Consider the following 72,089-nt stretch of genomic DNA (forward strand, 5'->3'; position numbering starts at 1 on the left):
TAGAAATACAAGGCAGTCAGGGAAACATTCAAGGACATTAGAAATACAAGACTCTCAGTGAACATTCAAGGACATTAGAAATACAAGACTCTCAGGAAACATTCAAGGACATTAGAAATACAAGACTCTCAGGGAACATTCAAGGACATTAGAAATACAAGACTCTCGGGGAACATTCAAGGACATTAGAAATACAAGACTCTCAGGAAACATTCAAGGATCGTAGAAATGACAAGACTCTCAGGGAAACATTCAAGGGCATTAGAAATACAAGACTCTCAGGAAACATTCAAGGACATTAGAAATACAAGACTCTCAGTGAACATTCAAGGACATTAGAAATACAAGACTCTCGGGGAACATTCAAGGACATTAGAAATACAAGACTCTCAGGAAACATTCAAGGATCGTAGAAATGACAAGACTCTCAGGGAAACATTCAAGGGCATTAGAAATACAAGACTCTCAGGAAACATTCAAGGACATTAGAAATACAAGACTCTCAGGGAACATTCAAGGACATTAGAAATACAAGACTCTCAGTGAACATTCAAGGACATTAGAAATACAAGACTCTCAGGGAACATTCAAGGACATTAGAAATACAAGACTCTCAGGAAACATTCAAGGATCGTAGAAAGGACAAGACTCTCGGGGAAACATTCAAGGGCATTAGAAATACAAGATTCTCAGGAAACATTCAAGGACATTAGAAATACAAGACTCTCGGGGAAACATTCAAGGGCATTAGAAATACAAGACTCTCAGGAAACATTCAAGGATCGTAGAAATGACAAGACTCTCAGGGAAACATTCAAGGGCATTAGAAATACAAGACTCTCAGGAAACATTCAAGGACATTAGAAATACAAGACTCTCAGGGAACATTCAAGGACATTAGAAATACAAGACTCTCAGTGAACATTCAAGGACATTAGAAATACAAGACTCTCAGGGAACATTCAAGGACATTAGAAATACAAGACTCTCAGGAAACATTCAAGGATCGTAGAAAGGACAAGACTCTCGGGGAAACATTCAAGGGCATTAGAAATACAAGATTCTCAGGAAACATTCAAGGACATTAGAAATACAAGACTCTCAGGGAACATTCAAGGACATTAGAAATACAAGGCAGTCAGGGAAACATTCAAGGACATTAGAAATACAAGGCAGTCATTAGAAATACAAGGCAGTCAGGGAAACATTCAAGGATATTAGAAATACAAGAATCTCAGGAAACATTCAAGGACATTAGAAATACAAGACTCTCAGTGAACATTCAAGGACATTAGAAATACAAGACTCTCAGTGAACATTCAAGGACATTAGAAATACAAGATTCTCAGTGAACATTCAAGGACATTAGAAATACAAGACTCTCAGGAAACATTCAAGGACATTAGAAATACAAGACTCTCAGTGAACATTCAAGGACATTAGAAATACAAGACTGTCAGGGAAACATTCAAGGGCATTAGAAATACAAGACTCTCAGGAAACATTCAAGGACATTAGAAATACAAGACTCTCAGGGAACATTCAAGGACATTAGAAATACAAGACTCTCAGTGAACATTCAAGGACATTAGAAATACAAGACTCTCAGTGAACATTCAAGGACATTAGAAATACAGGACTCTCAGGAAACATTCAAGGATCGTAGAAATGACAAGACTCTCAGGGAAAGATTCAAGGGCATTAGAAATACAAGGCAGTCAGGGAAACATTCAAGGACATTAGAAATACAAGACTCTCAGTGAACATTCAAGGACATTAGAAATACAAGACTCTCAGGAAACATTCAAGGACATTAGAAATACAAGACTCTCAGGGAACATTCAAGGACATTAGAAATACAAGGCAGTCAGGGAAACATTCAAGGACATTAGAAATACAAGGCAGTCATTAGAAATACAAGGCAGTCAGGGAAACATTCAAGGACATTAGAAATACAAGAATCTCAGGAAACATTCAAGGACATTAGAAATACAAGACTCTCAGTGAACATTCAAGGACATTAGAAATACAAGACTCTCAGTGAACATTCAAGGACATTAGAAATACAAGACTCTCAGTGAACATTCAAGGACATTAGAAATACAAGACTCTCAGGAAACATTCAAGGACATTAGAAATACAAGACTCTCAGTGAACATTCAAGGACATTAGAAATACAAGACTCTCAGTGAACATTCAAGGACATTAGAAATACAGGACTCTCAGGAAACATTCAAGGATCGTAGAAATGACAAGACTCTCAGGGAAAGATTCAAGGGCATTAGAAATACAAGACTCTCAGGGAACATTCAAGGACATTAGAAATACAAGGCAGTCGGGGAAACATTCAAGGACATTAGAAATACAAGACTCTCAGTGAACATTCAAGGACATTAGAAATACAAGACTCTCAGGAAACATTCAAGGACATTAGAAATACAAGACTCTCAGTGAACATTCAAGGACATTAGAAATACAAGACTCTCGGGGGAACATTCAAGGACATTAGAAATACAAGACGCTCAGGAAACATTCAAGGATCGTAGAAATGACAAGACTCTCAGGGAAACATTCAAGGACATTAGAAATACAAGACTCTCAGGGAACATTCAAGGACATTAGAAATACAAGACTCTCAGGAAACATTCAAGGATCGTAGAAAGGACAAGACTCTCGGGGAAACATTCAAGGGCATTAGAAATACAAGATTCTCAGGAAACATTCAAGGACATTAGAAATACAAGACTCTCAGGGAACATTCAAGGACATTAGAAATACAAGGCAGTCAGGGAAACATTCAAGGACATTAGAAATACAAGGCAGTCATTAGAAATACAAGGCAGTCAGGGAAACATTCAAGGACATTAGAAATACAAGAATCTCAGGAAACATTCAAGGACATTAGAAATACAAGACTCTCAGTGAACATTCAAGGACATTAGAAATACAAGACTCTCAGTGAACATTCAAGGACATTAGAAATACAAGACTCTCAGTGAACATTCAAGGACATTAGAAATACAAGACTCTCAGGAAACATTCAAGGACATTAGAAATACAAGACTCTCAGTGAACATTCAAGGACATTAGAAATACAAGACTGTCAGGGAAACATTCAAGGGCATTAGAAATACAAGACTCTCAGGAAACATTCAAGGACATTAGAAATACAAGACTCTCAGGGAACATTCAAGGACATTAGAAATACAAGACTCTCAGTGAACATTCAAGGACATTAGAAATACAAGACTCTCAGTGAACATTCAAGGACATTAGAAATACAGGACTCTCAGGAAACATTCAAGGATCGTAGAAATGACAAGACTCTCAGGGAAAGATTCAAGGGCATTAGAAATACAAGGCAGTCAGGGAAACATTCAAGGACATTAGAAATACAAGACTCTCAGTGAACATTCAAGGACATTAGAAATACAAGACTCTCAGGAAACATTCAAGGACATTAGAAATACAAGACTCTCAGGGAACATTCAAGGACATTAGAAATACAAGGCAGTCAGGGAAACATTCAAGGACATTAGAAATACAAGGCAGTCATTAGAAATACAAGGCAGTCAGGGAAACATTCAAGGACATTAGAAATACAAGAATCTCAGGAAACATTCAAGGACATTAGAAATACAAGACTCTCAGTGAACATTCAAGGACATTAGAAATACAAGACTCTCAGTGAACATTCAAGGACATTAGAAATACAAGACTCTCAGTGAACATTCAAGGACATTAGAAATACAAGACTCTCAGGAAACATTCAAGGACATTAGAAATACAAGACTCTCAGTGAACATTCAAGGACATTAGAAATACAAGACTCTCAGTGAACATTCAAGGACATTAGAAATACAGGACTCTCAGGAAACATTCAAGGATCGTAGAAATGACAAGACTCTCAGGGAAAGATTCAAGGGCATTAGAAATACAAGACTCTCAGGGAACATTCAAGGACATTAGAAATACAAGGCAGTCGGGGAAACATTCAAGGACATTAGAAATACAAGACTCTCAGTGAACATTCAAGGACATTAGAAATACAAGACTCTCAGTGAACATTCAAGGACATTAGAAATACAAGACTCTCAGTGAACATTCAAGGACATTAGAAATACAGGACTCTCAGGAAACATTCAAGGATCGTAGAAATGACAAGACTCTCAGGGAAAGATTCAAGGGCATTAGAAATACAAGGCAGTCAGGGAAACATTCAAGGACATTAGAAATACAAGACTCTCAGTGAACATTCAAGGACATTAGAAATACAAGACTCTCAGGAAACATTCAAGGACATTAGAAATACAAGACTCTCAGGGAACATTCAAGGACATTAGAAATACAAGGCAGTCAGGGAAACATTCAAGGACATTAGAAATACAAGAATCTCAGGAAACATTCAAGGACATTAGAAATACAAGACTCTCAGTGAACATTCAAGGACATTAGAAATACAAGACTCTCAGTGAACATTCAAGGACATTAGAAATACAAGACTCTCAGTGAACATTCAAGGACATTAGAAATACAAGACTCTCAGGAAACATTCAAGGACATTAGAAATACAAGACTCTCAGTGAACATTCAAGGACATTAGAAATACAAGACTCTCAGTGAACATTCAAGGACATTAGAAATACAGGACTCTCAGGAAACATTCAAGGATCGTAGAAATGACAAGACTCTCAGGGAAAGATTCAAGGGCATTAGAAATACAAGACTCTCAGGGAACATTCAAGGACATTAGAAATACAAGGCAGTCGGGGAAACATTCAAGGACATTAGAAATACAAGACTCTCAGTGAACATTCAAGGACATTAGAAATACAAGACTCTCAGGAAACATTCAAGGACATTAGAAATACAAGACTCTCAGTGAACATTCAAGGACATTAGAAATACAAGACTCTCAGGAAACATTCAAGGACATTAGAAATACAAGACTCTCAGGGAACATTCAAGGACATTAGAAATACAAGACTCTCAGTGAACATTCAAGGACATTAGAAATACAAGACTCTCAGTGAACATTCAAGGACATTAGAAATACAGGACTCTCAGGAAACATTCAAGGATCGTAGAAATGACAAGACTCTCAGGGAAAGATTCAAGGGCATTAGAAATACAAGGCAGTCAGGGAAACATTCAAGGACATTAGAAATACAAGACTCTCAGTGAACATTCAAGGACATTAGAAATACAAGACTCTCAGGAAACATTCAAGGACATTAGAAATACAAGACTCTCAGGGAACATTCAAGGACATTAGAAATACAAGGCAGTCAGGGAAACATTCAAGGACATTAGAAATACAAGGCAGTCATTAGAAATACAAGGCAGTCAGGGAAACATTCAAGGACATTAGAAATACAAGAATCTCAGGAAACATTCAAGGACATTAGAAATACAAGACTCTCAGTGAACATTCAAGGACATTAGAAATACAAGACTCTCAGTGAACATTCAAGGACATTAGAAATACAAGACTCTCAGTGAACATTCAAGGACATTAGAAATACAAGACTCTCAGGAAACATTCAAGGACATTAGAAATACAAGACTCTCAGTGAACATTCAAGGACATTAGAAATACAAGACTCTCAGTGAACATTCAAGGACATTAGAAATACAGGACTCTCAGGAAACATTCAAGGATCGTAGAAATGACAAGACTCTCAGGGAAAGATTCAAGGGCATTAGAAATACAAGACTCTCAGGGAACATTCAAGGACATTAGAAATACAAGGCAGTCGGGGAAACATTCAAGGACATTAGAAATACAAGACTCTCAGTGAACATTCAAGGACATTAGAAATACAAGACTCTCAGGAAACATTCAAGGACATTAGAAATACAAGACTCTCAGTGAACATTCAAGGACATTAGAAATACAAGACTCTCGGGGGAACATTCAAGGACATTAGAAATACAAGACGCTCAGGAAACATTCAAGGATCGTAGAAATGACAAGACTCTCAGGGAAACATTCAAGGACATTAGAAATACAAGACTCTCAGGGAACATTCAAGGACATTAGAAATACAAGACTCTCAGGAAACATTCAAGGATCGTAGAAAGGACAAGACTCTCGGGGAAACATTCAAGGGCATTAGAAATACAAGATTCTCAGGAAACATTCAAGGACATTAGAAATACAAGACTCTCAGGGAACATTCAAGGACATTAGAAATACAAGGCAGTCAGGGAAACATTCAAGGACATTAGAAATACAAGGCAGTCATTAGAAATACAAGGCAGTCAGGGAAACATTCAAGGACATTAGAAATACAAGAATCTCAGGAAACATTCAAGGACATTAGAAATACAAGACTCTCAGTGAACATTCAAGGACATTAGAAATACAAGACTCTCAGTGAACATTCAAGGACATTAGAAATACAAGACTCTCAGTGAACATTCAAGGACATTAGAAATACAAGACTCTCAGGAAACATTCAAGGACATTAGAAATACAAGACTCTCAGTGAACATTCAAGGACATTAGAAATACAAGACTGTCAGGGAAACATTCAAGGGCATTAGAAATACAAGACTCTCAGGAAACATTCAAGGACATTAGAAATACAAGACTCTCAGGGAACATTCAAGGACATTAGAAATACAAGACTCTCAGTGAACATTCAAGGACATTAGAAATACAAGACTCTCAGTGAACATTCAAGGACATTAGAAATACAGGACTCTCAGGAAACATTCAAGGATCGTAGAAATGACAAGACTCTCAGGGAAAGATTCAAGGGCATTAGAAATACAAGGCAGTCAGGGAAACATTCAAGGACATTAGAAATACAAGACTCTCAGTGAACATTCAAGGACATTAGAAATACAAGACTCTCAGGAAACATTCAAGGACATTAGAAATACAAGACTCTCAGGGAACATTCAAGGACATTAGAAATACAAGGCAGTCAGGGAAACATTCAAGGACATTAGAAATACAAGGCAGTCATTAGAAATACAAGGCAGTCAGGGAAACATTCAAGGACATTAGAAATACAAGAATCTCAGGAAACATTCAAGGACATTAGAAATACAAGACTCTCAGTGAACATTCAAGGACATTAGAAATACAAGACTCTCAGTGAACATTCAAGGACATTAGAAATACAAGACTCTCAGTGAACATTCAAGGACATTAGAAATACAAGACTCTCAGGAAACATTCAAGGACATTAGAAATACAAGACTCTCAGTGAACATTCAAGGACATTAGAAATACAAGACTCTCAGTGAACATTCAAGGACATTAGAAATACAGGACTCTCAGGAAACATTCAAGGATCGTAGAAATGACAAGACTCTCAGGGAAAGATTCAAGGGCATTAGAAATACAAGACTCTCAGGGAACATTCAAGGACATTAGAAATACAAGGCAGTCGGGGAAACATTCAAGGACATTAGAAATACAAGACTCTCAGTGAACATTCAAGGACATTAGAAATACAAGACTCTCAGGAAACATTCAAGGACATTAGAAATACAAGACTCTCAGTGAACATTCAAGGACATTAGAAATACAAGACTCTCAGGGAAACATTCAAGGGCATTAGAAATACAAGACTCTCAGGAAACATTCAAGGATTGTAGAAAGGACAAGACTCACAGGGAAACATTCAAGGGCATTAGAAATACAAGATTCTCAGGAAACATTCAAGGACATTAGAAATACAAGACTCTCAGGGAACATTCAAGGACATTAGAAATACAGGACTCTCAGGAAACATTCAAGGATCGTAGAAATGACAAGACTCTCAGGGAAAGATTCAAGGGCATTAGAAATACAAGACTCCCAGGGAACATTCAAGGACATTAGAAATACAAGGCAGTCAGGGAAACATTCAAGGACATTAGAAATACAAGACTCTCAGTGAACATTCAAGGACATTAGAAATACAAGACTCTCAGGAAACATTCAAGGACATTAGAAATACAAGACTCTCAGTGAACATTCAAGGACATTAGAAATACAAGACTCTCGGGGAACATTCAAGGACATTAGAAATACAAGACTCTCAGGAAACATTCAAGGATCGTAGAAATGACAAGACTCTCAGGGAAACATTCAAGGGCATTAGAAATACAAGACTCTCAGGAAACATTCAAGGACATTAGAAATACAAGACTCTCAGTGAACATTCAAGGACATTAGAAATACAAGACTCTCGGGGAACATTCAAGGACATTAGAAATACAAGACTCTCAGGAAACATTCAAGGATCGTAGAAATGACAAGACTCTCAGGGAAACATTCAAGGGCATTAGAAATACAAGACTCTCAGGAAACATTCAAGGACATTAGAAATACAAGACTCTCAGGGAACATTCAAGGACATTAGAAATACAAGACTCTCAGTGAACATTCAAGGACATTAGAAATACAAGACTCTCAGGGAACATTCAAGGACATTAGAAATACAAGACTCTCAGGAAACATTCAAGGATCGTAGAAAGGACAAGACTCTCGGGGAAACATTCAAGGGCATTAGAAATACAAGATTCTCAGGAAACATTCAAGGACATTAGAAATACAAGACTCTCAGGGAACATTCAAGGACATTAGAAATACAGGACTCTCAGGAAACATTCAAGGATCGTAGAAATGACAAGACTCTCAGGGAAAGATGCAAGGGCATTAGAAATACAAGACTCTCAGGGAACATTCAAGGACATTAGAAATACAAGGCAGTCAGGGAAACATTCAAGGACATTAGAAATACAAGACTCTCAGTGAACATTCAAGGACATTAGAAATACAAGACTCTCAGGAAACATTCAAGGACATTAGAAATACAAGACTCTCAGTGAACATTCAAGGACATTAGAAATACAAGACTCTCGGGGAACATTCAAGGACATTAGAAATACAAGACTCTCAGGAAACATTCAAGGATCGTAGAAATGACAAGACTCTCAGGGAAACATTCAAGGGCATTAGAAATACAAGACTCTCAGGAAACATTCAAGGACATTAGAAATACAAGACTCTCAGTGAACATTCAAGGACATTAGAAATACAAGACTCTCGGGGAACATTCAAGGACATTAGAAATACAAGACTCTCAGGAAACATTCAAGGATCGTAGAAATGACAAGACTCTCAGGGAAACATTCAAGGGCATTAGAAATACAAGACTCTCAGGAAACATTCAAGGACATTAGAAATACAAGACTCTCAGGGAACATTCAAGGACATTAGAAATACAAGACTCTCAGTGAACATTCAAGGACATTAGAAATACAAGACTCTCAGGGAACATTCAAGGACATTAGAAATACAAGACTCTCAGGAAACATTCAAGGATCGTAGAAAGGACAAGACTCTCGGGGAAACATTCAAGGGCATTAGAAATACAAGATTCTCAGGAAACATTCAAGGACATTAGAAATACAAGACTCTCAGGGAACATTCAAGGACATTAGAAATACAAGGCAGTCAGGGAAACATTCAAGGACATTAGAAATACAAGGCAGTCATTAGAAATACAAGGCAGTCAGGGAAACATTCAAGGACATTAGAAATACAAGAATCTCAGGAAACATTCAAGGACATTAGAAATACAAGACTCTCAGTGAACATTCAAGGACATTATAAATACAAGACCCTCAGGAAACATTCAAGGACATTAGAAATACAAGACTCTCAGTGAACATTCAAGGACATTATAAATACAAGACTCTCAGGGAACATTCAAGGACATTAGAAATACAAGACTCTCAGGAAACATTCAAGGATCGTAGAAATACAAGACTCTCAGTGAACATTCAAGGACATTAGAAATACAAGACTCTCGGGGAACATTCAAGGACATTAGAAATACAAGACTCTCAGGAAACATTCAAGGATCGTAGAAATGACAAGACTCTCAGGGAAACATTCAAGGGCATTAGAAATACAAGACTCTCAGGAAACATTCAAGGACATTAGAAATACAAGACTCTCAGTGAACATTCAAGGACATTAGAAATACAAGACTCTCGGGGAACATTCAAGGACATTAGAAATACAAGACTCTCAGGAAACATTCAAGGATCGTAGAAATGACAAGACTCTCAGGGAAACATTCAAGGGCATTAGAAATACAAGACTCTCAGGAAACATTCAAGGACATTAGAAATACAAGACTCTCAGGGAACATTCAAGGACATTAGAAATACAAGACTCTCAGTGAACATTCAAGGACATTAGAAATACAAGACTCTCAGGGAACATTCAAGGACATTAGAAATACAAGACTCTCAGGAAACATTCAAGGATCGTAGAAAGGACAAGACTCTCGGGGAAACATTCAAGGGCATTAGAAATAAAAGATTCTCAGGAAACATTCAAGGACATTAGAAATACAAGACTCTCAGGGAACATTCAAGGACATTAGAAATACAAGGCAGTCAGGGAAACATTCAAGGACATTAGAAATACAAGGCAGTCATTAGAAATACAAGGCAGTCAGGGAAACATTCAAGGACATTAGAAATACAAGAATCTCAGGAAACATTCAAGGACATTAGAAATACAAGACTCTCAGTGAACATTCAAGGACATTAGAAATACAAGACTCTCAGTGAACATTCAAGGACATTAGAAATACAAGACTCTCAGTGAACATTCAAGGACATTAGAAATACAAGACTCTCAGGAAACATTCAAGGACATTAGAAATACAAGACTCTCAGTGAACATTCAAGGACATTAGAAATACAAGACTGTCAGGGAAACATTCAAGGGCATTAGAAATACAAGACTCTCAGGAAACATTCAAGGACATTAGAAATACAAGACTCTCAGGGAACATTCAAGGACATTAGAAATACAAGACTCTCAGTGAACATTCAAGGACATTAGAAACACAAGACTCTCAGTGAACATTCAAGGACATTAGAAATACAGGACTCTCAGGAAACATTCAAGGATCGTAGAAATGACAAGACTCTCAGGGAAAGATTCAAGGGCATTAGAAATACAAGGCAGTCAGGGAAACATTCAAGGACATTAGAAATACAAGACTCTCAGTGAACATTCAAGGACATTAGAAATACAAGACTCTCAGGAAACATTCAAGGACATTAGAAATACAAGACTCTCAGGGAACATTCAAGGACATTAGAAATACAAGACTCTCGGGGAACATTCAAGGACATTAGAAATACAAGACTCTCAGGAAACATTCAAGGATCGTAGAAATGACAAGACTCTCAGGGAAACATTCAAGGGCATTAGAAATACAAGACTCTCAGGAAACATTCAAGGACATTAGAAATACAAGACTCTCAGTGAACATTCAAGGACATTAGAAATACAAGACTCTCGGGGAACATTCAAGGACATTAGAAATACAAGACTCTCAGGAAACATTCAAGGATCGTAGAAATGACAAGACTCTCAGGGAAACATTCAAGGGCATTAGAAATACAAGACTCTCAGGAAACATTCAAGGACATTAGAAATACAAGACTCTCAGGGAACATTCAAGGACATTAGAAATACAAGACTCTCAGTGAACATTCAAGGACATTAGAAATACAAGACTCTCAGGGAACATTCAAGGACATTAGAAATACAAGACTCTCAGGAAACATTCAAGGATCGTAGAAAGGACAATACTCTCGGGGAAACATTCAAGGGCATTAGAAATACAAGATTCTCAGGAAACATTCAAGGACATTAGAAATACAAGACTCTCAGGGAACATTCAAGGACATTAGAAATACAAGGCAGTCAGGGAAACATTCAAGGACATTAGAAATACAAGGCAGTCATTAGAAATACAAGGCAGTCAGGGAAACATTCAAGGATATTAGAAATACAAGAATCTCAGGAAACATTCAAGGACATTAGAAATACAAGACTCTCAGTGAACATTCAAGGACATTAGAAATACAAGACTCTCAGTGAACATTCAAGGACATTAGAAATACAAGACTCTCAGTGAACATTCAAGGACATTAGAAATACAAGACTCTCAGGAAACATTCAAGGACATTAGAAATACAAGACTCTCAGTGAACATTCAAGGACATTAGAAATACAAGACTGTCAGGGAAACATTCAAGGGCATTAGAAATACAAGACTCTCAGGAAACATTCAAGGACATTAGAAATACAAGACTCTCAGGGAACATTCAAGGACATTAGAAATACAAGACTCTCAGTGAACATTCAAGGACATTAGAAATACAAGACTCTCAGTGAACATTCAAGGACATTAGAAATACAGGACTCTCAGGAAACATTCAAGGATCGTAGAAATGACAAGACTCTCAGGGAAAGATTCAAGGGCATTAGAAATACAAGGCAGTCAGGGAAACATTCAAGGACATTAGAAATACAAGACTCTCAGTGAACATTCAAGGACATTAGAAATACAAGACTCTCAGGAAACATTCAAGGACATTAGAAATACAAGACTCTCAGGGAACATTCAAGGACATTAGAAATACAAGGCAGTCAGGGAAACATTCAAGGACATTAGAAATACAAGGCAGTCATTAGAAATACAAGGCAGTCAGGGAAACATTCAAGGACATTAGAAATACAAGAATCTCAGGAAACATTCAAGGACATTAGAAATACAAGACTCTCAGTGAACATTCAAGGACATTAGAAATACAAGACTCTCAGTGAACATTCAAGGACATTAGAAATACAAGACTCTCAGTGAACATTCAAGGACATTAGAAATACAAGACTCTCAGGAAACATTCAAGGACATTAGAAATACAAGACTCTCAGTGAACATTCAAGGACATTAGAAATACAAGACTCTCAGTGAACATTCAAGGACATTAGAAATACAGGACTCTCAGGAAACATTCAAGGATCGTAGAAATGACAAGACTCTCAGGGAAAGATTCAAGGGCATTAGAAATACAAGACTCTCAGGGAACATTCAAGGACATTAGAAATACAAGGCAGTCGGGGAAACATTCAAGGACATTAGAAATACAAGACTCTCAGTGAACATTCAAGGACATTAGAAATACAAGACTCTCAGGAAACATTCAAGGACATTAGAAATACAAGACTCTCAGTGAACATTCAAGGACATTAGAAATACAAGACTCTCGGGGGAACATTCAAGGACATTAGAAATACAAGACGCTCAGGAAACATTCAAGGATCGTAGAAATGACAAGACTCTCAGGGAAACATTCAAGGGCATTAGAAATACAAGACTCTCAGGAAACATTCAAGGATTGTAGAAAGGACAAGACTCACAGGGAAACATTCAAGGGCATTAGAAATACAAGATTCTCAGGAAACATTCAAGGACATTAGAAATACAAGACTCTCAGGGAACATTCAAGGACATTAGAAATACAGGACTCTCAGGAAACATTCAAGGATCGTATAAATGACAAGACTCTCAGGGAAAGATTCAAGGGCATTAGAAATACAAGACTCTCAGGGAACATTCAAGGACATTAGAAATACAAGGCAGTCAGGGAAACATTCAAGGACATTAGAAATACAAGACTCTCAGTGAACATTCAAGGACATTAGAAATACAAGACTCTCAGGAAACATTCAAGGACATTAGAAATACAAGACTCTCAGTGAACATTCAAGGACATTAGAAATACAAGACTCTCGGGGAACATTCAAGGACATTAGAAATACAAGACTCTCAGGAAACATTCAAGGATCGTAGAAATGACAAGACTCTCAGGTAAACATTCAAGGGCATTAGAAATACAAGACTCTCAGGAAACATTCAAGGACATTAGAAATACAAGACTCTCAGTGAACATTCAAGGACATTAGAAATACAAGACTCTCGGGGAACATTCAAGGACATTAGAAATACAAGACTCTCAGGAAACATTCAAGGATCGTAGAAATGACAAGACTCTCAGGGAAACATTCAAGGGCATTAGAAATACAAGACTCTCAGGAAACATTCAAGGACATTAGAAATACAAGACTCTCAGGGAACATTCAAGGACATTAGAAATACAAGACTCTCAGTGAACATTCAAGGACATTAGAAATACAAGACTCTCAGGGAACATTCAAGGACATTAGAAATACAAGACTCTCAGGAAACATTCAAGGATCGTAGAAAGGACAAGACTCTCGGGGAAACATTCAAGGGCATTAGAAATACAAGATTCTCAGGAAACATTCAAGGACATTAGAAATACAAGACTCTCAGGGAACATTCAAGGACATTAGAAATACAAGGCAGTCAGGGAAACATTCAAGGACATTAGAAATACAAGGCAGTCATTAGAAATACAAGGCAGTCAGGGAAGCATTCAAGGACATTAGAAATACAAGAATCTCAGGAAACATTCAAGGACATTAGAAATACAAGACTCTCAGTGAACATTCAAGGACATTAGAAATACAAGACCCTCAGGAAACATTCAAGGACATTAGAAATACAAGACTCTCAGTGAACATTCAAGGACATTATAAATACAAGACTCTCAGGGAACATTCAAGGACATTAGAAATACAAGACTCTCAGGAAACATTCAAGGATCGTAGAAATGACAAGACTGTCAGGGAAACATTCAAGGGCATTAGAAATACAAGACTCTCAGGAAACATTCAAGGACATTAGAAATACAAGACTCTCAGGGAACATTCAAGGACATTAGAAATACAAGACTCTCAGTGAACATTCAAGGACATTAGAAATACAAGACTCTCAGTGAACATTCAAGGACATTAGAAATACAGGACTCTCAGGAAACATTCAAGGATCGTAGAAATGACAAGACTCTCAGGGAAAGATTCAAGGGCATTAGAAATACAAGGCAGTCAGGGAAACATTCAAGGACATTAGAAATACAAGACTCTCAGTGAACATTCAAGGACATTAGAAATACAAGACTCTCAGGAAACATTCAAGGACATTAGAAATACAAGACTCTCAGTGAACATTCAAGGACATTAGAAATAAAAGACTCTCGGGGAACATTCAAGGACATTAGAAATACAAGACTCTCAGGAAACATTCAAGGATCGTAGAAATGACAAGACTCTCAGGGAAACATTCAAGGGCATTAGAAATACAAGACTCTCAGTAAACATTAGAAATACAAGACTCTCAGTGAACATTCAAGGACATTAGAAATACAAGACTCTCAGTGAACATTCAAGGACATTAGAAATACAAGACTCTCAGGAAACATTCAAGGACATTAGAAATACAAGACTCTCAGTGAACATTCAAGGACATTAGAAATACAAGACTCTCAGTGAACATTCAAGGACATTAGAAATACAGGACTCTCAGGAAACATTCAAGGATCGTAGAAATGACAAGACTCTCAGGGAAAGATTCAAGGGCATTAGAAATACAAGACTCTCAGGGAACATTCAAGGACATTAGAAATACAAGGCAGTCGGGGAAACATTCAAGGACATTAGAAATACAAGACTCTCAGTGAACATTCAAGGACATTAGAAATACAAGACTCTCAGGAAACATTCAAGGACATTAGAAATACAAGACTCTCAGTGAACATTCAAGGACATTAGAAATACAAGACTCTCGGGGAACATTCAAGGACATTAGAAATACAAGACGCTCAGGAAACATTCAAGGGCATTAGAAATACAAAGCACTCAAGGAAACATGCAAGGACATTAGAAATACAAGGCACTCAGGGAAACATTCAAGGACATTAGAAATGACAAGACAATCAGGAAACATTCAAGGGCATTAGAAATACAAGGCAGTCAGGGAAACATTCAAGGACATTAGAAATACAAGGCACTCAGGGAAATATTCAAGGACATTAGAAATACAAGACTCTCAGTGAACATTCAAGGAAATTAGAAATACAAGACTCTCAGGGAACATTCAAGGACATTAGAAATACAAGACTCTCAGTGAACATTCAAGGACATTAGAAATACAAGGCAGTCAGGGAAACATTCAAGGAGATTAGAAATACAAGGCACTCAGTGAAACATGCAAGGACATTAGAAATACAAGGCACTCAGGGAAACATGCAAGGACATTAGAAATACAAGACACTCAGGGAAACATTCAAGGACATTAGAAATGACAAGACGCTCAGGAAACATTCAAGGGCATTAGAAATACAAGGCAGTCAGGGAACCATTCAAGGACATTAGAAATACAAGGCACTCAGGGAAACATTCAAGGACATTAGAAATACAAGGCACTCAGGGAAACATTCAAGGACATTAGAAATACAAGACTCTCAGGAAACATTCAAGGGCATTAGAAATACAAGACTCTCAGGAAACATTCAAGGACATTAGAAATACAAGACTCTCAGGAAACATTCAAGGGCATTAGAAATACAAGGCAGTCAGGGAAACATTCAAGGACATTAGAAATACAAGGCACTCAGGGAAACATGCAAGGACATTAGAAATACAAGGCACTCAGGGAAACATTCAAGGACATTAGAAATGACAAGACAATCAGGAAACATTCAAGGGCATTAGAAATACAAGGCAGTCACGGAAACATTCAAGGACATTAGAAATACAAGGCACTCAGGGAAACATGCAAGGACATTAGAAATTCAAGGCACTCAGGGAAACATTCAAGGGCATTAGAAATACAAGGCCCTCATGGAAATATTCAAGGAGATTAGAAATACAAGGCACTCAGGGAAACATGCAAGGACATTAGAAATACAAGGCACTCAGGGAAACATGCAAGGACATTAGAAATACAAGGCACTCAGTGAAACATTCAAGGACATTTGAAATGACAAGACGCTCAGGAAACATTCAAGGGCATTATAAATACAAGACTCTCAGTGAACATTCAAGGACATTAGAAATACAAGACTCTCGGGGAACATTCAAGGACATTAGAAATACAAGACTCTCAGGAAACATTCAAGGATCGTAGAAATGACAAGACTCTCAGGGAAACATTCAAGGGCATTAGAAATACAAGACTCTCAGGAAACATTCAAGGACATTAGAAATACAAGACTCTCAGTGAACATTCAAGGACATTAGAAATACAAGACTCTCAGTGAACATTCAAGGACATTAGAAATACAAAACTCTCAGGAAACATTCAAGGACATTAGAAATACAAGACTCTCAGTGAACATTCAAGGACATTAGAAATACAAGACTCTCAGGGAACATTCAAGGACATTAGAAATACAAGACTCTCAATGAACATTCAAGGACATTAGAAATACAAGACTCTCAGTGAACATTCAAGGACATTAGAAATACAGGACTCTCAGGAAACATTCAAGGAACGTAGAAATGACAAGACTCTCAGGGAAAGATTCAAGGGCATTAGAAATACAAGACTCTCAGGGAACATTCAAGGACATTAGAAATACAAAGCAGTCAGGGAAACATTCAAGGACATTAGAAATACAAGACTCTCAGTGAACATTCAAGGACATTAGAAATACAAGACTCTCAGGAAACATTCAAGGACATTAGAAATACAAGACTCTCAGTGAACATTCAAGGACATTAGAAATACAAGACTCTCGGGGAACATTCAAGGACATTAGAAATACAAGACTCTCAGGAAACATTCAAGGATCGTAGAAATGACAAGACTCTCAGGGAAACATTCAAGGGCATTAGAAATACAAGACTCTCAGGAAACATTCAAGGACATTAGAAATACAAGACTCTCAGTGAACATTCAAGGACATTAGAAATACAAGACTCTCAGTGAACATTCAAGGACATTAGAAATACAAGACTCTCAGGAAACATTCAAGGACATTAGAAATACAAGACTCTCAGTGAACATTCAAGGACATTAGAAATACAAGACTCTCAGGGAACATTCAAGGACATTAGAAATACAAGACTCTCAATGAACATTCAAGGACATTAGAAATACAAGACTCTCAGTGAACATTCAAGGACATTAGAAATACAGGACTCTCAGGAAACATTCAAGGAACGTAGAAATGACAAGACTCTCAGGGAAAGATTCAAGGGCATTAGAAATACAAGACTCTCAGGGAACATTCAAGGACATTAGAAATACAAAGCAGTCAGGGAAACATTCAAGGACATTAGAAATACAAGACTCTCAGTGAACATTCAAGGACATTAGAAATACAAGACTCTCAGGAAACATTCAAGGACATTAGAAATACAAGACTCTCAGTGAACATTCAAGGACATTAGAAATACAAGACTCTCGGGGAACATTCAAGGACATTAGAAATACAAGACTCTCAGGAAACATTCAAGGGCATTAGAAATACAAGGCAGTCAGGGAAACATTCAAGGACATTAGAAATACAAGGCACTCTGGGAAACATGCAAGGACATTAGAAATACAAGGCACTCAGGGAAACATTCAAGGACACTAGAAATGACAAGACAATCAGGAAACATTCAAGGGCATTAGAAATACAAGGCAGTCACGGAAACATTCAAGGACATTAGAAATACAAGGTACTCAGGGAAACATGCAAGGACATTAGAAATTCAAGGCACTCAGGGAAACATTCAAGGACATTAGAAATACAAGGCCCTCAGGGAAATATTCAAGGACATTAGAAATACAAGGCACTCAGGGAAACATTCAAGGAGATTAGAAATACAAGGCACTCAGGGAAACATGCAAGGACATTAGAAATACAAGGCACTCAGGGAAACATGCAAGGACATTAGAAATACAAGGCACTCAGTGAAACATTCAAGGACATTAGAAATGACAAGACGCTCAGGAAACATTCAAGGGCATTATAAATACAAGGCAGTCAGGGAAACATTCAAGGACATTAGAAATACAAGGCACTCAGGGAAACATTCAAGGACATTAGAAATACAAGGCACTCAGGGAAACATTCAAGGAATTTAGAAATACAAGACTCTCAGTGAACATTCAAGGACATTAGAAATACAAGACTCTCAGGGAACATTCAAGGACATTAGAAATATTATAGACTCTCAGGAAACATTCAAGGATCGTAGAAATGACAAGACTCTCAGGGAAACATTCAAGGGCATTAGAAATACAAGACTCTCAGGAAACATTCAAGGACATTAGAAATACAAGACTCTCAGGAAACATTCAAGGACATTAGAAATACAAGACGCTCAGGAAACATTCAAGGGCATTAGAAATACAAGGCACTCAGGGAAACATGCAAGGACATTAGAAATACAAGGCACTCAGGGAAACATTCAAGGACATTAGAAATGACAAGACAATCAGGAAACATTCAAGGGCATTAGAAATACAAGGCAGTCAGGGAAACATTCAAGGACATTAGAAATACAAGGCACTCAGGGAAATATTCAAGGACATTAGAAATACAAGACTCTCAGTGAACATTCAAGGACATTAGAAATACAAGACTCTCAGGGAACATTCAAGGAAATTAGAAATACAAGACTCTCAGTGAACATTCAAGGACATTAGAAATACAAGGCAGTCAGGGAAACATTCAAGGAGATTAGAAATACAAGGCACTCAGTGAAACATGCAAGGACATTAGAAATACAAGGCACTCAGGGAAACATGCAAGGACATTAGAAATACAAGACACTCAGGGAAACATTCAAGGACATTAGAAATGACAAGACGCTCAGGAAACATTCAAGGGCATTAGAAATACAAGGCAGTCAGGGAACCATTCAAGGACATTAGAAATACAAGGCACTCAGGGAAACATTCAAGGACATTAGAAATACAAGGCACTCAGGGAAACATTCAAGGACATTAGAAATACAAGACTCTCAGGAAACATTCAAGGGCATTAGAAATACAAGACTCTCAGGAAACATTCAAGGACATTAGAAATACAAGACTCTCAGGAAACATTCAAGGATCGTAGAAATGACTAGACTCTCAGGGAAACATTCAAGGGCATTAGAAATACAAGACTCTCAGGAAACATTCAAGAACATTAGAAATACAAGACTCTCAGGAAACATTCAAGGAAATCAGAAATACAAGACGCTCAGGAAACATTCAAGGGCATTAGAAATACAAGGCAGTCAGGGAAACATTCAAGGACATTAGAAATACAAGACTCTCAGTGAACATTCAAGGACATTAGAAATACAAGACTCTCGGGGAACATTCAAGGACATTAGAAATACAAGACTCTCAGGAAACATTCAAGGATCGTAGAAATGACAAGACTCTCAGGGAAACATTCAAGGACATTAGAAATACAAAACTCTCAGGAAACATTCAAGGGCATTAGAAATACAAGGCAGTCAGGGAAACATTCAAGGACATTAGAAATACAAGGCACTCCGGGAAACATGCAAGGACATTAGAAATACAAGGCACTCAGGGAAACATTCAAGGACATTAGAAATGACAAGACAATCAGGAAACATTCAAGGGCATTAGAAATACAAGGCAGTCACGGAAACATTCAAGGACATTAGAAATACAAGGTACTCAGGGAAACATGCAAGGACATTAGAAATTCAAGGCACTCAGGGAAACATTCAAGGACATTAGAAATACAAGGCCCTCAGGGAAATATTCAAGGACATTAGAAATACAAGGCACTCAGGGAAACATTCAAGGAGATTAGAAATACAAGGCACTCAGGGAAACATGCAAGGACATTAGAAATACAAGGCACTCAGGGAAACATGCAAGGACATTAGAAATACAAGGCACTCAGTGGAACATTCAAGGACATTAGAAATGACAAGACGCTCAGGAAACATTCAAGGGCATTATAAATACAAGGCAGTCAGGGAAACATTCAAGGACATTAGAAATACAAGGCACTCAGGGAAACATTCAAGGACATTAGAAATACAAGGCACTCAGGGAAACATTCAAGGAATTTAGAAATACAAGACTCTCAGTGAACATTCAAGGACATTAGAAATACAAGACTCTCAGGGAACATTCAAGGACATTAGAAATACAAGACTCTCAGGAAACATTCAAGGATCGTAGAAATGACAAGACTCTCAGGGAAACATTCAAGGGCATTAGAAATACAAGACTCTCAGGAAACATTCAAGGACATTAGAAATACAAGACTCTCAGGAAACATTCAAGGACATTAGAAATACAAGACGCTCAGGAAACATTCAAGGGCATTAGAAATACAAGGCACTCAGGGAAACATGCAAGGACATTAGAAATACAAGGCACTCAGGGAAACATTCAAGGACATTAGAAATGACAAGACAATCAGGAAACATTCAAGGGCATTAGAAATACAAGGCAGTCAGGGAAACATTCAAGGAAATTAGAAATACAAGGCACTCAGGGAAATATTCAAGGACATTAGAAATACAAGACTCTCAGTGAACATTCAAGGACATTAGAAATACAAGACTCTCAGGGAACATTCAAGGACATTAGAAATACAAGACTCTCAGTGAACATTCAAGGACATTAGAAATACAAGGCAGTCAGGGAAACATTCAAGGAGATTAGAAATACAAGGCACTCAGTGAAACATGCAAGGACATTAGAAATACAAGGCACTCAGGGAAACATGCAAGGACATTAGAAATACAAGACACTCAGGGAAACATTCAAGGACATTAGAAATGACAAGACGCTCAGGAAACATTCAAGGGCATTAGAAATACAAGGCAGTCAGGCAACCATTCAAGGACATTAGAAATACAAGGCACTCAGGGAAACATTCAAGGACATTAGAAATACAAGACTCTCAGGAAACATTCAAGGGCATTAGAAATACAAGACTCTCAGGAAACATTCAAGGACATTAGAAATACAAGACTCTCAGGAAACATTCAAGGATCGTAGAAATGACTAGACTCTCAGGGAAACATTCAAGGGCATTAGAAATACAAGACTCTCAGGAAACATTCAAGGACATTAGAAATACAAGACTCTCAGGAAACATTCAAGGACATTAGAAATACAAGACGCTCAGGAAACATTCAAGGGCATTAGAAATACAAGGCAGTCAGGGAAACATTCAAGGACATTAGAAATACAAGGCAGTCAGGGAAACATTCAAGGAGATTAGAAATACAAGGCACTCAGTGAAACATGCAAGGACATTAGAAATACAAGTCACTGAGGGAAACATGCAAGGACATTAGAAATACAAGACACTCAGGGAAATATTCAAGGACATTAGAAATGACAAGACGCTCAGGAAACATTCAAGGGCATTAGAAATACAAGGCAGTCAGGGAAACATTCAAGGATATTAGAAATACAAGGCACTCAGGGAAACATTCAAGGACATTAGAAATACAAGGCACTCAGGGAAACATTTAAGGACATTAGAAATACAAGACTCTCAGGAAACATTCAAGGGCATTAGAAATACAAGACTCTCAGGAAATATTCAATGACATTAGAAATACAAGACTCTCAGTGAACATTCAAGGACATTAGAAATACAAGACTCTCGGGGAACATTCAAGGACATTAGAAATACAAGACTCTCAGGAAACATTCAAGGATCGTAGAAATGACAAGACTCTCAGGGAAGCATTCAAGGGCATTAGAAATACAAGACTCTCAGGAAACATTCAAGGACATTAGAAATACAAGACTCTCAGTGAACATTCAAGGACATTAGAAATACAAGACTCTCGGGGAACATTCAAGGACATTAGAAATACAAGACTCTCAGGAAATATTCAATGACATTAGAAATACAAGACTCTCAGTGAACATTCAAGGACATTAGAAATACAAGACTCTCGGGGAACATTCAAGGACATTAGAAATACAAGACTCTCAGGAAACATTCAAGGATCGTAGAAATGACAAGACTCTCAGGGAAGCATTCAAGGGCATTAGAAATACAAGGCACTCAGTGAAACATTCAAGGACATTAGAAATGACAAGACGCTCAGGAAACATTCAAGGGCATTATAAATACAAGGCAGTCAGGGAAACATTCAAGGACATTAGAAATACAAGGCACTCAGGGAAACATTCAAGGACATTAGAAATACAAGGCACTCAGGGAAACATTCAAGGAATTTAGAAATACAAGACTCTCAGTGAACATTCAAGGACATTAGAAATACAAGACTCTCAGGGAACATTCAAGGACATTAGAAATATTATAGACTCTCAGGAAACATTCAAGGATCGTAGAAATGACAAGACTCTCAGGGAAACATTCAAGGGCATTAGAAATACAAGACTCTCAGGAAACATTCAAGGACATTAGAAATACAAGACTCTCAGGAAACATTCAAGGACATTAGAAATACAAGACTCTCAGGAAACATTCAAGGGCATTAGAAATACAAGGCACTCAGGGAAACATGCAAGAACATTAGAAATACAAGGCACTCAGGGAAACATTCAAGGACATTAGAAATGACAAGACAATCAGGAAACATTCAAGGGCATTAGAAATACAAGGCAGTCACGGAAACATTCAAGGACATTAGAAATACAAGACTCTCAGGAAACACTCAAGGACATTAGAAAAACAAGACTCTCAGTGAACATTCAAGGACATTAGAAATACAAGACTCTCAGTGAACATTCAAGGACATTAGAAATACAAGACTCTCAGGAAACATTCAAGGACATTAGAAATACAAGACTCTCAGTGAACATTCAAGGACATTAGAAATACAAGACTCTCAGTGAACATTCAAGGACATTAGAAATACAGGACTCTCAGGAAACATTCAAGGATCGTAGAAATGACAAGACTCTCAGGGAAAGATTCAAGGGCATTAGAAATACAAGACTCTCAGGGAACATTCAAGGACATTAGAAATACAAGGCAGTCGGGGAAACATTCAAGGACATTAGAAATACAAGACTCTCAGTGAACATTCAAGGACATTAGAAATACAAGACTCTCAGGAAACATTCAAGGACATTAGAAATACAAGACTCTCAGTGAACATTCAAGGACATTAGAAATACAAGACTCTCGGGGGAACATTCAAGGACATTAGAAATACAAGACGCTCAGGAAACATTCAAGGATCGTAGAAATGACAAGACTCTCAGGGAAACATTCAAGGGCATTAGAAATACAAGACTCTCAGGAAACATTCAAGGATTGTAGAAAGGACAAGACTCACAGGGAAACATTCAAGGGCATTAGAAATACAAGATTCTCAGGAAACATTCAAGGACATTAGAAATACAAGACTCTCAGGGAACATTCAAGGACATTAGAAATACAGGACTCTCAGGAAACATTCAAGGATTGTAGAAAGGACAAGACTCACAGTGGAACATTCAAGGACATTAGAAATGACAAGACGCTCAGGAAACATTCAAGGGCATTATAAATACAAGGCAGTCAGGGAAACATTCAAGGACATTAGAAATACAAGGCACTCAGGGAAACATTCAAGGACATTAGAAATACAAGGCACTCAGGGAAACATTCAAGGAATTTAGAAATACAAGACTCTCAGTGAACATTCAAGGACATTAGAAATACAAGACTCTCAGGGAACATTCAAGGACATTAGAAATACAAGACTCTCAGGAAACATTCAAGGATCGTAGAAATGACAAGACTCTCAGGGAAACATTCAAGGGCATTAGAAATACAAGACTCTCAGGAAACATTCAAGGACATTAGAAATACAAGACTCTCAGGAAACATTCAAGGACATTAGAAATACAAGACGCTCAGGAAACATTCAAGGGCATTAGAAATACAAGGCACTCAGGGAAACATGCAAGGACATTAGAAATACAAGGCACTCAGGGAAACATTCAAGGACATTAGAAATGACAAGACAATCAGGAAACATTCAAGGGCATTAGAAATACAAGGCAGTCAGGGAAACATTCAAGGAAATTAGAAATACAAGGCACTCAGGGAAATATTCAAGGACATTAGAAATACAAGACTCTCAGTGAACATTCAAGGACATTAGAAATACAAGACTCTCAGGGAACATTCAAGGACATTAGAAATACAAGACTCTCAGTGAACATTCAAGGACATTAGAAATACAAGGCAGTCAGGGAAACATTCAAGGAGTTAGAAATACAAGGCACTCAGTGAAACATGCAAGGACATTAGAAATACAAGGCACTCAGGGAAACATGCAAGGACATTAGAAATACAAGACACTCAGGGAAACATTCAAGGACATTAGAAATGACAAGACGCTCAGGAAACATTCAAGGGCATTAGAAATACAAGGCAGTCAGGCAACCATTCAAGGACATTAGAAATACAAGGCACTCAGGGAAACATTCAAGGACATTAGAAATACAAGACTCTCAGGAAACATTCAAGGGCATTAGAAATACAAGACTCTCAGGAAACATTCAAGGACATTAGAAATACAAGACTCTCAGGAAACATTCAAGGATCGTAGAAATGACTAGACTCTCAGGGAAACATTCAAGGGCATTAGAAATACAAGACTCTCAGGAAACATTCAAGGACATTAGAAATACAAGACTCTCAGGAAACATTCAAGGACATTAGAAATACAAGACGCTCAGGAAACATTCAAGGGCATTAGAAATACAAGGCAGTCAGGGAAACATTCAAGGACATTAGAAATACAAGGCAGTCAGGGAAACATTCAAGGAGATTAGAAATACAAGGCACTCAGTGAAACATGCAAGGACATTAGAAATACAAGTCACTGAGGGAAACATGCAAGGACATTAGAAATACAAGACACTCAGGGAAATATTCAAGGACATTAGAAATGACAAGACGCTCAGGAAACATTCAAGGGCATTAGAAATACAAGGCAGTCAGGGAAACATTCAAGGATATTAGAAATACAAGGCACTCAGGGAAACATTCAAGGACATTAGAAATACAAGGCACTCAGGGAAACATTTAAGGACATTAGAAATACAAGACTCTCAGGAAACATTCAAGGGCATTAGAAATACAAGACTCTCAGGAAATATTCAATGACATTAGAAATACAAGACTCTCAGTGAACATTCAAGGACATTAGAAATACAAGACTCTCGGGGAACATTCAAGGACATTAGAAATACAAGACTCTCAGGAAACATTCAAGGATCGTAGAAATGACAAGACTCTCAGGGAAGCATTCAAGGGCATTAGAAATACAAGACTCTCAGGAAACATTCAAGGACATTAGAAATACAAGACTCTCAGTGAACATTCAAGGACATTAGAAATACAAGACTCTCGGGGAACATTCAAGGACATTAGAAATACAAGACTCTCAGGAAATATTCAATGACATTAGAAATACAAGACTCTCAGTGAACATTCAAGGACATTAGAAATACAAGACTCTCGGGGAACATTCAAGGACATTAGAAATACAAGACTCTCAGGAAACATTCAAGGATCGTAGAAATGACAAGACTCTCAGGGAAGCATTCAAGGGCATTAGAAATACAAGGCACTCAGTGAAACATTCAAGGACATTAGAAATGACAAGACGCTCAGGAAACATTCAAGGGCATTATAAATACAAGGCAGTCAGGGAAACATTCAAGGACATTAGAAATACAAGGCACTCAGGGAAACATTCAAGGACATTAGAAATACAAGGCACTCAGGGAAACATTCAAGGAATTTAGAAATACAAGACTCTCAGTGAACATTCAAGGACATTAGAAATACAAGACTCTCAGGGAACATTCAAGGACATTAGAAATATTATAGACTCTCAGGAAACATTCAAGGATCGTAGAAATGACAAGACTCTCAGGGAAACATTCAAGGGCATTAGAAATACAAGACTCTCAGGAAACATTCAAGGACATTAGAAATACAAGACTCTCAGGAAACATTCAAGGACATTAGAAATACAAGACTCTCAGGAAACATTCAAGGGCATTAGAAATACAAGGCACTCAGGGAAACATGCAAGAACATTAGAAATACAAGGCACTCAGGGAAACATTCAAGGACATTAGAAATGACAAGACAATCAGGAAACATTCAAGGGCATTAGAAATACAAGGCAGTCACGGAAACATTCAAGGACATTAGAAATACAAGACTCTCAGGAAACACTCAAGGACATTAGAAAAACAAGACTCTCAGTGAACATTCAAGGACATTAGAAATACAAGACTCTCAGTGAACATTCAAGGACATTAGAAATACAAGACTCTCAGGAAACATTCAAGGACATTAGAAATACAAGACTCTCAGTGAACATTCAAGGACATTAGAAATACAAGACTCTCAGTGAACATTCAAGGACATTAGAAATACAGGACTCTCAGGAAACATTCAAGGATCGTAGAAATGACAAGACTCTCAGGGAAAGATTCAAGGGCATTAGAAATACAAGACTCTCAGGGAACATTCAAGGACATTAGAAATACAAGGCAGTCGGGGAAACATTCAAGGACATTAGAAATACAAGACTCTCAGTGAACATTCAAGGACATTAGAAATACAAGACTCTCAGGAAACATTCAAGGACATTAGAAATACAAGACTCTCAGTGAACATTCAAGGACATTAGAAATACAAGACTCTCGGGGGAACATTCAAGGACATTAGAAATACAAGACGCTCAGGAAACATTCAAGGATCGTAGAAATGACAAGACTCTCAGGGAAACATTCAAGGGCATTAGAAATACAAGACTCTCAGGAAACATTCAAGGATTGTAGAAAGGACAAGACTCACAGGGAAACATTCAAGGGCATTAGAAATACAAGATTCTCAGGAAACATTCAAGGACATTAGAAATACAAGACTCTCAGGGAACATTCAAGGACATTAGAAATACAGGACTCTCAGGAAACATTCAAGGATCGTATAAATGACAAGACTCTCAGGGAAAGATTCAAGGGCATTAGAAATACAAGACTCTCAGGGAACATTCAAGGACATTAGAAATACAAGGCAGTCAGGGAAACATTCAAGGACATTAGAAATACAAGACTCTCAGTGAACATTCAAGGACATTAGAAATACAAGACTCTCAGGAAACATTCAAGGACATTAGAAATACAAGACTCTCAGTGAACATTCAAGGACATTAGAAATACAAGACTCTCGGGGAACATTCAAGGACATTAGAAATACAAGACTCTCAGGAAACATTCAAGGATCGTAGAAATGACAAGACTCTCAGGGAAACATTCAAGGGCATTAGAAATACAAGACTCTCAGGAAACATTCAAGGACATTAGAAATACAAGACTCTCAGTGAACATTCAAGGACATTAGAAATACAAGACTCTCGGGGAACATTCAAGGACATTAGAAATACAAGACTCTCAGGAAACATTCAAGAATCGTAGAAATGACAAGACTCTCAGGGAAACATTCAAGGGCATTAGAAATACAAGACTCTCAGGAAACATTCAAGGACATTAGAAATACAAGACTCTCAGGGAACATTCAAGGACATTAGAAATACAAGACTCTCAGTGAACATTCAAGGACATTAGAAATACAAGACTCTCAGGGAACATTCAAGGACATTAGAAATACAAGACTCTCAGGAAACATTCAAGGATCGTAGAAAGGACAAGACTCTCGGGGAAACATTCAAGGGCATTAGAAATACAAGATTCTCAGGAAACATTCAAGGACATTAGAAATACAAGACTCTCAGGGAACATTCAAGGACATTAGAAATACAAGGCAGTCAGGGAAACATTCAAGGACATTAGAAATACAAGGCAGTCATTAGAAATACAAGGCAGTCAGGGAAGCATTCAAGGACATTAGAAATACAAGAATCTCAGGAAACATTCAAGGACATTAGAAATACAAGACTCTCAGTGAACATTCAAGGACATTAGAAATACAAGACCCTCAGGAAACATTCAAGGACATTAGAAATACAAGACTCTCAGTGAACATTCAAGGACATTATAAATACAAGACTCTCAGGGAACATTCAAGGACATTAGAAATACAAGACTCTCAGGAAACATTCAAGGATCGTAGAAATGACAAGACTGTCAGGGAAACATTCAAGGGCATTAGAAATACAAGACTCTCAGGAAACATTCAAGGACATTAGAAATACAAGACTCTCAGGGAACATTCAAGGACATTAGAAATACAAGACTCTCAGTGAACATTCAAGGACATTAGAAATACAAGACTCTCAGTGAACATTCAAGGACATTAGAAATACAGGACTCTCAGGAAACATTCAAGGATCGTAGAAATGACAAGACTCTCAGGGAAAGATTCAAGGGCATTAGAAATACAAGGCAGTCAGGGAAACATTCAAGGACATTAGAAATACAAGACTCTCAGTGAACATTCAAGGACATTAGAAATACAAGACTCTCAGGAAACATTCAAGGACATTAGAAATACAAGACTCTCAGTGAACATTCAAGGACATTAGAAATACAAGACTCTCGGGGAACATTCAAGGACATTAGAAATACAAGACTCTCAGGAAACATTCAAGGATCGTAGAAATGACAAGACTCTCAGGGAAACATTCAAGGGCATTAGAAATACAAGACTCTCAGTAAACATTAGAAATACAAGACTCTCAGTGAACATTCAAGGACATTAGAAATACAAGACTCTCAGTGAACATTCAAGGACATTAGAAATACAAGACTCTCAGGAAACATTCAAGGACATTAGAAATACAAGACTCTCAGTGAACATTCAAGGACATTAGAAATACAAGACTCTCAGTGAACATTCAAGGACATTAGAAATACAGGACTCTCAGGAAACATTCAAGGATCGTAGAAATGACAAGACTCTCAGGGAAAGATTCAAGGGCATTAGAAATACAAGACTCTCAGGGAACATTCAAGGACATTAGAAATACAAGGCAGTCGGGGAAACATTCAAGGACATTAGAAATACAAGACTCTCAGTGAACATTCAAGGACATTAGAAATACAAGACTCTCAGGAAACATTCAAGGACATTAGAAATACAAGACTCTCAGTGAACATTCAAGGACATTAGAAATACAAGACTCTCTGGGAACATTCAAGGACATTAGAAATACAAGACGCTCAGGAAACATTCAAGGGCATTAGAAATACAAAGCACTCAAGGAAACATGCAAGGACATTAGAAATACAAGGCACTCAGGGAAACATTCAAGGACATTAGAAATGACAAGACAATCAGGAAACATTCAAGGGCATTAGAAATACAAGGCAGTCAGGGAAACATTCAAGGACATTAGAAATACAAGGCACTCAGGGAAATATTCAAGGAAATTAGAAATACAAGACTCTCAGTGAACATTCAAGGAAATTAGAAATACAAGACTCTCAGGGAACATTCAAGGACATTAGAAATACAAGACTCTCAGTGAACATTCAAGGACATTAGAAATACAAGGCAGTCAGGGAAACATTCAAGGAGATTAGAAATACAAGGCACTCAGTGAAACATGCAAGGACATTAGAAATACAAGGCACTCAGGGAAACATGCAAGGACATTAGAAATACAAGACACTCAGGGAAACATTCAAGGACATTAGAAATGACAAGACGCTCAGGAAACATTCAAGGGCATTAGAAATACAAGGCAGTCAGGGAACCATTCAAGGACATTAGAAATACAAGGCACTCAGGGAAACATTCAAGGACATTAGAAATACAAGGCACTCAGGGAAACATTCAAGGACATTAGAAATACAAGACTCTCAGGAAACATTCAAGGGCATTAGAAATACAAGACTCTCAGGAAACATTCAAGGACATTAGAAATACAAGACTCTCAGGAAACATTCAAGGGCATTAGAAATACAAGGCAGTCAGGGAAACATTCAAGGACATTAGAAATACAAGGCACTCAGGGAAACATGCAAGGACATTAGAAATACAAGGCACTCAGGGAAACATTCAAGGACATTAGAAATGACAAGACAATCAGGAAACATTCAAGGGCATTAGAAATACAAGGCAGTCACGGAAACATTCAAGGACATTAGAAATACAAGGCACTCAGGGAAACATGCAAGGACATTAGAAATTCAAGGCACTCAGGGAAACATTCAAGGGCATTAGAAATACAAGGCCCTCATGGAAATATTCAAGGAGATTAGAAATACAAGGCACTCAGGGAAACATGCAAGGACATTAGAAATACAAGGCACTCAGGGAAACATGCAAGGACATTAGAAATACAAGGCACTCAGTGAAACATTCAAGGACATTTGAAATGACAAGACGCTCAGGAAACATTCAAGGGCATTATAAATACAAGACTCTCAGTGAACATTCAAGGACATTAGAAATACAAGACTCTCGGGGAACATTCAAGGACATTAGAAATACAAGACTCTCAGGAAACATTCAAGGATCGTAGAAATGACAAGACTCTCAGGGAAACATTCAAGGGCATTAGAAATACAAGACTCTCAGGAAACATTCAAGGACATTAGAAATACAAGACTCTCAGTGAACATTCAAGGACATTAGAAATGACAAGACTCTCAGGGAAACATTCAAGGGCATTAGAAATACAAGACTCTCAGGAAACATTCAAGGGCATTAGAAATACAAGACTCTCAGTAAACATTAGAAATACAAGACTCTCAGTGAACATTCAAGGACATTAGAAATACAAGACTCTCAGTGAACATTCAAGGACATTAGAAATACAAGACTCTCAGGAAACATTCAAGGACATTAGAAATACAAGACTCTCAGTGAACATTCAAGGACATTAGAAATACAAGACTCTCAGTGAACATTCAAGGACATTAGAAATACAGGACTCTCAGGAAACATTCAAGGATCGTAGAAATGACAAGACTCTCAGGGAAAGATTCAAGGGCATTAGAAATACAAGACTCTCAGGGAACATTCAAGGACATTAGAAATACAAGGCAGTCGGGGAAACATTCAAGGACATTAGAAATACAAGACTCTCAGTGAACATTCAAGGACATTAGAAATACAAGACTCTCAGGAAACATTCAAGGACATTAGAAATACAAGACTCTCAGTGAACATTCAAGGACATTAGAAATACAAGACTCTCGGGGAACATTCAAGGACATTAGAAATACAAGACGCTCAGGAAACATTCAAGGGCATTAGAAATACAAAGCACTCAAGGAAACATGCAAGGACATTAGAAATACAAGGCACTCAGGGAAACATTCAAGGACATTAGAAATGACAAGACAATCAGGAAACATTCAAGGGCATTAGAAATACAAGGCAGTCAGGGAAACATTCAAGGACATTAGAAATACAAGGCACTCAGGGAAATATTCAAGGACATTAGAAATACAAGACTCTCAGTGAACATTCAAGGAAATTAGAAATACAAGACTCTCAGGGAACATTCAAGGACATTAGAAATACAAGACTCTCAGTGAACATTCAAGGACATTAGAAATACAAGGCAGTCAGGGAAACATTCAAGGAGATTAGAAATACAAGGCACTCAGTGAAACATGCAAGGACATTAGAAATACAAGGCACTCAGGGAAACATGCAAGGACATTAGAAATACAAGACACTCAGGGAAACATTCAAGGACATTAGAAATGACAAGACGCTCAGGAAACATTCAAGGGCATTAGAAATACAAGGCAGTCAGGGAACCATTCAAGGACATTAGAAATACAAGGCACTCAGGGAAACATTCAAGGACATTAGAAATACAAGGCACTCAGGGAAACATTCAAGGACATTAGAAATACAAGACTCTCAGGAAACATTCAAGGGCATTAGAAATACAAGACTCTCAGGAAACATTCAAGGACATTAGAAATACAAGACGCTCAGGAAACATTCAAGGATCGTAGAAATGACAAGACTCTCAGGCAAACATTCAAGGGCATTAGAAATACAAGACTCTCAGGAAACATTCAAGGATTGTAGAAAGGACAAGACTCACAGGGAAACATTCAAGGGCATTAGAAATACAAGATTCTCAGGAAACATTCAAGGACATTAGAAATACAAGACTCTCAGGGAACATTCAAGGACATTAGAAATACAGGACTCTCAGGAAACATTCAAGGATTGTAGAAAGGACAAGACTCACAGTGGAACATTCAAGGACATTAGAAATGACAAGACGCTCAGGAAACATTCAAGGGCATTATAAATACAAGGCAGTCAGGGAAACATTCAAGGACATTAGAAATACAAGGCACTCAGGGAAACATTCAAGGACATTAGAAATACAAGGCACTCAGGGAAACATTCAAGGAATTTAGAAATACAAGACTCTCAGTGAACATTCAAGGACATTAGAAATACAAGACTCTCAGGGAACATTCAAGGACATTAGAAATACAAGACTCTCAGGAAACATTCAAGGATCGTAGAAATGACAAGACTCTCAGGGAAACATTCAAGGGCATTAGAAATACAAGACTCTCAGGAAACATTCAAGGACATTAGAAATACAAGACTCTCAGGAAACATTCAAGGACATTAGAAATACAAGACGCTCAGGAAACATTCAAGGGCATTAGAAATACAAGGCACTCAGGGAAACATGCAAGGACATTAGAAATACAAGGCACTCAGGGAAACATTCAAGGACATTAGAAATGACAAGACAATCAGGAAACATTCAAGGGCATTAGAAATACAAGGCAGTCAGGGAAACATTCAAGGAAATTAGAAATACAAGGCACTCAGGGAAATATTCAAGGACATTAGAAATACAAGACTCTCAGTGAACATTCAAGGACATTAGAAATACAAGACTCTCAGGGAACATTCAAGGACATTAGAAATACAAGACTCTCAGTGAACATTCAAGGACATTAGAAATACAAGGCAGTCAGGGAAACATTCAAGGAGTTAGAAATACAAGGCACTCAGTGAAACATGCAAGGACATTAGAAATACAAGGCACTCAGGGAAACATGCAAGGACATTAGAAATACAAGACACTCAGGGAAACATTCAAGGACATTAGAAATGACAAGACGCTCAGGAAACATTCAAGGGCATTAGAAATACAAGGCAGTCAGGCAACCATTCAAGGACATTAGAAATACAAGGCACTCAGGGAAACATTCAAGGACATTAGAAATACAAGACTCTCAGGAAACATTCAAGGGCATTAGAAATACAAGACTCTCAGGAAACATTCAAGGACATTAGAAATACAAGACTCTCAGGAAACATTCAAGGATCGTAGAAATGACTAGACTCTCAGGGAAACATTCAAGGGCATTAGAAATACAAGACTCTCAGGAAACATTCAAGGACATTAGAAATACAAGACTCTCAGGAAACATTCAAGGACATTAGAAATACAAGACGCTCAGGAAACATTCAAGGGCATTAGAAATACAAGGCAGTCAGGGAAACATTCAAGGACATTAGAAATACAAGGCAGTCAGGGAAACATTCAAGGAGATTAGAAATACAAGGCACTCAGTGAAACATGCAAGGACATTAGAAATACAAGTCACTGAGGGAAACATGCAAGGACATTAGAAATACAAGACACTCAGGGAAATATTCAAGGACATTAGAAATGACAAGACGCTCAGGAAACATTCAAGGGCATTAGAAATACAAGGCAGTCAGGGAAACATTCAAGGATATTAGAAATACAAGGCACTCAGGGAAACATTCAAGGACATTAGAAATACAAGGCACTCAGGGAAACATTTAAGGACATTAGAAATACAAGACTCTCAGGAAACATTCAAGGGCATTAGAAATACAAGACTCTCAGGAAATATTCAATGACATTAGAAATACAAGACTCTCAGTGAACATTCAAGGACATTAGAAATACAAGACTCTCGGGGAACATTCAAGGACATTAGAAATACAAGACTCTCAGGAAACATTCAAGGATCGTAGAAATGACAAGACTCTCAGGGAAGCATTCAAGGGCATTAGAAATACAAGACTCTCAGGAAACATTCAAGGACATTAGAAATACAAGACTCTCAGTGAACATTCAAGGACATTAGAAATACAAGACTCTCGGGGAACATTCAAGGACATTAGAAATACAAGACTCTCAGGAAATATTCAATGACATTAGAAATACAAGACTCTCAGTGAACATTCAAGGACATTAGAAATACAAGACTCTCGGGGAACATTCAAGGACATTAGAAATACAAGACTCTCAGGAAACATTCAAGGATCGTAGAAATGACAAGACTCTCAGGGAAGCATTCAAGGGCATTAGAAATACAAGGCACTCAGTGAAACATTCAAGGACATTAGAAATGACAAGACGCTCAGGAAACATTCAAGGGCATTATAAATACAAGGCAGTCAGGGAAACATTCAAGGACATTAGAAATACAAGGCACTCAGGGAAACATTCAAGGACATTAGAAATACAAGGCACTCAGGGAAACATTCAAGGAATTTAGAAATACAAGACTCTCAGTGAACATTCAAGGACATTAGAAATACAAGACTCTCAGGGAACATTCAAGGACATTAGAAATATTATAGACTCTCAGGAAACATTCAAGGATCGTAGAAATGACAAGACTCTCAGGGAAACATTCAAGGGCATTAGAAATACAAGACTCTCAGGAAACATTCAAGGACATTAGAAATACAAGACTCTCAGGAAACATTCAAGGACATTAGAAATACAAGACTCTCAGGAAACATTCAAGGGCATTAGAAATACAAGGCACTCAGGGAAACATGCAAGAACATTAGAAATACAAGGCACTCAGGGAAACATTCAAGGACATTAGAAATGACAAGACAATCAGGAAACATTCAAGGGCATTAGAAATACAAGGCAGTCACGGAAACATTCAAGGACATTAGAAATACAAGACTCTCAGGAAACACTCAAGGACATTAGAAAAACAAGACTCTCAGTGAACATTCAAGGACATTAGAAATACAAGACTCTCAGTGAACATTCAAGGACATTAGAAATACAAGACTCTCAGGAAACATTCAAGGACATTAGAAATACAAGACTCTCAGTGAACATTCAAGGACATTAGAAATACAAGACTCTCAGTGAACATTCAAGGACATTAGAAATACAGGACTCTCAGGAAACATTCAAGGATCGTAGAAATGACAAGACTCTCAGGGAAAGATTCAAGGGCATTAGAAATACAAGACTCTCAGGGAACATTCAAGGACATTAGAAATACAAGGCAGTCGGGGAAACATTCAAGGACATTAGAAATACAAGACTCTCAGTGAACATTCAAGGACATTAGAAATACAAGACTCTCAGGAAACATTCAAGGACATTAGAAATACAAGACTCTCAGTGAACATTCAAGGACATTAGAAATACAAGACTCTCGGGGGAACATTCAAGGACATTAGAAATACAAGACGCTCAGGAAACATTCAAGGATCGTAGAAATGACAAGACTCTCAGGGAAACATTCAAGGGCATTAGAAATACAAGACTCTCAGGAAACATTCAAGGATTGTAGAAAGGACAAGACTCACAGGGAAACATTCAAGGGCATTAGAAATACAAGATTCTCAGGAAACATTCAAGGACATTAGAAATACAAGACTCTCAGGGAACATTCAAGGACATTAGAAATACAGGACTCTCAGGAAACATTCAAGGATCGTATAAATGACAAGACTCTCAGGGAAAGATTCAAGGGCATTAGAAATACAAGACTCTCAGGGAACATTCAAGGACATTAGAAATACAAGGCAGTCAGGGAAACATTCAAGGACATTAGAAATACAAGACTCTCAGTGAACATTCAAGGACATTAGAAATACAAGACTCTCAGGAAACATTCAAGGACATTAGAAATACAAGACTCTCAGTGAACATTCAAGGACATTAGAAATACAAGACTCTCGGGGAACATTCAAGGACATTAGAAATACAAGACTCTCAGGAAACATTCAAGGATCGTAGAAATGACAAGACTCTCAGGGAAACATTCAAGGGCATTAGAAATACAAGACTCTCAGGAAACATTCAAGGACATTAGAAATACAAGACTCTCAGTGAACATTCAAGGACATTAGAAATACAAGACTCTCGGGGAACATTCAAGGACATTAGAAATACAAGACTCTCAGGAAACATTCAAGAATCGTAGAAATGACAAGACTCTCAGGGAAACATTCAAGGGCATTAGAAATACAAGACTCTCAGGAAACATTCAAGGACATTAGAAATACAAGACTCTCAGGGAACATTCAAGGACATTAGAAATACAAGACTCTCAGTGAACATTCAAGGACATTAGAAATACAAGACTCTCAGGGAACATTCAAGGACATTAGAAATACAAGACTCTCAGGAAACATTCAAGGATCGTAGAAAGGACAAGACTCTCGGGGAAACATTCAAGGGCATTAGAAATACAAGATTCTCAGGAAACATTCAAGGACATTAGAAATACAAGACTCTCAGGGAACATTCAAGGACATTAGAAATACAAGGCAGTCAGGGAAACATTCAAGGACATTAGAAATACAAGGCAGTCATTAGAAATACAAGGCAGTCAGGGAAGCATTCAAGGACATTAGAAATACAAGAATCTCAGGAAACATTCAAGGACATTAGAAATACAAGACTCTCAGTGAACATTCAAGGACATTAGAAATACAAGACCCTCAGGAAACATTCAAGGACATTAGAAATACAAGACTCTCAGTGAACATTCAAGGACATTATAAATACAAGACTCTCAGGGAACATTCAAGGACATTAGAAATACAAGACTCTCAGGAAACATTCAAGGATCGTAGAAATGACAAGACTGTCAGGGAAACATTCAAGGGCATTAGAAATACAAGACTCTCAGGAAACATTCAAGGACATTAGAAATACAAGACTCTCAGGGAACATTCAAGGACATTAGAAATACAAGACTCTCAGTGAACATTCAAGGACATTAGAAATACAAGACTCTCAGTGAACATTCAAGGACATTAGAAATACAGGACTCTCAGGAAACATTCAAGGATCGTAGAAATGACAAGACTCTCAGGGAAAGATTCAAGGGCATTAGAAATACAAGGCAGTCAGGGAAACATTCAAGGACATTAGAAATACAAGACTCTCAGTGAACATTCAAGGACATTAGAAATACAAGACTCTCAGGAAACATTCAAGGACATTAGAAATACAAGACTCTCAGTGAACATTCAAGGACATTAGAAATACAAGACTCTCGGGGAACATTCAAGGACATTAGAAATACAAGACTCTCAGGAAACATTCAAGGATCGTAGAAATGACAAGACTCTCAGGGAAACATTCAAGGGCATTAGAAATACAAGACTCTCAGTAAACATTAGAAATACAAGACTCTCAGTGAACATTCAAGGACATTAGAAATACAAGACTCTCAGTGAACATTCAAGGACATTAGAAATACAAGACTCTCAGGAAACATTCAAGGACATTAGAAATACAAGACTCTCAGTGAACATTCAAGGACATTAGAAATACAAGACTCTCAGTGAACATTCAAGGACATTAGAAATACAGGACTCTCAGGAAACATTCAAGGATCGTAGAAATGACAAGACTCTCAGGGAAAGATTCAAGGGCATTAGAAATACAAGACTCTCAGGGAACATTCAAGGACATTAGAAATACAAGGCAGTCGGGGAAACATTCAAGGACATTAGAAATACAAGACTCTCAGTGAACATTCAAGGACATTAGAAATACAAGACTCTCAGGAAACATTCAAGGACATTAGAAATACAAGACTCTCAGTGAACATTCAAGGACATTAGAAATACAAGACTCTCTGGGAACATTCAAGGACATTAGAAATACAAGACGCTCAGGAAACATTCAAGGGCATTAGAAATACAAAGCACTCAAGGAAACATGCAAGGACATTAGAAATACAAGGCACTCAGGGAAACATTCAAGGACATTAGAAATGACAAGACAATCAGGAAACATTCAAGGGCATTAGAAATACAAGGCAGTCAGGGAAACATTCAAGGACATTAGAAATACAAGGCACTCAGGGAAATATTCAAGGACATTAGAAATACAAGACTCTCAGTGAACATTCAAGGAAATTAGAAATACAAGACTCTCAGGGAACATTCAAGGACATTAGAAATACAAGACTCTCAGTGAACATTCAAGGACATTAGAAATACAAGGCAGTCAGGGAAACATTCAAGGAGATTAGAAATACAAGGCACTCAGTGAAACATGCAAGGACATTAGAAATACAAGGCACTCAGGGAAACATGCAAGGACATTAGAAATACAAGACACTCAGGGAAACATTCAAGGACATTAGAAATGACAAGACGCTCAGGAAACATTCAAGGGCATTAGAAATACAAGGCAGTCAGGGAACCATTCAAGGACATTAGAAATACAAGGCACTCAGGGAAACATTCAAGGACATTAGAAATACAAGGCACTCAGGGAAACATTCAAGGACATTAGAAATACAAGACTCTCAGGAAACATTCAAGGGCATTAGAAATACAAGACTCTCAGGAAACATTCAAGGACATTAGAAATACAAGACTCTCAGGAAACATTCAAGGGCATTAGAAATACAAGGCAGTCAGGGAAACATTCAAGGACATTAGAAATACAAGGCACTCAGGGAAACATGCAAGGACATTAGAAATACAAGGCACTCAGGGAAACATTCAAGGACATTAGAAATGACAAGACAATCAGGAAACATTCAAGGGCATTAGAAATACAAGGCAGTCACGGAAACATTCAAGGACATTAGAAATACAAGGCACTCAGGGAAACATGCAAGGACATTAGAAATTCAAGGCACTCAGGGAACATTCAAGGACATTAGAAATACAAGACTCTCAGTGAACATTCAAGGACATTAGAAATACAAGACTCTCAGGGAACATTCAAGGACATTAGAAATACAAGACTCTCAGGAAACATTCAAGGATCGTAGAAAGGACAAGACTCTCGGGGAAACATTCAAGGGCATTAGAAATACAAGATTCTCAGGAAACATTCAAGGACATTAGAAATACAAGACTCTCAGGGAACATTCAAGGACATTAGAAATACAAGGCAGTCAGGGAAACATTCAAGGACATTAGAAATACAAGGCAGTCATTAGAAATACAAGGCAGTCAGGGAAGCATTCAAGGACATTAGAAATACAAGAATCTCAGGAAACATTCAAGGACATTAGAAATACAAGACTCTCAGTGAACATTCAAGGACATTAGAAATACAAGACCCTCAGGAAACATTCAAGGACATTAGAAATACAAGACTCTCAGTGAACATTCAAGGACATTATAAATACAAGACTCTCAGGGAACATTCAAGGACATTAGAAATACAAGACTCTCAGGAAACATTCAAGGATCGTAGAAATGACAAGACTGTCAGGGAAACATTCAAGGGCATTAGAAATACAAGACTCTCAGGAAACATTCAAGGACATTAGAAATACAAGACTCTCAGGGAACATTCAAGGACATTAGAAATACAAGACTCTCAGTGAACATTCAAGGACATTAGAAATACAAGACTCTCAGTGAACATTCAAGGACATTAGAAATACAGGACTCTCAGGAAACATTCAAGGATCGTAGAAATGACAAGACTCTCAGGGAAAGATTCAAGGGCATTAGAAATACAAGGCAGTCAGGGAAACATTCAAGGACATTAGAAATACAAGACTCTCAGTGAACATTCAAGGACATTAGAAATACAAGACTCTCAGGAAACATTCAAGGACATTAGAAATACAAGACTCTCAGTGAACATTCAAGGACATTAGAAATACAAGACTCTCGGGGAACATTCAAGGACATTAGAAATACAAGACTCTCAGGAAACATTCAAGGATCGTAGAAATGACAAGACTCTCAGGGAAACATTCAAGGGCATTAGAAATACAAGACTCTCAGTAAACATTAGAAATACAAGACTCTCAGTGAACATTCAAGGACATTAGAAATACAAGACTCTCAGTGAACATTCAAGGACATTAGAAATACAAGACTCTCAGGAAACATTCAAGGACATTAGAAATACAAGACTCTCAGTGAACATTCAAGGACATTAGAAATACAAGACTCTCAGTGAACATTCAAGGACATTAGAAATACAGGACTCTCAGGAAACATTCAAGGATCGTAGAAATGACAAGACTCTCAGGGAAAGATTCAAGGGCATTAGAAATACAAGACTCTCAGGGAACATTCAAGGACATTAGAAATACAAGGCAGTCGGGGAAACATTCAAGGACATTAGAAATACAAGACTCTCAGTGAACATTCAAGGACATTAGAAATACAAGACTCTCAGGAAACATTCAAGGACATTAGAAATACAAGACTCTCAGTGAACATTCAAGGACATTAGAAATACAAGACTCTCTGGGAACATTCAAGGACATTAGAAATACAAGACGCTCAGGAAACATTCAAGGGCATTAGAAATACAAAGCACTCAAGGAAACATGCAAGGACATTAGAAATACAAGGCACTCAGGGAAACATTCAAGGACATTAGAAATGACAAGACAATCAGGAAACATTCAAGGGCATTAGAAATACAAGGCAGTCAGGGAAACATTCAAGGACATTAGAAATACAAGGCACTCAGGGAAATATTCAAGGACATTAGAAATACAAGACTCTCAGTGAACATTCAAGGAAATTAGAAATACAAGACTCTCAGGGAACATTCAAGGACATTAGAAATACAAGACTCTCAGTGAACATTCAAGGACATTAGAAATACAAGGCAGTCAGGGAAACATTCAAGGAGATTAGAAATACAAGGCACTCAGTGAAACATGCAAGGACATTAGAAATACAAGGCACTCAGGGAAACATGCAAGGACATTAGAAATACAAGACACTCAGGGAAACATTCAAGGACATTAGAAATGACAAGACGCTCAGGAAACATTCAAGGGCATTAGAAATACAAGGCAGTCAGGGAACCATTCAAGGACATTAGAAATACAAGGCACTCAGGGAAACATTCAAGGACATTAGAAATACAAGGCACTCAGGGAAACATTCAAGGACATTAGAAATACAAGACTCTCAGGAAACATTCAAGGGCATTAGAAATACAAGACTCTCAGGAAACATTCAAGGACATTAGAAATACAAGACTCTCAGGAAACATTCAAGGGCATTAGAAATACAAGGCAGTCAGGGAAACATTCAAGGACATTAGAAATACAAGGCACTCAGGGAAACATGCAAGGACATTAGAAATACAAGGCACTCAGGGAAACATTCAAGGACATTAGAAATGACAAGACAATCAGGAAACATTCAAGGGCATTAGAAATACAAGGCAGTCACGGAAACATTCAAGGACATTAGAAATACAAGGCACTCAGGGAAACATGCAAGGACATTAGAAATTCAAGGCACTCAGGGAAACATTCAAGGGCATTAGAAATACAAGGCCCTCATGGAAATATTCAAGGAGATTAGAAATACAAGGCACTCAGGGAAACATGCAAGGACATTAGAAATACAAGGCACTCAGGGAAACATGCAAGGACATTAGAAATACAAGGCACTCAGTGAAACATTCAAGGACATTTGAAATGACAAGACGCTCAGGAAACATTCAAGGGCATTATAAATACAAGACTCTCAGTGAACATTCAAGGACATTAGAAATACAAGACTCTCGGGGAACATTCAAGGACATTAGAAATACAAGACTCTCAGGAAACATTCAAGGATCGTAGAAATGACAAGACTCTCAGGGAAACATTCAAGGGCATTAGAAATACAAGACTCTCAGGAAACATTCAAGGACATTAGAAATACAAGACTCTCAGTGAACATTCAAGGACATTAGAAATGACAAGACTCTCAGGGAAACATTCAAGGGCATTAGAAATACAAGACTCTCAGGAAACATTCAAGGGCATTAGAAATACAAGACTCTCAGTAAACATTAGAAATACAAGACTCTCAGTGAACATTCAAGGACATTAGAAATACAAGACTCTCAGTGAACATTCAAGGACATTAGAAATACAAGACTCTCAGGAAACATTCAAGGACATTAGAAATACAAGACTCTCAGTGAACATTCAAGGACATTAGAAATACAAGACTCTCAGTGAACATTCAAGGACATTAGAAATACAGGACTCTCAGGAAACATTCAAGGATCGTAGAAATGACAAGACTCTCAGGGAAAGATTCAAGGGCATTAGAAATACAAGACTCTCAGGGAACATTCAAGGACATTAGAAATACAAGGCAGTCGGGGAAACATTCAAGGACATTAGAAATACAAGACTCTCAGTGAACATTCAAGGACATTAGAAATACAAGACTCTCAGGAAACATTCAAGGACATTAGAAATACAAGACTCTCAGTGAACATTCAAGGACATTAGAAATACAAGACTCTCGGGGAACATTCAAGGACATTAGAAATACAAGACGCTCAGGAAACATTCAAGGGCATTAGAAATACAAAGCACTCAAGGAAACATGCAAGGACATTAGAAATACAAGGCACTCAGGGAAACATTCAAGGACATTAGAAATGACAAGACAATCAGGAAACATTCAAGGGCATTAGAAATACAAGGCAGTCAGGGAAACATTCAAGGACATTAGAAATACAAGGCACTCAGGGAAATATTCAAGGACATTAGAAATACAAGACTCTCAGTGAACATTCAAGGAAATTAGAAATACAAGACTCTCAGGGAACATTCAAGGACATTAGAAATACAAGACTCTCAGTGAACATTCAAGGACATTAGAAATACAAGGCAGTCAGGGAAACATTCAAGGAGATTAGAAATACAAGGCACTCAGTGAAACATGCAAGGACATTAGAAATACAAGGCACTCAGGGAAACATGCAAGGACATTAGAAATACAAGACACTCAGGGAAACATTCAAGGACATTAGAAATGACAAGACGCTCAGGAAACATTCAAGGGCATTAGAAATACAAGGCAGTCAGGGAACCATTCAAGGACATTAGAAATACAAGGCACTCAGGGAAACATTCAAGGACATTAGAAATACAAGGCACTCAGGGAAACATTCAAGGACATTAGAAATACAAGACTCTCAGGAAACATTCAAGGGCATTAGAAATACAAGACTCTCAGGAAACATTCAAGGACATTAGAAATACAAGACTCTCAGGAAACATTCAAGGGCATTAGAAATACAAGGCAGTCAGGGAAACATTCAAGGACATTAGAAATACAAGGCACTCAGGGAAACATGCAAGGACATTAGAAATACAAGGCACTCAGGGAAACATTCAAGGACATTAGAAATGACAAGACAATCAGGAAACATTCAAGGGCATTAGAAATACAAGGCAGTCACGGAAACATTCAAGGACATTAGAAATACAAGGCACTCAGGGAAACATGCAAGGACATTAGAAATTCAAGGCACTCAGGGAAACATTCAAGGGCATTAGAAATACAAGGCCCTCATGGAAATATTCAAGGAGATTAGAAATACAAGGCACTCAGGGAAACATGCAAGGACATTAGAAATACAAGGCACTCAGGGAAACATGCAAGGACATTAGAAATACAAGGCACTCAGTGAAACATTCAAGGACATTTGAAATGACAAGACGCTCAGGAAACATTCAAGGGCATTATAAATACAAGACTCTCAGTGAACATTCAAGGACATTAGAAATACAAGACTCTCGGGGAACATTCAAGGACATTAGAAATACAAGACTCTCAGGAAACATTCAAGGATCGTAGAAATGACAAGACTCTCAGGGAAACATTCAAGGGCATTAGAAATACAAGACTCTCAGGAAACATTCAAGGACATTAGAAATACAAGACTCTCAGTGAACATTCAAGGACATTAGAAATACAAGACTCTCAGTGAACATTCAAGGACATTAGAAATACAAGACTCTCAGGAAACATTCAAGGACATTAGAAATACAAGACTCTCAGTGAACATTCAAGGACATTAGAAATACAAGACTCTCAGGGAACATTCAAGGACATTAGAAATACAAGACTCTCAATGAACATTCAAGGACATTAGAAATACAAGACTCTCAGTGAACATTCAAGGACATTAGAAATACAGGCCTCTCAGGAAACATTCAAGGAACGTAGAAATGACAAGACTCTCAGGGAAAGATTCAAGGGCACTAGAAATACAAGACTCTCAGGGAACATTCAAGGACATTAGAAATACAAAGCAGTCAGGGAAACATTCAAGGACATTAGAAATACAAGACTCTCAGTGAACATTCAAGGACATTAGAAATACAAGACTCTCAGGAAACATTCAAGGACATTAGAAATACAAGACTCTCAGTGAACATTCAAGGACATTAGAAATACAAGACTCTCGGGGAACATTCAAGGACATTAGAAATACAAGACTCTCAGGAAACATTCAAGGATCGTAGAAATGACAAGACTCTCAGGGAAACATTCAAGGGCATTAGAAATACAAGACTCTCAGGAAACATTCAAGGACATTAGAAATACAAGACTCTCAGGAAACATTCAAGGGCATTAGAAATACAAGGCAGTCAGGGAAACATTCAAGGACATTAGAAATACAAGGCACTCTGGGAAACATGCAAGGACATTAGAAATACAAGGCACTCAGGGAAACATTCAAGGACATTAGAAATGACAAGACAATCAGGAAACATTCAAGGGCATTAGAAATACAAGGCAGTCACGGAAACATTCAAGGACATTAGAAATACAAGGTACTCAGGGAAACATGCAAGGACATTAGAAATTCAAGGCACTCAGGGAAACATTCAAGGACATTAGAAATACAAGGCCCTCAGGGAAATATTCAAGGACATTAGAAATACAAGGCACTCAGGGAAACATTCAAGGAGATTAGAAATACAAGGCACTCAGGGAAACATGCAAGGACATTAGAAATACAAGGCACTCAGGGAAACATGCAAGGACATTAGAAATACAAGGCACTCAGTGAAACATTCAAGGACATTAGAAATGACAAGACGCTCAGGAAACATTCAAGGGCATTATAAATACAAGGCAGTCAGGGAAACATTCAAGGACATTAGAAATACAAGGCACTCAGGGAAACATTCAAGGACATTAGAAATACAAGGCACTCAGGGAAACATTCAAGGAATTTAGAAATACAAGACTCTCAGTGAACATTCAAGGACATTAGAAATACAAGACTCTCAGGGAACATTCAAGGACATTAGAAATATTATAGACTCTCAGGAAACATTCAAGGATCGTAGAAATGACAAGACTCTCAGGGAAACATTCAAGGGCATTAGAAATACAAGACTCTCAGGAAACATTCAAGGACATTAGAAATACAAGACTCTCAGGAAACATTCAAGGACATTAGAAATACAAGACGCTCAGGAAACATTCAAGGGCATTAGAAATACAAGGCACTCAGGGAAACATGCAAGGACATTAGAAATACAAGGCACTCAGGGAAACATTCAAGGACATTAGAAATGACAAGACAATCAGGAAACATTCAAGGGCATTAGAAATACAAGGCAGTCAGGGAAACATTCAAGGACATTAGAAATACAAGGCACTCAGGGAAATATTCAAGGACATTAGAAATACAAGACTCTCAGTGAACATTCAAGGACATTAGAAATACAAGACTCTCAGGGAACATTCAAGGAAATTAGAAATACAAGACTCTCAGTGAACATTCAAGGACATTAGAAATACAAGGCAGTCAGGGAAACATTCAAGGAGATTAGAAATACAAGGCACTCAGTGAAACATGCAAGGACATTAGAAATACAAGGCACTCAGGGAAACATGCAAGGACATTAGAAATACAAGACACTCAGGGAAACATTCAAGGACATTAGAAATGACAAGACGCTCAGGAAACATTCAAGGGCATTAGAAATACAAGGCAGTCAGGGAACCATTCAAGGACATTAGAAATACAAGGCACTCAGGGAAACATTCAAGGACATTAGAAATACAAGGCACTCAGGGAAACATTCAAGGACATTAGAAATACAAGACTCTCAGGAAACATTCAAGGGCATTAGAAATACAAGACTCTCAGGAAACATTCAAGGACATTAGAAATACAAGACTCTCAGGAAACATTCAAGGATCGTAGAAATGACTAGACTCTCAGGGAAACATTCAAGGGCATTAGAAATACAAGACTCTCAGGAAACATTCAAGAACATTAGAAATACAAGACTCTCAGGAAACATTCAAGGAAATCAGAAATACAAGACGCTCAGGAAACATTCAAGGGCATTAGAAATACAAGGCAGTCAGGGAAACATTCAAGGACATTAGAAATACAAGACTCTCAGTGAACATTCAAGGACATTAGAAATACAAGACTCTCGGGGAACATTCAAGGACATTAGAAATACAAGACTCTCAGGAAACATTCAAGGATCGTAGAAATGACAAGACTCTCAGGGAAACATTCAAGGACATTAGAAATACAAAACTCTCAGGAAACATTCAAGGGCATTAGAAATACAAGGCAGTCAGGGAAACATTCAAGGACATTAGAAATACAAGGCACTCCGGGAAACATGCAAGGACATTAGAAATACAAGGCACTCAGGGAAACATTCAAGGACATTAGAAATGACAAGACAATCAGGAAACATTCAAGGGCATTAGAAATACAAGGCAGTCACGGAAACATTCAAGGACATTAGAAATACAAGGTACTCAGGGAAACATGCAAGGACATTAGAAATTCAAGGCACTCAGGGAAACATTCAAGGACATTAGAAATACAAGGCCCTCAGGGAAATATTCAAGGACATTAGAAATACAAGGCACTCAGGGAAACATTCAAGGAGATTAGAAATACAAGGCACTCAGGGAAACATGCAAGGACATTAGAAATACAAGGCACTCAGGGAAACATGCAAGGACATTAGAAATACAAGGCACTCAGTGGAACATTCAAGGACATTAGAAATGACAAGACGCTCAGGAAACATTCAAGGGCATTATAAATACAAGGCAGTCAGGGAAACATTCAAGGACATTAGAAATACAAGGCACTCAGGGAAACATTCAAGGACATTAGAAATACAAGGCACTCAGGGAAACATTCAAGGAATTTAGAAATACAAGACTCTCAGTGAACATTCAAGGACATTAGAAATACAAGACTCTCAGGGAACATTCAAGGACATTAGAAATACAAGACTCTCAGGAAACATTCAAGGATCGTAGAAATGACAAGACTCTCAGGGAAACATTCAAGGGCATTAGAAATACAAGACTCTCAGGAAACATTCAAGGACATTAGAAATACAAGACTCTCAGGAAACATTCAAGGACATTAGAAATACAAGACGCTCAGGAAACATTCAAGGGCATTAGAAATACAAGGCACTCAGGGAAACATGCAAGGACATTAGAAATACAAGGCACTCAGGGAAACATTCAAGGACATTAGAAATGACAAGACAATCAGGAAACATTCAAGGGCATTAGAAATACAAGGCAGTCAGGGAAACATTCAAGGAAATTAGAAATACAAGGCACTCAGGGAAATATTCAAGGACATTAGAAATACAAGACTCTCAGTGAACATTCAAGGACATTAGAAATACAAGACTCTCAGGGAACATTCAAGGACATTAGAAATACAAGACTCTCAGTGAACATTCAAGGACATTAGAAATACAAGGCAGTCAGGGAAACATTCAAGGAGATTAGAAATACAAGGCACTCAGTGAAACATGCAAGGACATTAGAAATACAAGGCACTCAGGGAAACATGCAAGGACATTAGAAATACAAGACACTCAGGGAAACATTCAAGGACATTAGAAATGACAAGACGCTCAGGAAACATTCAAGGGCATTAGAAATACAAGGCAGTCAGGCAACCATTCAAGGACATTAGAAATACAAGGCACTCAGGGAAACATTCAAGGACATTAGAAATACAAGACTCTCAGGAAACATTCAAGGGCATTAGAAATACAAGACTCTCAGGAAACATTCAAGGACATTAGAAATACAAGACTCTCAGGAAACATTCAAGGATCGTAGAAATGACTAGACTCTCAGGGAAACATTCAAGGGCATTAGAAATACAAGACTCTCAGGAAACATTCAAGGACATTAGAAATACAAGACTCTCAGGAAACATTCAAGGACATTAGAAATACAAGACGCTCAGGAAACATTCAAGGGCATTAGAAATACAAGGCAGTCAGGGAAACATTCAAGGACATTAGAAATACAAGGCAGTCAGGGAAACATTCAAGGAGATTAGAAATACAAGGCACTCAGTGAAACATGCAAGGACATTAGAAATACAAGTCACTGAGGGAAACATGCAAGGACATTAGAAATACAAGACACTCAGGGAAATATTCAAGGACATTAGAAATGACAAGACGCTCAGGAAACATTCAAGGGCATTAGAAATACAAGGCAGTCAGGGAAACATTCAAGGATATTAGAAATACAAGGCACTCAGGGAAACATTCAAGGACATTAGAAATACAAGGCACTCAGGGAAACATTTAAGGACATTAGAAATACAAGACTCTCAGGAAACATTCAAGGGCATTAGAAATACAAGACTCTCAGGAAATATTCAATGACATTAGAAATACAAGACTCTCAGTGAACATTCAAGGACATTAGAAATACAAGACTCTCGGGGAACATTCAAGGACATTAGAAATACAAGACTCTCAGGAAACATTCAAGGATCGTAGAAATGACAAGACTCTCAGGGAAGCATTCAAGGGCATTAGAAATACAAGACTCTCAGGAAACATTCAAGGACATTAGAAATACAAGACTCTCAGGAAACATTCAAGGGCATTAGAAATACAAGGCAGTCAGGGAAACATTCAAGGACATTAGAAATACAAGGCACTCAGGGAAACATGCAAGGACATTAGAAATACAAGGCACTCAGGGAAACATTCAAGGACATTAGAAATGACAAGACAATCAGGAAACATTCAAGGGCATTAGAAATACAAGGCAGTCACGGAAACATTCAAGGACATTAGAAATACAAGGCACTCAGGGAAACATGCAAGGACATTAGAAATTCAAGGCACTCAGGGAAACATTCAAGGACATTAGAAATACAAGGCCCTCAGGGAAATATTCAAGGACATTAGAAATACAAGGCACTCAGGGAAACATTCAAGGAGATTAGAAATACAAGGCACTCAGGGAAACATGCAAGGACATTAAAAACACAAGGCACTCAGGGAAACATGCAAGGACATTAGAAATACAAGGCACTCAGTGAAACATTCAAGGACATTAGAAATGACAAGACGCTCAGGAAACATTCAAGGGCATTATAAATACAAGACTCTCAGTGAACATTCAAGGACATTAGAAATACAAGACTCTCGGGGAACATTCAAGGACATTAGAAATACAAGACTCTCAGGAAACATTCAAGGATCGTAGAAATGACAAGACTCTCAGGGAAACATTCAAGGGCATTAGAAATACAAGACTCTCAGGAAACATTCAAGGACATTAGAAATACAAGACTCTCAGTGAACATTCAAGGACATTAGAAATACAAGACTCTCAGTGAACATTCAAGGACATTAGAAATACAAGACTCTCAGGAAACATTCAAGGACATTAGAAATACAAGACTCTCAGTGAACATTCAAGGACATTAGAAATACAAGACTCTCAGGGAACATTCAAGGACATTAGAAATACAAGACTCTCAGTGAACATTCAAGGACATTAGAAATACAAGACTCTCGGGGAACATTCAAGGACATTAGAAATACAAGACTCTCAGGAAACATTCAAGGATCGTAGAAATGACAAGACTCTCAGGGAAGCATTCAAGGGCATTAGAAATACAAGACTCTCAGGAAACATTCAAGGACATTAGAAATACAAGACTCTCAGGAAACATTCAAGGGCATTAGAAATACAAGGCAGTCAGGGAAACATTCAAGGACATTAGAAATACAAGGCACTCAGGGAAACATGCAAGGACATTAGAAATACAAGGCACTCAGGGAAACATTCAAGGACATTAGAAATGACAAGACAATCAGGAAACATTCAAGGGCATTAGAAATACAAGGCAGTCACGGAAACATTCAAGGACATTAGAAATACAAGGCACTCAGGGAAACATGCAAGGACATTAGAAATTCAAGGCACTCAGGGAAACATTCAAGGACATTAGAAATACAAGGCCCTCAGGGAAATATTCAAGGACATTAGAAATACAAGGCACTCAGGGAAACATTCAAGGAGATTAGAAATACAAGGCACTCAGGGAAACATGCAAGGACATTAAAAACACAAGGCACTCAGGGAAACATGCAAGGACATTAGAAATACAAGGCACTCAGTGAAACATTCAAGGACATTAGAAATGACAAGACGCTCAGGAAACATTCAAGGGCATTATAAATACAAGACTCTCAGTGAACATTCAAGGACATTAGAAATACAAGACTCTCGGGGAACATTCAAGGACATTAGAAATACAAGACTCTCAGGAAACATTCAAGGATCGTAGAAATGACAAGACTCTCAGGGAAACATTCAAGGGCATTAGAAATACAAGACTCTCAGGAAACATTCAAGGACATTAGAAATACAAGACTCTCAGTGAACATTCAAGGACATTAGAAATACAAGACTCTCAGTGAACATTCAAGGACATTAGAAATACAAGACTCTCAGGAAACATTCAAGGACATTAGAAATACAAGACTCTCAGTGAACATTCAAGGACATTAGAAATACAAGACTCTCAGGGAACATTCAAGGACATTAGAAATACAAGACTCTCAGTGAACATTCAAGGACATTAGAAATACAAGACTCTCAGTGAACATTCAAGGACATTAGAAATACAGGACTCTCAGGAAACATTCAAGGATCGTAGAAATGACAAGACTCTCAGGGAAAGATTCAAGGGCATTAGAAATACAAGACTCTCAGGGAACATTCAAGGACATTAGAAATACAAGGCAGTCAGGGAAACATTCAAGGACATTAGAAATACAAGACTCTCAGTGAACATTCAAGGACATTAGAAATACAAGACTCTCAGGAAACATTCAAGGACATTAGAAATACAAGACTCTCAGTGAACATTCAAGGACATTAGAAATACAAGACTCTCGGGGAACATTCAAGGACATTAGAAATACAAGACTCTCAGGAAACATTCAAGGATCGTAGAAATGACAAGACTCTCAGGGAAACATTCAAGGGCATTAGAAACACAAGACTCTCAGGAAACATTCAAGGAAATTAGAAATACAAGACTCTCAGTGAACATTCAAGGACATTAGAAATACAAGGCAGTCAGGGAAACATTCAAGGAGATTAGAAATACAAGGCACTCAGTGAAACATGCAAGGACATTAGAAATACAAGGCACTCAGGGAAACATGCAAGGACATTAGAAATACAAGACACTCAGGGAAACATTCAAGGACATTAGAAATGACAAGACGCTCAGGAAACATTCAAGGGCATTAGAAATACAAGGCAGTCAGGGAACCATTCAAGGACATTAGAAATACAAGGCACTCAGGGAAACATTCAAGGACATTAGAAATACAAGGCACTCAGGGAAACATTCAAGGACATTAGAAATACAAGACTCTCAGGAAACATTCAAGGGCATTAGAAATACAAGACTCTCAGGAAACATTCAAGGACATTAGAAATACAAGACTCTCAGGAAACATTCAAGGATCGTAGAAATGACTAGACTCTCAGGGAAACATTCAAGGGCATTAGAAATACAAGACTCTCAGGAAACATTCAAGAACATTAGAAATACAAGACTCTCAGGAAACATTCAAGGAAATCAGAAATACAAGACGCTCAGGAAACATTCAAGGGCATTAGAAATACAAGGCAGTCAGGGAAACATTCAAGGACATTAGAAATACAAGACTCTCAGTGAACATTCAAGGACATTAGAAATACAAGACTCTCGGGGAACATTCAAGGACATTAGAAATACAAGACTCTCAGGAAACATTCAAGGATCGTAGAAATGACAAGACTCTCAGGGAAACATTCAAGGACATTAGAAATACAAAACTCTCAGGAAACATTCAAGGGCATTAGAAATACAAGGCAGTCAGGGAAACATTCAAGGACATTAGAAATACAAGGCACTCCGGGAAACATGCAAGGACATTAGAAATACAAGGCACTCAGGGAAACATTCAAGGACATTAGAAATGACAAGACAATCAGGAAACATTCAAGGGCATTAGAAATACAAGGCAGTCACGGAAACATTCAAGGACATTAGAAATACAAGGTACTCAGGGAAACATGCAAGGACATTAGAAATTCAAGGCACTCAGGGAAACATTCAAGGACATTAGAAATACAAGGCCCTCAGGGAAATATTCAAGGACATTAGAAATACAAGGCACTCAGGGAAACATTCAAGGAGATTAGAAATACAAGGCACTCAGGGAAACATGCAAGGACATTAGAAATACAAGGCACTCAGGGAAACATGCAAGGACATTAGAAATACAAGGCACTCAGTGGAACATTCAAGGACATTAGAAATGACAAGACGCTCAGGAAACATTCAAGGGCATTATAAATACAAGGCAGTCAGGGAAACATTCAAGGACATTAGAAATACAAGGCACTCAGGGAAACATTCAAGGACATTAGAAATACAAGGCACTCAGGGAAACATTCAAGGAATTTAGAAATACAAGACTCTCAGTGAACATTCAAGGACATTAGAAATACAAGACTCTCAGGGAACATTCAAGGACATTAGAAATACAAGACTCTCAGGAAACATTCAAGGATCGTAGAAATGACAAGACTCTCAGGGAAACATTCAAGGGCATTAGAAATACAAGACTCTCAGGAAACATTCAAGGACATTAGAAATACAAGACTCTCAGGAAACATTCAAGGACATTAGAAATACAAGACGCTCAGGAAACATTCAAGGGCATTAGAAATACAAGGCACTCAGGGAAACATGCAAGGACATTAGAAATACAAGGCACTCAGGGAAACATTCAAGGACATTAGAAATGACAAGACAATCAGGAAACATTCAAGGGCATTAGAAATACAAGGCAGTCAGGGAAACATTCAAGGAAATTAGAAATACAAGGCACTCAGGGAAATATTCAAGGACATTAGAAATACAAGACTCTCAGTGAACATTCAAGGACATTAGAAATACAAGACTCTCAGGGAACATTCAAGGACATTAGAAATACAAGACTCTCAGTGAACATTCAAGGACATTAGAAATACAAGGCAGTCAGGGAAACATTCAAGGAGATTAGAAATACAAGGCACTCAGTGAAACATGCAAGGACATTAGAAATACAAGGCACTCAGGGAAACATGCAAGGACATTAGAAATACAAGACACTCAGGGAAACATTCAAGGACATTAGAAATGACAAGACGCTCAGGAAACATTCAAGGGCATTAGAAATACAAGGCAGTCAGGCAACCATTCAAGGACATTAGAAATACAAGGCACTCAGGGAAACATTCAAGGACATTAGAAATACAAGACTCTCAGGAAACATTCAAGGGCATTAGAAATACAAGACTCTCAGGAAACATTCAAGGACATTAGAAATACAAGACTCTCAGGAAACATTCAAGGATCGTAGAAATGACTAGACTCTCAGGGAAACATTCAAGGGCATTAGAAATACAAGACTCTCAGGAAACATTCAAGGACATTAGAAATACAAGACTCTCAGGAAACATTCAAGGACATTAGAAATACAAGACGCTCAGGAAACATTCAAGGGCATTAGAAATACAAGGCAGTCAGGGAAACATTCAAGGACATTAGAAATACAAGGCAGTCAGGGAAACATTCAAGGAGATTAGAAATACAAGGCACTCAGTGAAACATGCAAGGACATTAGAAATACAAGTCACTGAGGGAAACATGCAAGGACATTAGAAATACAAGACACTCAGGGAAATATTCAAGGACATTAGAAATGACAAGACGCTCAGGAAACATTCAAGGGCATTAGAAATACAAGGCAGTCAGGGAAACATTCAAGGATATTAGAAATACAAGGCACTCAGGGAAACATTCAAGGACATTAGAAATACAAGGCACTCAGGGAAACATTTAAGGACATTAGAAATACAAGACTCTCAGGAAACATTCAAGGGCATTAGAAATACAAGACTCTCAGGAAATATTCAATGACATTAGAAATACAAGACTCTCAGTGAACATTCAAGGACATTAGAAATACAAGACTCTCGGGGAACATTCAAGGACATTAGAAATACAAGACTCTCAGGAAACATTCAAGGATCGTAGAAATGACAAGACTCTCAGGGAAGCATTCAAGGGCATTAGAAATACAAGACTCTCAGGAAACATTCAAGGACATTAGAAATACAAGACTCTCAGGAAACATTCAAGGGCATTAGAAATACAAGGCAGTCAGGGAAACATTCAAGGACATTAGAAATACAAGGCACTCAGGGAAACATGCAAGGACATTAGAAATACAAGGCACTCAGGGAAACATTCAAGGACATTAGAAATGACAAGACAATCAGGAAACATTCAAGGGCATTAGAAATACAAGGCAGTCACGGAAACATTCAAGGACATTAGAAATACAAGGCACTCAGGGAAACATGCAAGGACATTAGAAATTCAAGGCACTCAGGGAAACATTCAAGGACATTAGAAATACAAGGCCCTCAGGGAAATATTCAAGGACATTAGAAATACAAGGCACTCAGGGAAACATTCAAGGAGATTAGAAATACAAGGCACTCAGGGAAACATGCAAGGACATTAAAAACACAAGGCACTCAGGGAAACATGCAAGGACATTAGAAATACAAGGCACTCAGTGAAACATTCAAGGACATTAGAAATGACAAGACGCTCAGGAAACATTCAAGGGCATTATAAATACAAGACTCTCAGTGAACATTCAAGGACATTAGAAATACAAGACTCTCGGGGAACATTCAAGGACATTAGAAATACAAGACTCTCAGGAAACATTCAAGGATCGTAGAAATGACAAGACTCTCAGGGAAACATTCAAGGGCATTAGAAATACAAGACTCTCAGGAAACATTCAAGGACATTAGAAATACAAGACTCTCAGTGAACATTCAAGGACATTAGAAATACAAGACTCTCAGTGAACATTCAAGGACATTAGAAATACAAGACTCTCAGGAAACATTCAAGGACATTAGAAATACAAGACTCTCAGTGAACATTCAAGGACATTAGAAATACAAGACTCTCAGGGAACATTCAAGGACATTAGAAATACAAGACTCTCAGTGAACATTCAAGGACATTAGAAATACAAGACTCTCGGGGAACATTCAAGGACATTAGAAATACAAGACTCTCAGGAAACATTCAAGGATCGTAGAAATGACAAGACTCTCAGGGAAGCATTCAAGGGCATTAGAAATACAAGACTCTCAGGAAACATTCAAGGACATTAGAAATACAAGACTCTCAGGAAACATTCAAGGGCATTAGAAATACAAGGCAGTCAGGGAAACATTCAAGGACATTAGAAATACAAGGCACTCAGGGAAACATGCAAGGACATTAGAAATACAAGGCACTCAGGGAAACATTCAAGGACATTAGAAATGACAAGACAATCAGGAAACATTCAAGGGCATTAGAAATACAAGGCAGTCACGGAAACATTCAAGGACATTAGAAATACAAGGCACTCAGGGAAACATGCAAGGACATTAGAAATTCAAGGCACTCAGGGAAACATTCAAGGACATTAGAAATACAAGGCCCTCAGGGAAATATTCAAGGACATTAGAAATACAAGGCACTCAGGGAAACATTCAAGGAGATTAGAAATACAAGGCACTCAGGGAAACATGCAAGGACATTAAAAACACAAGGCACTCAGGGAAACATGCAAGGACATTAGAAATACAAGGCACTCAGTGAAACATTCAAGGACATTAGAAATGACAAGACGCTCAGGAAACATTCAAGGGCATTATAAATACAAGACTCTCAGTGAACATTCAAGGACATTAGAAATACAAGACTCTCGGGGAACATTCAAGGACATTAGAAATACAAGACTCTCAGGAAACATTCAAGGATCGTAGAAATGACAAGACTCTCAGGGAAACATTCAAGGGCATTAGAAATACAAGACTCTCAGGAAACATTCAAGGACATTAGAAATACAAGACTCTCAGTGAACATTCAAGGACATTAGAAATACAAGACTCTCAGTGAACATTCAAGGACATTAGAAATACAAGACTCTCAGGAAACATTCAAGGACATTAGAAATACAAGACTCTCAGTGAACATTCAAGGACATTAGAAATACAAGACTCTCAGGGAACATTCAAGGACATTAGAAATACAAGACTCTCAGTGAACATTCAAGGACATTAGAAATACAAGACTCTCAGTGAACATTCAAGGACATTAGAAATACAGGACTCTCAGGAAACATTCAAGGATCGTAGAAATGACAAGACTCTCAGGGAAAGATTCAAGGGCATTAGAAATACAAGACTCTCAGGGAACATTCAAGGACATTAGAAATACAAGGCAGTCAGGGAAACATTCAAGGACATTAGAAATACAAGACTCTCAGTGAACATTCAAGGACATTAGAAATACAAGACTCTCAGGAAACATTCAAGGACATTAGAAATACAAGACTCTCAGTGAACATTCAAGGACATTAGAAATACAAGACTCTCGCGGAACATTCAAGGACATTAGAAATACAAGACTCTCAGGAAACATTCAAGGATCGTAGAAATGACAAGACTCTCAGGGAAACATTCAAGGGCATTAGAAACACAAGACTCTCAGGAAACATTCAAGGACATTAGAAATACAAGACTCTCAGGAAACATTCAAGGGCATTAGATATACAAGGCAGTCAGGGAAACATTCAAGGACATTAGAAATACAAGGCACTCCGGGAAACATGCAAGGACATTAGAAATACAAGGCACTCAGGGAAACATTCAAGGACATTAGAAATGACAAGACAATCAGGAAACATTCAAGGGCATTAGAAATACAAGGCAGTCACGGAAACATTCAAGGACATTAGAAATACAAGGCACTCAGGGAAACATGCAAGGACATTAGAAATTCAAGGCACTCAGGGAAACATTCAAGGACATTAGAAATACAAGGCCCTCAGGGAAATATTCAAGGACATTAGAAATACAAGGCACTCAGGGAAACATTCAAGGAGATTAGAAATACAAGGCACTCAGGGAAACATGCAAGGACATTAGAAATACAAGGCACTCAGGGAAACATGCAAGGACATTAGAAATACAAGGCACTCAGTGAAACATTCAAGGACATTAGAAATGACAAGACGCTCAGGAAACATTCAAGGGCATTATAAATACAAGGCAGTCAGGGAAACATTCAAGGACATTAGAAATACAAGGCACTCAGGGAAACATTCAAGGACATTAGAAATACAAGGCACTCAGGGAAACATTCAAGGAATTTAGAAATACAAGACTCTCAGTGAACATTCAAGGACATTAGAAATACAAGACTCTCAGGGAACATTCAAGGGCATTAGAAATACAAGACTCTCAGGAAACATTCAAGGACATTAGAAATACAAGACTCTAAGGAAACATTCAAGGACATTAGAAATACAAGACGCTCAGGAAACATTCAAGGGCATTAGAAATACAAGGCACTCAGGGAAACATGCAAGGACATTAGAAATACAAGGCACTCAGGGAAACATTCAAGGACATTAGAAATGACAAGACAATCAGGAAACATTCAAGGGCATTAGAAATACAAGGCAGTCAGGGAAACATTCAAGGACATTAGAAATACAAGGCACTCAGGGAAATATTCAAGGACATTAGAAATACAAGACTCTCAGTGAACATTCAAGGACATTAGAAATACAAGACTCTCAGGGAACATTCAAGGACATTAGAAATACAAGGCACTCAGTGAAACATTCAAGGACATTAGAAATGACAAGACGCTCAGGAAACATTCAAGGGCATTATAAATACAAGGTAGTCAGGGAACCATTCAAGGACATTAGAAATACAAGGCACTCAGGGAAACATTCAAGGACATTAGAAATACAAGGCACTCAGGGAAACATTCAAGGACATTAGAAATACAAGACTCTCAGGAAACATTCAAGGGCATTAGAAATACAAGACTCTCAGGAAACATTCAAGGACATTAGAAATACAAGACTCTCAGGAAACATGCAAGGATCGTAGAAATGACTAGACTCTCAGGGAAACATTCAAGGGCATTAGAAATACAAGACTCTCAGGAAACATTGAAGGACATTAGAAATACAAGACGCTCAGGAAACATTCAAGGGCATTAGAAATACAAGGCAGTCAGGGAAACATTCAAGGACATTAGAAATACAAGGCAGTCAGGGAAACATTCAAGGAGGTTAGAAATACAAGGCACTCAGTGAAACATGCAAGGACATTAGAAATACAAGGCACTCAGGGAAACATGCAAGGACATTAGAAATACAAGACACTCAGGGAAACATTTAAGGACATTAGAAATGACAAGACGCTCAGGAAACATTCAAGGGCATTAGAAATACAAGGCAGTCAGGGAAACATTCAAGGATATTAGAAATACAAGGCACTCAGGGAAACATTCAAGGACATTAGAAATACAAGGCACTCAGGGAAACATTTAAGGACATTAGAAATACAAGACTCTCAGGAAACATTCAAGGGCATTAGAAATACAAGACTCTCAGGAAACATTCAAGGACATTAGAAATACAAGACTCTCAGGAAACATTCAAGGATCGTAGAAATGACTAGACTCTCAGGGAAACATTCAAGGGCATTAGAAATACAAGACTCTCAGGAAACATTCAAGGACATTAGAAATACAAGACTCTCAGGAAACATTCAAGGACATTAGAAATACAAGACACTCAGGAAACATTCAAGGGCATTAGAAATACAAGGCAGTCAGGGAAACATTCAAGGACATTAGAAATACAAGGCACTCAGGGAAACATGCAAGGACATTAGAAATACAAGGCACTCAGGGAAACATTCAAGGACATTAGAAATACAAGGCAGTCATTAGAAATACAAGGCACTCAGGGAAACATTCAAGGACATTAGAAATACAAGACTCTCAGGAAACATTCAAGGGCATTAGAAATACAAGACTCTCAGGAAACATTCAAGGACATTAGAAATACAAGACTCTCAGGAAAAATTCAAGGATCGTAGAAATGACTAGACTCTCAGGGAAACATTCAAGGGCATTAGAAATACAAGACTCTCAGGAAACATTCAAGGACATTAGAAATACAAGACTCTCAGGAAACATTCAAGGACATTAGAAATACAAGACGCTCAGGAAACATTCAAGGGCATTAGAAATACAAGGCAGTCAGGGAAACATTCAAGGACATTAGAAATACAAGGCACTCAGGGAAACATGCAAGGACATTAGAAATACAAGGCACGCAGGGAAACATGCAAGGACATTAGACATTCAAGGCACTCAGGGAAACATTCAAGGACATTAGAAATACAAGGCACTCAGGGAAATATTCAAGGACATTAGAAATACAAGGCAGTCAGGGAAACATTCAAGGACATTAGAAATACAAGACTCTCAGTGAACATTCAAGGACATTAGAAATACAAGACTCTCAGGAAACATTCAAGGACATTAGAAATACAAGACTCTCAGTGAACATTCAAGGACATTAGAAATACAAGACTCTCGGGGAACATTCAAGGACATTAGAAATACAAGACTCTCAGGAAACATTCAAGGATCGTAGAAATGACAAGACTCTCAGGGAAACATTCAAGGGCATTAGAAATACAAGACTCTCAGGAAACATTCAAGGACATTGGAAATACAAGACTCTCAGTGAACATTCAAGGACATTAGAAATACAAGACTCTCGGGGAACATTCAAGGACATTAGAAATACAAGACTCTCAGGAAACATTCAAGGATCGTAGAAATGACAAGACTCTCAGGGAAACATTCAAGGGCATTAGAAATACAAGACTCTCAGGAAACATTCAAGGACATTAGAAATACAAGACTCTCAGGGAACATTCAAGGACATTAGAAATACAAGACTCTCAGTGAACATTCAAGGACATTAGAAATACAAGACTCTCAGGAAACATTCAAGGATCGTAGAAATGACAATACTCTCAGGGAAACATTCAAGGGCATTAGAAATACAAGACTCTTAGGAAACATTCAAGGACATTAGAAATACAAGACTCTCAGGGAACATTCAAGGACATTAGAAATACAAGACTCTCAGTGAACATTCAAGGACATTAGAAATACAAGACTCTCAGGGAACATTCAAGGACATTAGAAATACAAGACTCTCAGGAAACATTCAAGGATCGTAGAAAGGACAAGACTCTCAGGGAAACATTCAAGGGCATTAGAAATACAAGATTCTCAGGAAACATTCAAGGACATTAGAAATACAAGACTCTCAGGGAACATTCAAGGACATTAGAAATACAAGGCAGTCAGGGAAACATTCAAGGACATTAGAAATACAAGGCAGTCATTAGAAATACAAGGCAGTCAGGGAAACATTCAAGGACATTAGAAATACAAGAATCTCAGGAAACATTCAAGGACATTAGAAATACAAGACTCTCAGTGAACATTCAAGGACATTAGAAATACAAGACTCTCAGGGAACATTCAAGGACATTAGAAATACAAGACCCTCAGGAAACATTCAAGGACATTTGAAATACAAGACTCTCAGTGAACATTCAAGGACATTAGAAATACAAGACTCTCAGGGAACATTCAAGGACATTAGAAATACAAGACTCTCAGGAAACATTCAAGGATCGTAGAAATGACAAGACTGTCAGGGAAACATTCAAGGGCATTAGAAATACAAGACTCTCAGGAAACATTCAAGGACATTAGAAATACAAGACTCTCAGGGAACATTCAAGGACATTAGAAATACAAACATCTCAGTGAACATTCAAGGACATTAGAAATACAAGACTCTCAGTGAACATTCAAGGACATTAGAAATACAGGACTCTCAGGAAACATTCAAGGATCGTAGAAATGACAAGACTCTCAGGGAAAGATTCAAGGGCATTAGAAATACAAGGCAGTCAGGGAAACATTCAAGGACATTAGAAATACAAGACTCTCAGTGAACATTCAAGGACATTAGAAATACAAGACTCTCAGGAAACATTCAAGGACATTAGAAATACAAGACTCTCAGTGAACATTCAAGGACATTAGAAATACAAGACTCTCGGGGAACATTCAAGGACATTAGAAATACAAGACTCTCAGGAAACATTCAAGGATCGTAGAAATGACAAGACTCTCAGGGAAACATTCAAGGGCATTAGAAATACAAGACTCTCAGGAAACACTCAAGGACATTAGAAAAACAAGACTCTCAGTGAACATTCAAGGACATTAGAAATACAAGACTCTCAGTGAACATTCAAGGACATTAGAAATACAAGACTCTCAGGAAACATTCAAGGACATTAGAAATACAAGACTCTCAGTGAACATTCAAGGACATTAGAAATACAAGACTCTCAGTGAACATTCAAGGACATTAGAAATACAGGACTCTCAGGAAACATTCAAGGATCGTAGAAATGACAAGACTCTCAGGGAAAGATTCAAGGGCATTAGAAATACAAGACTCTCAGGGAACATTCAAGGACATTAGAAATACAAGGCAGTCGGGGAAACATTCAAGGACATTAGAAATACAAGACTCTCAGTGAACATTCAAGGACATTAGAAATACAAGACTCTCAGGAAACATTCAAGGACATTAGAAATACAAGACTCTCAGTGAACATTCAAGGACATTAGAAATACAAGACTCTCGGGGAACATTCAAGGACATTAGAAATACAAGACGCTCAGGAAACATTCAAGGGCATTAGAAATATAAGGCACTCAGGGAAACATGCAAGGACATTAGAAATACAAGGCACTCAGGGAAACATTCAAGGACATTAGAAATGACAAGACAATCAGGAAACATTCAAGGGCATTAGAAATACAAGGCAGTCAGGGAAACATTCAAGGACATTAGAAATACAAGGCACTCAGGGAAATATTCAAGGACATTAGAAATACAAGACTCTCAGTGAACATTCAAGGACATTAGAAATACAAGACTCTCAGGGAACATTCAAGGACATTAGAAATACAAGACTCTCAGTGAACATTCAAGGACATTAGAAATACAAGGCAGTCAGGGAAACATTCAAGGAGATTAGAAATACAAGGCACTCAGTGAAACATGCAAGGACATTAGAAATACAAGGCACTCAGGGAAACATGCAAGGACATTAGAAATACAAGACACTCAGGGAAACATTCAAGGACATTAGAAATGACAAGACGCTCAGGAAACATTCAAGGGCATTAGAAATACAAGGCAGTCAGGGAACCATTCAAGGACATTAGAAATACAAGGCACTCAGGGAAACATTCAAGGACATTAGAAATACAAGGCACTCAGGGAAACCTTCAAGGACATTAGAAATACAAGACTCTCAGGAAACATTCAAGGGCATTAGAAATACAAGACTCTCAGGAAACATTCAAGGACATTAGAAATACAAGACTCTCAGGAAACATTCAAGGGCATTAGAAATACAAGGCAGTCAGGGAAACATTCAAGGACATTAGAAATACAAGGCACTCAGGGAAACATGCAAGGACATTAGAAATACAAGGCACTCAGGGAAACATTCAAGGACATTAGAAATGACAAGACAATCAGGAAACATTCAAGGGCATTAGAAATACAAGGTAGTCACGGAAACATTCAAGGACATTAGAAATACAAGACTCTCAGGAAACACTCAAGGACATTAGAAAAACAAGACTCTCAGTGAACATTCAAGGACATTAGAAATACAAGACTCTCAGTGAACATTCAAGGACATTAGAAATACAAGACTCTCAGGAAACATTCAAGGACATTAGAAATACAAGACTCTCAGTGAACATTCAAGGACATTAGAAATACAAGACTCTCAGTGAACATTCAAGGACATTAGAAATACAGGACTCTCAGGAAACATTCAAGGATCGTAGAAATGACAAGACTCTCAGGGAAAGATTCAAGGGCATTAGAAATACAAGACTCTCAGGGAACATTCAAGGACATTAGAAATACAAGGCAGTCGGGGAAACATTCAAGGACATTAGAAATACAAGACTCTCAGTGAACATTCAAGGACATTAGAAATACAAGACTCTCAGGAAACATTCAAGGACATTAGAAATACAAGACTCTCAGTGAACATTCAAGGACATTAGAAATACAAGACTCTCGGGGAACATTCAAGGACATTAGAAATACAAGACGCTCAGGAAACATTCAAGGGCATTAGAAATACAAGGCACTCAGGGAAACATGCAAGGACATTAGAAATACAAGGCACTCAGGGAAACATTCAAGGACATTAGAAATGACAAGACAATCAGGAAACATTCAAGGGCATTAGAAATACAAGGCAGTCAGGGAAACATTCAAGGAGATTAGAAATACAAGGCACTCAGTGAAACATGCAAGGACATTAGAAATACAAGGCACTCAGGGAAACATGCAAGGACATTAGAAATACAAGACACTCAGGGAAACATTCAAGGACATTAGAAATGACAAGACGCTCAGGAAACATTCAAGGGCATTAGAAATACAAGGCAGTCAGGGAACCATTCAAGGACATTAGAAATACAAGGCACTCAGGGAAACATTCAAGGACATTAGAAATACAAGGCACTCAGGGAAACATTCAAGGACATTAGAAATACAAGACTCTCAGGAAACATTCAAGGGCATTAGAAATACAAGACTCTCAGGAAACATTCAAGGACATTAGAAATACAAGACTCTCAGGAAACATTCAAGGGCATTAGAAATACAAGGCAGTCAGGGAAACATTCAAGGACATTAGAAATACAAGGCACTCAGGGAAACATGCAAGGACATTAGAAATACAAGGCACTCAGGGAAACATTCAAGGACATTAGAAATGACAAGACAATCAGGAAACATTCAAGGGCATTAGAAATACAAGGCAGTCACGGAAACATTCAAGGACATTAGAAATACAAGACTCTCAGGAAACACTCAAGGACATTAGAAAAACAAGACTCTCAGTGAACATTCAAGGACATTAGAAATACAAGACTCTCAGTGAACATTCAAGGACATTAGAAATACAAGACTCTCAGGAAACATTCAAGGACATTAGAAATACAAGACTCTCAGTGAACATTCAAGGACATTAGAAATACAAGACTCTCAGTGAACATTCAAGGACATTAGAAATACAGGACTCTCAGGAAACATTCAAGGATCGTAGAAATGACAAGACTCTCAGGGAAAGATTCAAGGGCATTAGAAATACAAGACTCTCAGGGAACATTCAAGGACATTAGAAATACAAGGCAGTCGGGGAAACATTCAAGGACATTAGAAATACAAGACTCTCAGTGAACATTCAAGTACATTAGAAATACAAGACTCTCAGGAAACATTCAAGGACATTAGAAATACAAGACTCTCAGTGAACATTCAAGGACATTAGAAATACAAGACTCTCGGGGAACATTCAAGGACATTAGAAATACAAGACGCTCAGGAAACATTCAAGGGCATTAGAAATACAAGGCACTCAGGGAAACATGCAAGGACATTAGAAATACAAGGCACTCAGGGAAACATTCAAGGACATTAGAAATGACAAGACAATCAGGAAACATTCAAGGGCATTAGAAATACAAGGCAGTCAGGGAAACATTCAAGGACATTAGAAATACAAGGCACTCAGGGAAATATTCAAGGACATTAGAAATACAAGACTCTCAGTGAACATTCAAGGACATTAGAAATACAAGGCACTCAGGGAAACATTTAAGGACATTAGAAATACAAGAATCTCAGGAAACATTCAAGGACATTAGAAATACAAGACTCTCAGTGAACATTCAAGGACATTAGAAATACAAGACTCTCAGGGAACATTCAAGGACATTAGAAATACAAGACCCTCAGGAAACATTCAATGACATTTGAAATACAAGACTCTAAGTGAACATTCAAGGACATTAGAAATACAAGACTCTCAGGGAACATTCAAGGACATTAGAAATACAAGACTCTCAGGAAACATTCAAGGATCGTAGAAATGACAAGACTGTCAGGGAAACATTCAAGGGCATTAGAAATACAAGACTCTCAGGAAACATTCAAGGACATTAGAAATACAAGACTCTCAGGGAACATTCAAGGACATTAGAAATACAAACATCTCAGTGAACATTCAAGGACATTAGAAATACAAGACTCTCAGTGAACATTCAAGGACATTAGAAATACAGGACTCTCAGGAAACATTCAAGGATCGTAGAAATGACAAGACTCTCAGGGAAAGATTCAAGGGCATTAGAAATACAAGGCAGTCAGGGAAACATTCAAGGACATTAGAAATACAAGACTCTCAGTGAACATTCAAGGACATTAGAAATACAAGACTCTCAGGAAACATTCAAGGACATTAGAAATACAAGACTCTCAGTGAACATTCAAGGACATTAGAAATACAAGACTCTCGGGGAACATTCAAGGACATTAGAAATACAAGACTCTCAGGAAACATTCAAGGATCGTAGAAATGACAAGACTCTCAGGGAAACATTCAAGGGCATTAGAAATACAAGACTCTCAGGAAACACTCAAGGACATTAGAAAAACAAGACTCTCAGTGAACATTCAAGGACATTAGAAATACAAGACTCTCAGTGAACATTCAAGGACATTAGAAATACAAGACTCTCAGGAAACATTCAAGGACATTAGAAATACAAGACTCTCAGTGAACATTCAAGGACATTAGAAATACAAGACTCTCAGTGAACATTCAAGGACATTAGAAATACAGGACTCTCAGGAAACATTCAAGGATCGTAGAAATGACAAGACTCTCAGGGAAAGATTCAAGGGCATTAGAAATACAAGACTCTCAGGGAACATTCAAGGACATTAGAAATACAAGGCAGTCGGGGAAACATTCAAGGACATTAGAAATACAAGACTCTCAGTGAACATTCAAGGACATTAGAAATACAAGACTCTCAGGAAACATTCAAGGACATTAGAAATACAAGACTCTCAGTGAACATTCAAGGACATTAGAAATACAAGACTCTCGGGGAACATTCAAGGACATTAGAAATACAAGACGCTCAGGAAACATTCAAGGGCATTAGAAATACAAGGCACTCAGGGAAACATGCAAGGACATTAGAAATACAAGGCACTCAGGGAAACATTCAAGGACATTAGAAATGACAAGACAATCAGGAAACATTCAAGGGCATTAGAAATACAAGGCAGTCAGGGAAACATTCAAGGACATTAGAAATACAAGGCACTCAGGGAAATATTCAAGGACATTAGAAATACAAGACTCTCAGTGAACATTCAAGGACATTAGAAATACAAGACTCTCAGGGAACATTCAAGGACATTAGAAATACAAGACTCTCAGTGAACATTCAAGGACATTAGAAATACAAGGCAGTCAGGGAAACATTCAAGGAGATTAGAAATACAAGGCACTCAGTGAAACATGCAAGGACATTAGAAATACAAGGCACTCAGGGAAACATGCAAGGACATTAGAAATACAAGACACTCAGGGAAACATTCAAGGACATTAGAAATGACAAGACGCTCAGGAAACATTCAAGGGCATTAGAAATACAAGGCAGTCAGGGAACCATTCAAGGACATTAGAAATACAAGGCACTCAGGGAAACATTCAAGGACATTAGAAATACAAGGCACTCAGGGAAACCTTCAAGGACATTAGAAATACAAGACTCTCAGGAAACATTCAAGGGCATTAGAAATACAAGACTCTCAGGAAACATTCAAGGACATTAGAAATACAAGACTCTCAGGAAACATTCAAGGGCATTAGAAATACAAGGCAGTCAGGGAAACATTCAAGGACATTAGAAATACAAGGCACTCAGGGAAACATGCAAGGACATTAGAAATACAAGGCACTCAGGGAAACATTCAAGGACATTAGAAATGACAAGACAATCAGGAAACATTCAAGGGCATTAGAAATACAAGGTAGTCACGGAAACATTCAAGGACATTAGAAATACAAGACTCTCAGGAAACACTCAAGGACATTAGAAAAACAAGACTCTCAGTGAACATTCAAGGACATTAGAAATACAAGACTCTCAGTGAACATTCAAGGACATTAGAAATACAAGACTCTCAGGAAACATTCAAGGACATTAGAAATACAAGACTCTCAGTGAACATTCAAGGACATTAGAAATACAAGACTCTCAGTGAACATTCAAGGACATTAGAAATACAGGACTCTCAGGAAACATTCAAGGATCGTAGAAATGACAAGACTCTCAGGGAAAGATTCAAGGGCATTAGAAATACAAGACTCTCAGGGAACATTCAAGGACATTAGAAATACAAGGCAGTCGGGGAAACATTCAAGGACATTAGAAATACAAGACTCTCAGTGAACATTCAAGGACATTAGAAATACAAGACTCTCAGGAAACATTCAAGGACATTAGAAATACAAGACTCTCAGTGAACATTCAAGGACATTAGAAATACAAGACTCTCGGGGAACATTCAAGGACATTAGAAATACAAGACGCTCAGGAAACATTCAAGGGCATTAGAAATACAAGGCACTCAGGGAAACATGCAAGGACATTAGAAATACAAGGCACTCAGGGAAACATTCAAGGACATTAGAAATGACAAGACAATCAGGAAACATTCAAGGGCATTAGAAATACAAGGCAGTCAGGGAAACATTCAAGGAGATTAGAAATACAAGGCACTCAGTGAAACATGCAAGGACATTAGAAATACAAGGCACTCAGGGAAACATGCAAGGACATTAGAAATACAAGACACTCAGGGAAACATTCAAGGACATTAGAAATGACAAGACACTCAGGAAACATTCAAGGGCATTAGAAATACAAGGCAGTCAGGGAACCATTCAAGGACATTAGAAATACAAGGCACTCAGGGAAACATTCAAGGACATTAGAAATACAAGGCACTCAGGGAAACATTCAAGGACATTAGAAATACAAGACTCTCAGGAAACATTCAAGGGCATTAGAAATACAAGACTCTCAGGAAACATTCAAGGACATTAGAAATACAAGACTCTCAGGAAACATTCAAGGGCATTAGAAATACAAGGCAGTCAGGGAAACATTCAAGGACATTAGAAATACAAGGCACTCAGGGAAACATGCAAGGACATTAGAAATACAAGGCACTCAGGGAAACATTCAAGGACATTAGAAATGACAAGACAATCAGGAAACATTCAAGGGCATTAGAAATACAAGGCAGTCACGGAAACATTCAAGGACATTAGAAATACAAGACTCTCAGGAAACACTCAAGGACATTAGAAAAACAAGACTCTCAGTGAACATCCAAGGACATTAGAAATACAAGACTCTCAGTGAACATTCAAGGACATTAGAAATACAAGACTCTCAGGAAACATTCAAGGACATTAGAAATACAAGACTCTCAGTGAACATTCAAGGACATTAGAAATACAAGACTCTCAGTGAACATTCAAGGACATTAGAAATACAGGACTCTCAGGAAACATTCAAGGATCGTAGAAATGACAAGACTCTCAGGGAAAGATTCAAGGGCATTAGAAATACAAGACTCTCAGGGAACATTCAAGGACATTAGAAATACAAGGCAGTCGGGGAAACATTCAAGGACATTAGAAATACAAGACTCTCAGTGAACATTCAAGTACATTAGAAATACAAGACTCTCAGGAAACATTCAAGGACATTAGAAATACAAGACTCTCAGTGAACATTCAAGGACATTAGAAATACAAGACTCTCGGGGAACATTCAAGGACATTAGAAATACAAGACGCTCAGGAAACATTCAAGGGCATTAGAAATACAAGGCACTCAGGGAAACATGCAAGGACATTAGAAATACAAGGCACTCAGGGAAACATTCAAGGACATTAGAAATGACAAGACAATCAGGAAACATTCAAGGGCATTAGAAATACAAGGCAGTCAGGGAAACATTCAAGGACATTAGAAATACAAGGCACTCAGGGAAATATTCAAGGACATTAGAAATACAAGACTCTCAGTGAACATTCAAGGACATTAGAAATACAAGGCACTCAGGGAAACATTTAAGGACATTAGAAATACAAGAATCTCAGGAAACATTCAAGGACATTAGAAATACAAGACTCTCAGTGAACATTCAAGGACATTAGAAATACAAGACTCTCAGGGAACATTCAAGGACAATAGAAATACAAGACCCTCAGGAAACATTCAATGACATTTGAAATACAAGACTCTAAGTGAACATTCAAGGACATTAGAAATACAAGACTCTCAGGGAACATTCAAGGACATTAGAAATACAAGACTCTCAGGAAACATTCAAGGATCGTAGAAATGACAAGACTGTCAGGGAAACATTCAAGGGCATTAGAAATACAAGACTCTCAGGAAACATTCAAGGACATTAGAAATACAAGACTCTCAGGGAACATTCAAGGACATTAGAAATACAAACATCTCAGTGAACATTCAAGGACATTAGAAATACAAGACTCTCAGTGAACATTCAAGGACATTAGAAATACAGGACTCTCAGGAAACATTCAAGGATCGTAGAAATGACAAGACTCTCAGGGAAAGATTCAAGGGCATTAGAAATACAAGGCAGTCAGGGAAACATTCAAGGACATTAGAAATACAAGACTCTCAGTGAACATTCAAGGACATTAGAAATACAAGACTCTCAGGAAACATTCAAGGACATTAGAAATACAAGACTCTCAGTGAACATTCAAGGACATTAGAAATACAAGACTCTCGGGGAACATTCAAGGACATTAGAAATACAAGACTCTCAGGAAACATTCAAGGATCGTAGAAATGACAAGACTCTCAGGGAAACATTCAAGGGCATTAGAAATACAAGACTCTCAGGAAACACTCAAGGACATTAGAAAAACAAGACTCTCAGTGAACATTCAAGGACATTAGAAATACAAGACTCTCAGTGAACATTCAAGGACATTAGAAATACAAGACTCTCAGGAAACATTCAAGGACATTAGAAATACAAGACTCTCAGTGAACATTCAAGGACATTAGAAATACAAGACTCTCAGTGAACATTCAAGGACATTAGAAATACAGGACTCTCAGGAAACATTCAAGGATCGTAGAAATGACAAGACTCTCAGGGAAAGATTCAAGGGCATTAGAAATACAAGACTCTCAGGGAACATTCAAGGACATTAGAAATACAAGGCAGTCGGGGAAACATTCAAGGACATTAGAAATACAAGACTCTCAGTGAACATTCAAGGACATTAGAAATACAAGACTCTCAGGAAACATTCAAGGACATTAGAAATACAAGACTCTCAGTGAACATTCAAGGACATTAGAAATACAAGACTCTCGGGGAACATTCAAGGACATTAGAAATACAAGACGCTCAGGAAACATTCAAGGGCATTAGAAATACAAGGCACTCAGGGAAACATGCAAGGACATTAGAAATACAAGGCACTCAGGGAAACATTCAAGGACATTAGAAATGACAAGACAATCAGGAAACATTCAAGGGCATTAGAAATACAAGGCAGTCAGGGAAACATTCAAGGACATTAGAAATACAAGGCACTCAGGGAAATATTCAAGGACATTAGAAATACAAGACTCTCAGTGAACATTCAAGGACATTAGAAATACAAGACTCTCAGGGAACATTCAAGGACATTAGAAATACAAGACTCTCAGTGAACATTCAAGGACATTAGAAATACAAGGCAGTCAGGGAAACATTCAAGGAGATTAGAAATACAAGGCACTCAGTGAAACATGCAAGGACATTAGAAATACAAGGCACTCAGGGAAACATGCAAGGACATTAGAAATACAAGACACTCAGGGAAACATTCAAGGACATTAGAAATGACAAGACGCTCAGGAAACATTCAAGGGCATTAGAAATACAAGGCAGTCAGGGAACCATTCAAGGACATTAGAAATACAAGGCACTCAGGGAAACATTCAAGGACATTAGAAATACAAGGCACTCAGGGAAACATTCAAGGACATTAGAAATACAAGACTCTCAGGAAACATTCAAGGGCATTAGAAATACAAGACTCTCAGGAAACATTCAAGGACA

Source organism: Ambystoma mexicanum, chromosome 5p (genome assembly GCF_040938575.1).
Source record: "Ambystoma mexicanum isolate Mex_15411 chromosome 5p, UKY_AmexF1_1, whole genome shotgun sequence".
NCBI classification, from domain to species: Eukaryota; Metazoa; Chordata; class Amphibia; order Caudata; family Ambystomatidae; genus Ambystoma; species Ambystoma mexicanum.